The following is a 58,405-nucleotide window of genomic DNA, read 5'->3' on the forward strand; positions in this document are numbered from 1 at the left end:
TTGGAGTAGTGAAAGAAGTAAGGAGCTGTAGCAAGATTGATGGGCTTATCTTTCATCGGGAAACCAAATTGTCGCAACGCGAGCTCCGGGTTATAGTTGATTCCACCCCGGGTACCAAGAAGAGGGACATTAAGAAACTTACCACCACCAAAGATAATTTCCTTAACCCTAGAAGCGGGAGTGAGCCAAACCACTTCATTAGGAGTGAGAGCCATAATCCTCTGCGAAATAGACCAATTCTCCGGATTGTCGTGGAAAGACTCCGGAAGGTGCGAAATAAACCACCTATAGAGGAGAGGCACACAACAAAGAATGTAGCCACGACCCTTGCCGGAACGATCATGAATAGCATGGTATGTGTCAGCTAGCAAAGTAGGAACCGGATTCTTGGAGTGGAAGATCATAATGGCATTCATGTCCACGAAGTCATCAAGATTCGGAAAGAGAATAAGCCCATAGATAAGAAGTGCAAGAATAGCCTCGAGAGTGTCCTGACAAGTGGTATTGAGGTTGGCTTTCCCAAGAAGATACTCTGAAGTGAACCCTCGGATACGTGCCTTAGTGACAAGATTCTTGGAGACATCGGTGGTCTTGAGATAGAGATCCTTAGCAATAACCAATGGAGTAAGAGGAGGCTCAAGTCCTGAGAAAGGTACCCCCTTAGCAATAGATAGACCCATCAAGGAAGAATAAGCCTCTAGAGTAGGCACTAGCTGAAAGTCCGGAAAAGTGAAGCACCGATAGTCCCGATCATAGAATTGCACCAGAGTGTGCACAAGCTTCTCATCCACATTAGTCTGAAGAATAGTAAGTAAAGCCCCGTAACGACGTCGGAAACCAGTCGGATCCTCAATCTTGAGTGCCAAATCTCTCAAACTAGCCAAATCCACTTCCTTGAACTTGTAGGATTTAGTCATCTTCATCCCTACAATGTTTACAAATTCAACTTGTCTAAGTCCCTCGATAACAATGCATGGAAAAAAGTTTATGCATGTGTGCATGTATGCATGATTATGTTTCAAGTTCGGAGAAAACATGGTGGGTTGAAGTTCAAAGTCGAGGGGTCATGGGTGGACACGGTGTCCGGTGAAACTAGGGCTTTTAGGAAATAGTAACCGGGTTCTAAAAAGGTTCCCAAGTTGCAACCTCTCCGACGTATATCATGGTGTCACGAGACAACACTCGCTCCATGATTATCCGTGGAAAGTCTAACTTGAGTGTAGTATCGCGTGACGACTAAAACTCGAGACAACACTCGGTTTAGCCTCCGCACTACGTCCTAAAAATGGCCATGGATGGGTTTGGTTATCTACGGTTCATAGCGTCATAGAACAATTAGAGGTAAAGTGCCTAAACGCAACAACACGCGCCGACAACATCACCCCCAAAATGCCTCAGCTATGTGGGATTGATCGCATAATCCAAAACACGAGGTAACCCCCGGAATGAATTGTCGATTATATCCCCCCTAAATCCTAAGTTCACTCAGCCCGGGTGCAGGACTTTTGATATTCTCACCCCACACGTTTGCAAGAAATTAAACATTTATTCACATAGGAAAGCAAGTAAAGGAAGCAAGTAAAAATACAAACGCAAGCGTAAAAATAAAGACTAGGCGTAACTCTCGAATCCCCCCAGCGGAGTCGCCAGCTGTTTTATCTTGGTTTTTCGGGTGTCAAACATTGATTACGTTTGAACCTTTTAAACCGGTGATATCTCATTTTTTCTTGGGAAGGGAAAAAATAAGCAAAACCCTTGAGAATCGAGGTCCGGGAGTTGTTTTCGCTACGGGAAGGTGTTAGGCACCCATAACGACTATAGTATCCTATAGGAACCGTCTTTAATTTCTACGTGCGCGCTTTATTTTTAAATGCTATTTGAAAATATTTATTTAAACCTAAGAGTTTCTAAGTGAAGAATTGGAGGGAGAAGAATGTTTTTGGATTTTTATTTTAGTTGAATTGAAGGAATTTTGTTCCTTGCCTACGTACCCGTTTAAGGGATCAAATCCACCGTAGTTCTCTTCCAAAAATGTTTTTGTTTTTGTTGGTTGATTTTAAGTTTGAAAATGGAATTTGAAGAATAAGAGAGAGGCCTTAAAGGCATGAGATTAGGAAATTGTGAGGTTGAATTAGTGATTTGCAAAAGAAGTCAAATATGATTATTGTTCTTTGAAATTTGATTAAGAAAATAAAAGGAAAATTCAATGGGGTTTTGACCCCAAGGTTTATTATGAAAAATGTTTGAGTGAAGTTTGTTCAAGTTTTTTTTTGGGAAAATGATTTTTCTAAGTATAAAGCCTAAACATTCATCTAAACATACAATCCTAAACATACATCTAAACATGCATATTCTAACTATATAGTGATGTGTGTGCATGTGTCGGTGCTTGTGTCGGTGTACTTCATTAGAGTCCATTGTCCTTATTACATCATGCCCTAGATACATTCTATGGCCTCTTTGCCAAGAAGTTAAAAGCATGAAAGTAAAATATTACAAAAATTCCTAAATCTTTACATTCTAATTTTGGTACAAATTAAATTGCAAGAAAAAAAAAATAGAGATGAATATGGGATGGAATGGAGATGCTTATGAAATGATGAAACATGAAATGAAAGGAGTTAGTAGCACATGACAATATCAAAGGAAATAAAGCAAGAGAAATGTTAGAACATAAAGGGTAGAAAATGAGTGCAAACAAGGCTAAAATTTGTTCATAGAATGCAAGAACCATATGACCTATAATTCTCACACTCCAATACATTTTTAAAGGTTTAGAATCAAGTCTTGGAATGGGAATTAAGGCAACATGATTTACTTGGCATTTTAAAACAAACTTCAAGCATATTTGCATTATTTATTTACACAAGTAACTTGTAAACTAAGTAACCTATCAAGATTCATACTCATGCATTAATATCAACACAAACAGTAGCTAAAACTCTCTCAAATCAAGTGGCATAAGTCACAAGTGTTCATCAAGCAATTGGGATTGAAATCAAGCAAATTTTCATTCATTTTTAGCACAAAATACCTCAAAATAGTAGGAAAATTAGCCACATTATGTTCACCAATTTTTATTATGTAAAATTACCACTAAGAGGTCACAAAATTATCAAGAAACATTCATGAATTTTTTGGAATTTTTAAAGAATCTTTGATCACAAGAACATGTAAAATTTCACAAGATTCAACAAATGTAATAAGCAATTAAAAAAAGCTACTTATTTTTTTATCCAAATTCAACACATAACAGCATCACAAGGGAGTCAAGAAACTAGTCAAGAACACATGAAAAATTAATTGGAATTTTTAACAAAGTTTCGAAGTATGCAAGGGTGCAAAAAGTGGAAACAGCGCGTAGAATAGCAAAACAAATGGAAAATCACAGAATCTGCAAGGAAAGGCCCAAGTCCAAAGGTCTGGAATGGATTCGGATCATCCAAATACGCCAGAGGCGTTGGATTGATCCGTTCCCTTCAGAACCCTAGATCCAAAGGTCCAGAGCACGGGGAGCATGATACGAAGCCTGTACTAGCGCGCATAGGATTGCAAAGAAGTATATGAACATGAAAACGCGTGAAATACACACAAACTATACGCCTCTCTCTCTCTAAACTTGAAACTAGAGAGAGGAGGTCTGCACATCCCTCTCCTTCTCCGACGAAGAGGCAGGCGTTCCGATCATCTTCTCCGGTCAGCCAGCGCCTCCGTCGCGGCGGCCGGAGAAGTTTTACCTCTTTTCTCAAAATAAAACACAGATTCGGAACCCTTGCTTCTTCCTCTGTTCGAATTCGAGCTTGTTTTTGCGAAAAACTCAAAGCTGAGGCCTAGATCTACTTCCACACAGCAATAGGAACAAGTGTAAGTCGAAAGTTTACCTTCGTTCAAATCGGAGGTGGATTGACGAAGCAAATCCAGAAAACTTCCAGAGCACCAGTGCTCGTACGCTGTTTCGATCTGTATGTGCTTCTTCTTCTCTTTGAACTTGTTCTCTGATCTTGTTTTCGCTGATTCAAGTTCCGAAACAGTTGATGAGTGAATGAATGATGCTCTGGAATTTGGACCTTTTGATTTTGTGTAAAACGGTGCGAATTTATGAATCTGTGAGTGATTTGGTTATGGTTTCTTGATCACAGAATGGGAGGTGTTTGATGAATTTTTGCGGTTGTTGGAGTTTGTTGAGGTGGTTAGTGGTGGTTATCGAATTCTGTTGCGGTGGTTCTGGAAAGTTTGTTACAAATGTTCTTGGTGTTCTTGATGAATATTCATCAAGTTCATCAAGAACTTTGTGTTTTGATCCAAACTTGCAGAGAGAGAAAATGAGGAATTCTGTTTGTGTTGATTTTTTTGGAAAGTGTGAATTCTGATCTTGACTTTGACTGTGATGTGGCTTATATAGCTGATGTGGATGACTGCTGGACCAATAACAAACTGCCATGTGGACATAGACTGTAACTGACTGGACTAATAAAAATCTGACACGTGGCACTGGACTTAACAAACTTTTGGGCTAAATTGCAAATGACTAAAAAATAAAGGACTGAAATGCAAAAGATGACAAAAAGGACTTAAAAATAATTAATAATAAAATTGGTAAAAAACGTAATTTGGAAATAAACGTAAAGTGAAACGATTAAAATTGACAAAACGGACTAAAACGAACCAATGGCCTAAATGAGGTACTTTAAAGTAACCTCTCTCTGCCGAAATTTCGTGTGAAATGACCAAAATGCCCCTAAGGCTAAAACGACTGAAAATGACTCAGATACAAATTTTAAAATGGATTTTTTACAAGAATTTGAAGCAAAGACTCATACAAGCAGAATTAAAAGACTCAGAGACAATTTTCAGGATTTAAACAGGGTTTTGACACATGAAAAGACTAAAATGCCCCTGAGGGCAAAACTGACTCAAAATGACTTCAAATGCAATTTTAAAATGGATTTTGACATAGAATTGGAAGCAAGGACTTATTTAGACTATTTGAAAGGACTCAGACAAAATTTTAAAGATTGAGAGAAATTTGACATAGGAAATGACTAAAATGCCCTTGCATGTAAATTTTGCAAATAACATTGAAATAAAACGCAGAGAAAGATGCAATTGATCAGAGACAGTTCAAATGACTTGTAATACAAGAAAAGAAGAATTGAATTAGTATTTTTAGGTCCAAAATTAGGGTATAACACTTTTTAATTGTCATTTTTTGACATTTTACACAAACCAAGATAGTCAATAAACGATACAACTTTTGATACAATAATTTATCCTTTTCCAATAATAGCCTCAAGCGTGAAACTAAGAACAATAAATGTAAAGTTTTACGCAATCTACGCTTATTTTCAAAATACCCTTACTTTTTGGATTATATGATCGAAACACCGTTCAGATTATATAGTCTGAGATATGCTCATATATAAGCAACATTCATAACTCCTCACATTTGGGCAGTTACGAATTTTGCTTTCAAAAACAACAAAAAACAAAGCAAAAAAAAAAAGATAAAACATGTAAAAAAAAACACCAAAAAATTTAAAAAACAAATAACGTCAATGTAAATTTTTTCGGATTTTTTCAAGAATATGAAGAAAAAAAGGAAAATAGGTCTAAATGATGGAATTTTGGATTTTGGGGGCGGAGTCCCGCAAGAAGTCCCTTATGTGGGAGTCTTGTTCCTTGATTTTTTTTTTTCTTTCTAATTTTGTGGCCAAGTTTCGGAGCAATCCGATCAAACACTCTAAAAAACTGTATTTTTGAATGGGACATCGGGAAACACAGTGAAAACAATTAACAATGATCTAAAACACAACGAGAAAAGTTACGATGGTTAGTATTGTTCTTAAACTAGCTATCCCCGTCACAAAGTATTTGTGTTGATTCAAATTATATAACATGAACCCATTTTCCCATGAATTAGTGGCATAAGAGGAGGTTCAGATTTTATAATTCAAAATAACAAACTTTTTTGGATTTTATCATCCGAATTCCCCCTATACATGTGCTTAAAAGTATGATGTATGGCCCTTAAAAAAAAAGTATGATGTATGAGTAGGCATGGCAATGGGGCGGGTTTTACCTTCCCCATCCCCATATCCGATTCTCATATACTTACCCGTTACCCTACTCATACTCAACGGGGATGAGAAATTGAATCTCATCCCCGTCCCCGACGGGTTCGGATATACCTGCCACATCCCCGTCCCCGCATTGAATAATTTTTTTAAATAAAAAATAGAAGTTTTTTTGCATCCCAAGAGCAACCTTGTAATAAATTATCCAACAATACGCTCACTTTAACATTTGTTAGACGGAATGATTTAGTTGATCCTTTAAATATCAATGATGATTTTTATTAGCATGACAATTATCAAACAAAATAACATGACATGTCAACATAAAGTAATTTTTTTACATTTGGGACAGGTATGGGTATGGGTTCGGGGATGGTACATATATACCCGTTACCCGTCCCAAATCCCGTGTTTTGAAATCGGGGAAAACGCATACCCAAACCCAGTCAAAACGGAGAAAACCCGTCAAATTGGGTTTGGTTCGGGCGGGTAATCGCGGGTATGGGTTTTGTTGCCATGACTATGTATGAGGGTATTCATACTTTAAAATCCGAAGTACTTATTTTTCTTCTTCAGATTTTATAATCCTAATCAGTGAAAAACTCATTTTTCCGTCCAAAAATAGGGGAAAAATTCTTTTCAGAGTATATAATTCAAAAATCATAAGGACATTTTCAGAAATAATAGGGTGCATGAGAAGATCATGGAGTGGGAAAATTAATAATCTGTGTGCATTAGCAAATCACATTTATTTCACTAGATTGGTCTATGAGGCCCAAACTTAGTTTATCATTGGAAAATTGCTCATTAGACTTCCGAAACTGCTCTCATGCACCCCAAAATTACCTTTTAACCCCCAAAGGCATTGTAAAATTTATTTAATTGACGCACTTAGGTGCAATTCATAGTTTAATCCTATTGAAGAGCATAAATCCAGAGTGCAGTTATCCACTAAGTATTGAACTTCACATAGTTTAATCCTATTAAAACTATAATTGCATATAGCAGCCATATTAGACAAGATATCAAGTAGAAGAAATATGATAATTGATTGATCTTTTCCCAAATATAATCCAAATGAATTGATACTGGCTCAAAATTCATCAGACATTCAAGGTCCAAACTGCAAAGTAGCCTCAGATGTAGCAGTGAAAATGAAATCGTGCCCAACCTTAAAATGGAAAGGTTTTAATGATCACGAATAAACAAAAAACCTATTTGGTGTTGGCCTAGTGGTTGGCTTGGGATCTTGGAGTTTGCTCCTCCAGAGGTCTCAGGTTCAATTCCTTCTGATGCCAATTTCGGTGGGCTAAGTCCATACAGAGCTTGCTCTGGCTTTAAACGGGGCCCTCGCAAGTGGGCGGTGGGATTGGTCCTCTCGGATTAGTAGATTCTTGGATCGGATACCGAGTTTTAAAAAAAAAAAAAACAAATAAACAAAGCTCCAGAAGGCAAACACACTCAGTATGAGGTGTGTGTGGGAACATGCCAACTGGTTGTAGGCTTATTAGCTTGTAACATCCCTTTATATTCAGCTTTACCTGCACAAAACCTTCAGTAACTCAAATAGTTGAATCTCAGAGAACCAGAGATAATCAAGGTCCCGTGCACATTGGCTACTAATAGAGCAAATTCAAAGTATGAACGACATTTAAGTGTCGCTACAACATAATTGAGATTTAGTAACACTTGAAAATTGTCACTAAATTAAGAAAAATGTTAGTAAATAAATTTAGTAACATTTAAACAATTGTTAGATAAAATCCTTGTTAGAAATGAGCTTTAGTTACAATTTATAGTATTATCTCTAACATTTTAAAAGTGTTGCAAAATGTTACATTATTGTAACACTTTTTGTATCACCAATAACAATGAAAAAATGTTACATTATTAATTTGTGAGAAGTTGTAAAAAATGTCGCAAACTTGTCTAAACTAAAAAATTGTGAATCTACCAAAAAATGTTACTGATTGAAATAGATAAGAAAGAATGGATTAGGTATAGGAGTTTTTGTACTCAATCCACCACATTGAATCTAGAAATCACATAACAAGTGTTTTTACATAATCTAAGTAAATCACAATACTAAATTTGGATCAACAATTTTGGATAACATTACAATGAAATAAGATATCCTAACTAAACATATTAACACTTTTTCCATTTAATAGAAACATTACATTAATGTTGATAATTTTCATTTAATATCTAATTATTTTTTATATAAAACCACAATGAAAGAGACAAGAATACCCATGAAGCCTTCAGTGGCAAATAAAAAAAGAAGGGGTTTGCTAACTTAGAACAACAAAAAACATGAAGGTACAAGTTAGCAAAAGTGTAATTTTTCATTTGGACAAAAATATCAATTTCCACTCGTGTAAACCAATTTAAAGTAAGAAATAGTTTAGTAAATATCCCTCAAACTATTTGTTATAAAATAAAAGTGGGTCTAAGTTAGCAAATTGGTGTAAGTTAACAGATATGTTTTAATGAAAATTACTAAAGTAACCCTCAAGCTATTAGTTTTAAATAATAAAGATGAAAGATATTTTTGTCCAAATAAAAAGATACATTTTTGCTAACTTGAACCTTCATATTTTTTTTTGTTGGTTTAAGTTAACAAAAACAAAAAAGAAATACTTGTTTTCCTTAAAAAAAAAAATACTTGTTAATACTAAAGAGGTTGAGTAAAAAATATATGCTTATAAGGCCCGGAGAGGTAGAGAAAAGAATTTTGTGAAGCCTAGTGAGGAAGAGAAAAGAATACTCATATGGCCAAGAGAGGCAAGAACAATACTCAACTCACTCAAGAGGCATGTTTCTAAATCTTGACAAATCCAAAATTTTGGTTTCCCGTTGAGACATTATAACACAGGGAGTCTGACGCGAGGCTTTGGAAAACGATACAAAACATTTTTTTTTCTTTTTCTTTAGGGGAATACAAAACATTTGGAGGGGTGGTTAATATATTTGTTCAACTAATTAATTATAGTGGATTAAGTCCTTTCGAGTCATGAAGGCAAGATCTCTCTCTAAGTGGAGCACTATATTTATTTTTTGATGGTGTCTGTAATTCGAACTCCGGACCTTGCATATATTATGCATTGTCCTTATTAATTGAGTTAAGCTCACAAACACTATATGTTAGAACGGGTTGTGAACTAATATAAAAATATAGTTTCTTTCTTCTCTACTTTCCCCTTTAGTATTTTTGTATTCACTTTTAAAATAAGTTTTTAGACGGTTTTCTTCAAACAAAGAATTGAACATAGTTTTCAAGAAAAGTGTTTACATGTTCAACACAAATCAAACTCATATTTCTTGTGTTTTTTTTTGTAACGTTATAACTTGCATCTTTTATTAATTGTGTCGTTGTCTTTTATTCATGGGCGGAGAGTTGGAACACTATAAGTGTTAGTGTGTGAATTGAAAAATTCATATGTCTCATATCACATAGATTACACACAACACGACCTCCACCACATAAACACTAATGATGTATGTAATCTATCCGATGTGAGACATATTTTTGTAAACAAGTGATAATGCACTCACACTAGTGATGTGTGTAATCTATCTGATATGTGATATATTTTTGTAAGCAATTGATAACAAGAATGATAAACAGACACAAAACAACAAACACAAATACGACACCACATATCGTATTGCACTGTTCACTAATGTTTTTTTTTTTTCTTTCTTTTTTTTCTTCCTTTCTCACTCACCCTCTTCCTTTGTTACTCTATCATCTTCCTCTTTTCTGTCACTCGCCGGCGACCTCTCTCTCACCGTCGTCGTTCTCCGGCGACGTGAAGGAAATAACCCTTATGTGGTTATTGAACAAATCACTATGGGAGAAGGACCAGGATCCGAGTCCGACCCAAATAAAGGAGAACCAATAAACTTCGATTCTGATTGCACCGATGGTAAGGGTAGTGAGTATTTGGCCGAAAAGCGGTCGACATGGATGTGGATAGGTATAGTGAAAACGGGAAGAAGTTATGGGTAGTGGTCGGAGTCAACACAGGAAGAAGTTGGAGTGAACACGGAAGAAGAAGGAGGGTGAGGAAGAAGTTTCGGTGGTGGTGGTGGTGGAAGAAGAAGAGAGGGGCCGTAGAGAATAGGGAAGAAGAAGAGGATGGGAATGGAATGACAAAATTGTCCCTGTGTTTTAAATCTGAAATTACTTAATTGCCCATAGTGTCTAGTATTTGTCCAAAAAGTTGTGTTTATTTATCATTTCTGAATTGATAATTTACTCAACATGACCAACACACGTGCAATGCTGCTACCATTTGTCCGCCAGGGCCTATGCTCAGGGTGTGTGGTATATTAATTTTTAATGACTTCAACCTTAAATTAATTAATTATTTTTTTGATTTTTTTTTGTTTCGGTAGACGTCATCGACTTGTAAGCGTTTTGCACGCGCCAACATGCACTTGACACACGCCAACGCATGCTAAGGACAAGTCTGTGCGCATCCTCCCTAGTCAACTCTTCAACCACACACTCTAATGAAGCGAGATACATTTTTTTTTCAACTGTCAAACGATCTCAGCCATTGGATCTGCACATTTTCCTTGGCTTATCAACTATATCTGGAGCTCTTCCCCTCACTTCAACTCACACCAAAACACAACAACTAGCGTGTTTTCTCTCTTCTCGTCAACTATATCACAACTTTTAACTAAAAATATTATTTTTACCAACAAAAAATAATATTATTTGTTTAAAACATAATGCAAATACAACATGAAGATCTCAACAAAAAATATTAATTTTTCCACTAAAAAAAATTATTAATTTTAGCAGGGTTAATAATATTTAGGGCTAAAAAAAGATTTTGGCCCTATAAAAATTTTAAATTTTGCTTTTCGTCTCTATAATAAATTTCTTCAATTTTTAGTCCTTTAAATATTTTTCTTTACCATTTTTAAGTCAACTCATGTGTATTATTTGAAATTTGTAATTTTTTTGACGTCATGTTTAATGCATTATACGATTTTCTCGCAAAATTTTGGAAATTTTTTAACAAGAGAAGAATGAAATATACATTTTTATATTTTTGACACTTAAAAATTTATATTTAATTCATGATATTTTGTTAGAAAATTCTAAATTATTTTTAGAGAAATTATTATGCAACGCCAACCAATTGAAAATCAATGTCCAAATTTCTGAAGACATTATGCAACCTGCAAACAATGCCTGATAGTTTCGACATTGTTGGTGCACATCTCGAATAACTTCTTTATTCCCCAAGAGACACCAGCTCGTCCTTGTTCATTTCGTTCCGCAAAAACCGGTCCCAATATAATTCTACATAAAATCGGTGCTGCATATAACTTCTCTATTCCCCCAAGAGACACCAGTTTTGTGTTTCATACGATGCATAAAAAAATTCCTAAGTGAACTCTTACCCAATACATCATTCTTACACTCAACCAATTGAAATCAAACATCTCATTAAAATAATAAAAAGAATTAGTATCAGAATTTTTTCTCATTATTTTTAATATTTCTCTCTCTTTTTTCCACCTTTTTTATCCGACAAGAACCACCCACCACCATTTATGTTTCCATTTCCTTAATTAAAATCACATTTTTTTTTAAAGTTAATAACATGTGTAATATTTTAATTAGTTGGGTGTAAAAATAATGTGTTGGGTGAGAGTTCATGCAAGAATATCTCATGCATCAAACACATTCATATAGAACATATGAGTAGGTACCATACATGGTCCATGGTACTATTGCAAAACGTGGCTTCCCTTAGCTAGACAAATGTTCCAATCGTATACTGATTGAATGTTTTTGGCACAATATGCATATTAAATCTTTGTTGTACCTCTCATCATCCTATTGAACTTAGACAACATAGTGGACATGAAAAGGGACTGATTTTGATGTTAGTTTACCTCATAAGGGATGCATGAACTGAATTTTATTAAATAATATTCACTCCTCACATATTAACTGTCACTCTAGGTCCTTTCACATAAATAAAGAAATAAGTGTAGCAAATTTATAAAATTATTTTTATTAACTATTGGATGTTTTTTCGACAAACTATTAACTATTGGGTCTTAAAAATTATCACGAATACATATTGGACTATAGACCTGAAAATTAATAATGTATATACGTTCATTTGGGATAGAATTTTATAAAATATTTAATATGACATTAAAATTATAAAATAATACTTATTTTTTAAGATATTTTTCTTTGGCTAATATAATACTCCCTCTCGTCCTTATTTTAAGAAAATTTTCAAAAAAATTATTGGTCTTATTTACAAGAAAATGTGACAACTTTTAAGGTGTAATTATTACTTAAAAGATTTTTCTACCTCTTATTTAATGTTTCACAGTTTTTTATGAGAGTATATTGTAAAAATATAAAAAAAAAATACATTAATTAATGATTGCATTGGTTTTGATGTTTTTTGATTTTGTTTCTTGTAATAAGGACCGGAGGGGGTACTCCATCTGATCCTTGATGGTATAAGAAGAAAAACAAACAAAAAATATCAAAATCAATGCAATCATTAATTATTGCAACTTTTTGAACATTTTTACAAATACATCCTTATGAAAAATTGTGAAACATTAAATTCACTTACTAATATTAAACCGTCAAACATTAATTGAGGGGTGGAAAAATCTTTTAAACAATAAACACACCTTAACGTTGTGACATTTTCTTACGAGAGCTATAATTTAAATCAATAAGAGTGTGAGTATTAGAGAGAGTGTTCAGAAGAGAGAGTTGATAACATTACTCTTTCTTATAAATATGATTTTTTTTGAAAATTTTCTCATAATAAAGGCTAGCAACACTCTCTTTTGAACACCTTTAATACTCACTCTCTTATTGATTTAAGATTTCTGCTTTCCGCCAGCACAAAACACTCGCGCCCAACTAAAATTACTAATTTACCCATGCGCTACTTAAGTAACGCAGCGTGAGTTAACTCCTGCAAGTGTTAAGTCCAGTTCATTTCAGCGTGAGTTAACTAACACAAGTGTTAATTCCTGCTTTAGTTAAGTTGCGCAGCGCATGTTAAGATGCGCAGATTTTAACGCTTGCGTTACTTAACTAACGCAGGGGTATTTTCGGCATTTCAGTTGGACGCGGGCGTTTTGTGCTGGGTGAAGAGCAGAAATCTTGATTTAAATCATTGTGGGTCCATACTTTGAAAATTGAACTCACACAAAGTGGTGGGACATACATTGATTTCATCCAATAAAATAGTGAGCATTAAAGAATGTTGAAAAGTGAGTGTTGCTAGCATTGCTCTCAATACAAAATTATGTGTTTTAATTAGATGGAGGATGTTTCGTGTTCATACTAGGAGACGGAAGTGGTAGATTATTTCTCTAATCAATTTTTAGATTTTTTTTTTGTTGAGAGAGTCATCAATTTTTAGATATTCATTGGAATCTGCAAATTTTTTGTTTTTGTGGCAAATTGGAATCTCCCACTTAGATGGTCCCCTTTCCCTCGTCATCATCTCTGCAAAATTCAAGAATAACCGTTCGTTCCTTTTGTTCAAAATAATTTTTAATGAGCATATGTTTTTTTAATTAATTATTAATTTGTTAGTGAAGGGAACTGTGAGTTTTGTTAATAATGGTGGTTGAAACAGCCCCGATGTGCAATTTTGAGCCGTTACAATTGCCTTTTTTTTTGAGTGTATAGTGAGAGATATATTAGTAGTCGAAATAAAACTTTGTACTAAGATCAATAATATGGATTGTTTCAAATGGTAAAAGATTTTGATTCGGTAAGTTTGGATGTTAGATTTTCTTTACTCTTGCATATAAAAAAAGTTCCGTTGAAATGATAAAATTCATACTGTGCGTCCAACAAGTTCCGTTGAAATGAGAAAATTCACATTGTGTGTCCAATTCATAACCAAGGAGCAAGAACAAGTGTTACATAGACACAAATACAAATAAAAAGTATATGGACACACTCACTTAAATGAAGAAAAACAAATGAGAAAGAATTTAGTCACATCTTTCAATTATGTTCTATTTTAAATTTTTCCATTAATGTGTGTGTGCTTAAACCATTTTTATTTATGATTGTGACTAAGTAAGCATTTCTCAAGGAGCAATTACTCACACAAACACATATTGTGTAGTTTTTCACTCAAAATAATCTCCCTTTATTTCATAGATCCAATTACAATATTTAATTCGCCCTAATATTTCATCCTAGTAACTTTTTTAATGTGCTCAATCAACAAATACCAAAAACTTAGACGTTGCGGGTCACCCCAATTGGGAGGCCAAAATACATAAAAGAATACTATCGATTTTACAATTAAAAACCAAAAATACCTCGGTCAACCAAGAATCAGGCACATTCACGTTACACACTAAGAATAAAAAATAATATAGTAGCTTTTATAAATAAAATAAAATAAAAATACGAAAACATGTTTAATGGACAAATAACACTAATGAACTGAAGCCTAACATGTATGTCAATCACGATCTCATCACCTAAATATCAAAGATTTGTTAACATGTTAATTTGTATAATCTTACGGTAAGTATAACCTTTCAAATCACATTACACACTAAGAATAGTAAAACGATATATTAGCTTTCATCAACAAAACAAAAAAAAAACAATACGAAAACATGCTTAAATTAATGCAACACAAAACATCAAAAAAACAATACGAAAACATGCTTAAATTAATGCAACACAAAACATCAATGAACTCAAACACCAATGCTTAATGTCCGGCATGGGCTAACACTCCATTTACTAGAACTAGAAGTTTAATAAGTTCTCACTATATTGATATTTTGTAGGCATGAGCTAACCTACTGTGTTTGGAGAAATAACATAACTTATGGAGATAATATTGTTGGACCTTTATATATATATATATATATATATATATATATATATATATATATATATATATATATATATATATATATATTCCATTGGTTTTTTTTATCGGTGCTTGCAATCTTATTTGAGTCATGTATGTTAGACATTAAATATGAATATTTCTCTCATTTAATATTCAAATTGTAGTTGTCTCATTATCAAAATAAAAAAGAAAAATGTGGTTGCCTTGTTGTGGGACTCTATCCCATTTTGCTAGACCTTCATTCGAACCTTTATTAAATAAATTTGTATTTTTTGTTTGTGTTAACCATTTGATTTTCAGGGAAAAAGACCTGATAATTCGGAGTTCGATCAAGGGTAAGAAAAGTCTTGCAAAAAATTGTTTCACTCAAGAATCAAATTTAGATTTTCATGAACAATTTATCCTCTGATGGAGGTCATAACCACTTGAACTCAATTATTTTGTTAATCATTTTGTGTTTTCTTTGCTTACAAATTAAACTCATACATTAAATCAAGTCTTTTCTTTTCATTAAAAAAAAAGTCCAGTCATTTTTTATTTGTCAAATAATAAAAAAATAAAAGGTCTTGTCAAAAATAAAAAATACATAAATAAAAGGAGATAAATTCGCTATGTATTTTCAGTATGGAAAATGCTTTTTGCAGCGAAGGAATGTGTCCCGAAGCATCACGACCCTTGTATCTTTTTGGCGTGTGTGACTGTAACATGACATCATCATTTTATCCAAGCATCCATGTTTTGTGCTAAATATGATCTAATGGTGACATTGAATTCTAGATAAATTCGTGAACTAATATTTCGCTTGGAATAGCAGTACTCTTTCAGTATATCAACTAAAGGAACCTATAAAACCTGAGCTTTCATTCCTGTCACAGCTTGCAATCACGTTTTACAAAAGAATTAGTATTAAACATAAAAAAATTCCTTTCAAAAAAAAAAAATTTGACATTTGATGTGTGTACGTAAATAAGTCATGGAAAAAGTGTGTATGAAAATAAAGGTTGTTTTATAATCTACTACTACATTATACTCCGGTCATAACTCATTGAAATAATTTATTTCAAAAAAAAAAAAAAAAAACTCATAGAAATAATATTAATCTACTACATATACTACTATTATTCAGTTTTGGCTTATAAATAGGCCACAGCAAACACTGCAAAACATGCAAGAGGAGTTTGCTAGTATCGGCACCTATCATCTCTAAATATTTCTCACTGCCTAGGGTATCTATCAATTCTTCAACATTATCCTTTCAATCCATAATCCTTGCTTCAACATCATGCATTTTACCATACTAAATCGTTATTTCTTTAAGTAGTTTAAATTAATTACAACTTTTGACAATCTGCAGAAAGGATAACTATGGCAAATCAATCATCTGAGCTAGCCATTGAACAACTGAAGAAACTTCTCAGGTTAATTACTTTTCAAACAAGAAAACTAACATATATATGCACACATAATTCAATTTAATGATACATAAATTATAGTAACATATACTGCAACTTATTGGTTACAGAGAGAAGGAGGAACTTAATGAGGTGGCCACAACAAAAATTGAGGAGCTTATAGTTGAGTTGCAGGGATGTCATCCACAACCAATTGATCCTGCTGAACAGAGAATCATTGATGGTTTTACTTACTTCAAGCTCAACAATTTCAAGTAAACTTACAAATTAAATAAAATTTTAATATGATGCCTATAGTTAGTTCATTTTCGAATATCAAGTCCTTTATAATCCGGATTCATGATTTATGAGTTCTCGTAAGAGTTTGAACTTATAATTTAAAGGGAAAGAGTTCAAATTCCATTTGCATCACCCTAAAATATTCATTAGTGTTAATTTAATTAATAATAAGTTCTCCTTTCATCAATTTTAAAATTTGAAAATTGAATTCATGCATGCTTCCTTTTATATATGGCAGCAAGAACCCAGAACTGTATGATCGACTTGCTAAAGGCCAATCTCCCAAGGTGATTGATTATTAGATCTTTATTTATACAAAAATCTTTTTTGTTTCATTCAATATTAATCTAATTTTCATTTTATTTATGTCTTCTAGTTTATGGTATTTGCTTGTTCTGACTCTAGAGTGAGTCCCTCTATTATCCTGAACTTTCAACCTGGTGAAGCTTTCATGGTCCGAAACATTGCTAACATGGTCCCTCCATTTAATCAGGTCTACTTCACTATTTTTCTAAACAAATGAATTTCTATATGATATATACATTTTTATTGAAGAGTTTTGAATAATTAAATTTCTATTCCACAGTTAAGATACAGTGGAGTTGGTGCAACCCTTGAGTATGCTATTACAGCTCTAAAGGTAGTGATTAGCTTCTATTCAAAAGTATTATAAAATGTCTTTTATGACTGTGACATATTAAGGTTTCTAACTCTAATGTGACTGCGATCGAGACCGCATCAATATTCATAATTTTGCCATAACTTTCTAAAAGAAAAAAAAACATTATTATTTTTTTTTGGATAAAAATGAATTACTTTTTCCAGGTGGAGAACATCTTGGTTATTGGACATAGTCGCTGCGGCGGAATCTCAAGGCTTATGAGTCATCCAGAGGATGGTTCTGCTCCATAGTAAGGCTTGAATTCTACATAACAATAACCTAAAATAAAATTGTTAATATTTGCACTTAATTTTTATGGTTTAATTGAATAATTGTGCAGTGACTTCATTGATGATTGGGTGAAAATTGGTTTATCTTCCAAAGTCAAGGTTCTGAAAGAACATGAATGCAATGATTTCAAAGAACAATGCAAATTCTGTGAAATGGTTAGCAAATTAAGTTGCAATTATGTATATTTTAATTTTCATTCAGCAACCATACTTCAAAATTTTAAATATTAATTAGTCACCACTTTGTATATACAGGACTCAGTGAATAACTCATTAGTGAACCTGAAGACATATCCATATGTTGATAGAGAAATAAGGAATGAAAACTTAGCACTGCTGGGAGGTTACTATGACTTTGTGAATGGAGAATTCAAGCTGTGGAAGTATAAGACTCATGTCACTAAATCTGTTACCATCCCTCTAAATGGCTTTGACATGACTAAATAAATTCTCAAGGAATCAAGCTTTGGACCACTATCTCAACTCTCAAGTGACTAGTTCTTTTGTATTATGTACTTTTGTTCCTGTTTGTTCTTGTCTAATAGTTTGGTTGTGAGGATATTTTGTGTGGAATCCGGAATAACTATAGTTTCGTCTTTCCGTGTTTATTTGAGTATGTGTTGGTCTCTAGGCCAATAAAAAAACTATGTACTTTTAAATTCTAATTAAATAAATAATACCAGTCTTTGAGAGATTTCAAAAATAATATATTTAAGAATAATACTGAGGAATATTGAAAGTTATGAGAAGTTATTTCATTAACAAAAATCGTTATACTCAGGATTAATTGTTTCTCAATCTTGTAACAAACAAACATTAATTTGCCTGATTAAGAGATTAATCCTTTATTGTCACAATAAACTTCTAGCTCTAGCAATGGATAAACATGCACTCTACTTTCTTCACTAAGAAACTTCCGATTAAGAAATTACAGACATGCTTACATGCCATGATTCTCTCTGATTCTTTATCTTTGAAGGTATAATGGGATGTATCGGGGGGGTACACAAAATATTTTATTTATGTATCTAATATTTTGTTAGATATTTACTGGTACTCCCACCTAGATGGCCCCCATTTCCCTCGTTCTCATCTCTGCAAAATTTAAGATTAACTAACTAACAACCGTTTTTTCAATTCAAGCTAGCAAACCCAAAAATTAATTGCAAACGCTTTTCTTTAATTGTTAATTTGTTAGTCAGGGGGAAAGAGTGTTGCTAGTAGTAAAAATTGAACTATATAGATAGATCTTTTACATAGTTGATATTTCTATTTATTAAAAAAATATGATATTCTCTCCTCTCACGATACTTTGGAAAAGGGAAATGTTAACTTGTGACCTTAGGGTACAAGTCTAAAACTTTATATTTTCGATGCAAAAGTTGTCTTTTAATTCTATTTTTAGTTTCTTAACTTGTGCCCCAAGGGCACAAGTTAACATGACCCCTTGGAAAAATACAATGAAAATCAAAGGAACAACAAAGGAGGAGAAAAGACATGTCAATTAAAGTCTAAAATAATTAAAGTCTACAAGAATAGATTTGAAACTCATACTACAAATCAATTTGAGCCCGTGAACAAGTCCCCAATGTTCAGCCATAAGGTAGCTCGACCAAGTTCATGGCAGAACCTACGATATAAATACCCCTATGATCTCTCATAAGCCCTCCGCGCCGCAAGAAGCAAAATTTAGGAGGATGATGCCACTGAACACTAATCTCAGTCTTGCAAGTTTCAATATGGGAAGGATGCCGAAGATACTAATGATGATGGATGGAAGAAAATTGACTATATCAAAAGAATGCATGAATTGCTCAAAATTAAGGGATGTTCCTGAGAAAATAATATATTTGGTTCCTGTCAAGCCGTAACATATTAACCATGACACCAAAAACAAGTGATCATGCCCTCGGATCGAGCCAATATTAGACGTACTAAGGCACAAACTGATCCATTAATGGGATAAACCTGAGACTAGAAGATGAGCTCCACTTCTCAACATCCATTGATATAAAATCATTCCCACATATTCTTAACAATATCACTGTCTCTAAGCGCATGCATGATGGTTTCCGGGGCTTGAGAGCATCTTGGACAAACATAAGTATCTAACATTACATAGGAGCACCCACCCATTTTCACACTATGTTGAAATTAGGAGACTCTATAAGGTTGGGTTCCTCAGTAATCAAAGCATGGTAAGCAATTGATAGTAAAGAAACCATTATTATTAGAAAATTTCCATATTGAAAAATCATCATGCCTCGTGGAAAGAGGTTTGAGACTTGCTGTTTTGGTGCAAATGTGAGTAGGAAGAATTTGTTTAATTATAGACCAGTTCTGACCATCATCAATGACATTGGCACTAACATTAAAATCAATAGCATATGAAGAAATGGATAAAGTACATAGACATAAAATAATATCTCAATATTTAGAGATATCATACATATTATTGTTTCTTCAAATAGCTACATAATTGATACTTTCAACATGACGAATATCCTTTAAAAAAAAACATGACTAATACAAAATTGACTGATTTATTTAACCAGATTTCGCTATTTTGATGTTTGGGAAGCTATTTAAAGAATTAATAATATTAAGGTTAAATATGTTTTAGATCTATATAAATATCTCAACTTTTCGTTTTAGTTCTTCTAATAAAAAACCCAAAAGTCTTTCATCACCATTTTTGTTCTCTGCTTTTAAGCCAACCCGTGTGTATTATTCGAAATTTGAATTTTTTTTAATTTCACAATCATGTTTAGAATATTAGCACAATCTCTTCCAAAAAAAATCGAATTTTTTAACAAAATATAAATTTTTATGTTTTTGGCGCATCAAAATTCATATTTAATTCACGTTTTGTTAAAAAAATTCTAATTTTTTAGAGAGATTCTTATAATATTTTAAACATTCTTACAAAAGCTCATTAAAAAATTTGAAGTGTACACATGACATGACTTAAAAGCAAGGACCAAAATTGTGAACTGAAAACATCTGAGGCTAAAAATTGAAGGAAAATTTTAGAGGAAGTAAAATGAAACGTTGAGATATTTAAAGGGAAAAAAACCATATTTAATCCTTAATATTATAATATATCTAAATATAGTGTTATTATTTGATGTGTTTGTAAAATTATTTCATATTGCTAATGCATACAAAAGAAACTCATATAGTACACAAATTCTAGCTCACTTGGTGAAAATATTAAAATTGTTAGGTCGGACATCAGGACCAAGACTCGAACTTCGGATTCTTCACTTGTGTTTGCAATGAGTCAATGACTATTATAATTTTGTCTATGTGCTAAAAAAAAAAAAAACTCATACATTATTTATCATGTGCAATCACATTTTACAAAAGAATTATTACTTTTTGAATGGTCATTTAACAAAAGAATTATTAAATGGTATAAACATATCCTTCAAAAAGAAAAATGGTATAAACATAAAAATTTGACTTTTGATGTGTTTAAAATCTACTACATTTCTGCAGTAAACCAAATAATGATATAGCAAACACTGCAAATTCCTTCTTTTACATAAGCATAGGGGTATCCATCTATTCTGCACCACATATTCCTTCAATTCATAAGCCTTGCTTCCATATATTTTCCTTTGGTAAAGAAAAACAATACAATGCATTTTACTATATCCATTGTTAATTGACTCTTTAAGTAGTTTCATATTAATTAATTGCAATTTTTGACAACCTGCAGAAAGGAATAAATATGGCAAATCAATCATCTGAGCTAGCCATTGAACAACTGAAGAAACTTCTCAGGTTAATTACTTTTCAAACAAGAAAACAAATATCCACACATAATTGAATTTAATGATACATAAAATTATAACATATAGTATTACTTTAACTTATTGGTAACAGAGAGAAGGAGGAACTTAATGAGGTGGCCACAACAAAAATTGAGGAGCTTATAGTTGAGTTGCAGGGATGTCATCCACAACCAATTGATCCTGCTGAGCAGAGAATAATTGATGGTTTTACTTACTTCAAGCTCAACAATTTCGAGTAAACTTGCAAATTAAATAAAAATTTATTATGATGCCTATAGAAAGTTTAAATTCAATTATCAAGTACTTAATTTTTTTGGATTCATTCATGCTTCCTTTTATATATGACAGCAAGAACCGGAAATTGTATGATCGACTAGCTAAAGGCCAATCCCCCAAGGTGATTAATTATTTAGAGCTTGATTTATACAAAAGTATATGTTTCTATTTTTTGTGTCCTTTAATATTAATTAATCTAATTTTCAGTTTCGTTTATATGTTGTAGTTTATGGTCTTTGCTTGCTCCGACTCTAGAGTGAGTCCCTCTATTATTCTGAACTTTCAACCTGGTGAAGCTTTCATCGTCCGAAACATTGCTAACATGGTCCCTCCATTTAATCAGGTCTACTTCACTATTTTTCTAAACAAATGAATTGCTATATGGTATACAAGAGTTTTTAATCATTAAATTTCTATTCCACAGTTAAGATACAGTGGAGTTGGTGCAACCCTTGAGTATGCTATATATTACAGCCCTAAAGGTAATGTTAAGCTTTTGTTCATAAGTGTTTTAAAATTAGTGTGTGACCGCAATATAGGCCGTGACATATTGAGGTCTCTGATGTCTCTACAACCATAATGTGATTGGGATTGAGGTTGCATGAATATTCATAATTTTGCCATTATCTTTTCATAAGAAATTGAATACTTTTGTTTCGATAAAAATCAATTACCTTTTTCAGGTGGAGAACATCTTGGTTATTGGACATAGTCGTTGCGGTGGAATCTCAAGGCTTATGAGTCATCCAGAGGATGGTTCTGCTCCATAGTAAGGCTTGAATTCTACATCACATTAACACATAAAATAAAATGCTCGAAAATTGTGAACCTTAACCTTTGTTATGGTTTAATTGAATTATGCAGTGATTTCATAGATGATTGGGTGAAAATTGGTTTACCTTCCAAAGTCAAGGTCCTGAAAGAACACAAATTTTGTTATTTCGAGCAACAATGTGAATTCTGTTAAATGGTTAGCTAATTAAGTTGCAAGTATATTTTAATTTCCATTATGCAACAATACTTCAAAATTTCAACTATTAATTAGGTACCACTTTATATATGCAGGAATCGGCGAATAACTCATTAATGAACCTTCAAACATATCCATATGTTGATAGAGAAATAAGGAACGAGAACTTGGCCCTATTGGGGGGTTACTACGACTTTGTGAGTGGAGAATTCAAGCTTTGGAAGTATAAGACTCATATTACCAAACCCATTACAATCTAAATCCTCAATCAAGGAATCAAGCTTTGAACCACTATCTCAAGTGACTAGTTTGGTTGTAATGTACTTATAAATCCTAAATAAATAAACGGAAAAGATTGGTAGACACCTCTTCCACCCAATCTACACCTCTTCTCTCTCTTGATTTCTTCTCTCTCTCCTTGGTGTGTCTTCGAGTGCATGAATCTGAGGTGTAAATACGATGGATAGGATGTACAAATATCACAACCCTTAAATAAATAATATCAAATTATTAATCCAGATTTCAAAAGTAATGTATTTAAAAATTCATATACTTTTGAAATTTTGCTCAAAAAAAAAATAATTCAGGACATCCCGGTGGGTCCTTTTTATTTTATTTTATCAAATAGCTTAGTTGTTAGAAAATAAGTGGGGAGTATGGGGTTGGAACTCTGACCTTTACATATATTATGCAATATTTCTACTTTAATAGTATAATGTTTATATTAAAATCAATAATGCTAAGCCATTTGTACTTGAGAGAGAAAATTAAAAGATGATGTATATTACTAAATTTCCAGATGTTAAGTAGGCAAGGACCACAAGTAAAAAAATTATGTTCTTGTAGATATTTCCAAGATACCGAGGGATCGTATATGGAGAAGATCAAACAAATTTGGTTCAGGATTCAATCTCCCTATAGAAAAAACATATGTTGGAAGATGTCAATAACTTGATGATCTCAATTACTTCAAAAGATTAGTCTGTATAGTTGCGCGTGAAGGATGTCTTGATTTACCAAATAAAAAAAGACAGCAGTTGGTATGCTTCAGGATATGTTTGGACCGGTATTGTGCAATGAAATAAAGTGGAATGATATGGTATACTACTATCTTTTTATTCATTTCAATCATTACCAACATATATGTAATTGTCAAACACTATACCATATCAAAGAGTTTCAGACAGTCTTTTTTCATATATGAAACGAAACAAAGGGGGGAATACACAAAAATAAAGGGCTAATCTGTATATCACAATGACTTACACGTATTATACAAATAAAAACAATACAGCTCAAATAAAATTTTAGCAGAAATTATTCCACTTTTCAATGATTCCATTTTACCCCATTAAGTATAACACTCGTCAATCATATTGTCTATTAACACTGTCGGGATATGCCCATCCCTTCATTTTTTTTCACAATGTGTTCCTGTAAAGCATCAAAGAATCAAGTTTCTTTAAAGGAAATCCTTATCAGGCCTTGATGACAAGGTTGTTTAAAGTGCGAGCGTCGCCGTCAAAAAGGTTCTCTAGTGACCTGACTTTTCTGCTTCGAATTCTACCGGCTTCCTTTAACAAATCACTCAACCTTCTCTTTTCATCATCCACGTCGGGATTCGCTGTCCCGAGCTTTTCCTCCCTCATACTAACAACGTGCTCCAAAGTTAGAATTGCATCATCCAGCCTGAAATAGAAGATCAAACCCTGTAAGGAGAAAAGAACTTCGACACCAAACCATATCTTGGATAATCATAATCTAAAGGTCGATGTCATAATCTATAAAGAAGCAAAAGATTTCATAGTTCCACAAGGCCTCAAAAGGTGAATCAAACTCCCCACCCTTCTTTCTTGGGGTCTAGTATAAGTGGTTGGTGCACAATGTGTGTAAAGTGTTGCAAACTCCAAAATAATGAATTTAACTTTTACTAATAAAAAGAAGGCTAATAAATAGAGTATCTAATCTAATCAACTAAATCTTCACCATGAATGCCGAATCAGTTATCATTTCACATGAGTGGCATGACTCGATCAGGCATTCTATGAATCTATAACATATTATTATTATATTATTAGCCTGCTTCACACAATACCTTGGTAAATTAAAGGTGCTGAAATACTCTAATAATAAAAAAAAGATTTGCTAGGAGAAGCGGAAACACAGAAGGGAACACAAAAGATGCGTACCTTCCAATTGCGTCGTACGTGCCTGCAAGATTACTATATACTCCAAGCGTTTCAGGGTGATAAGGCCCCAACTCATGTTCCAAAACACTCTTTGCTTCCTCAAATAATTCTATAGCTTCCCTTAAGGCATAACGCTGCACACAGGCAAGCCCCAGTTGATTAAGAGCAATACCAAAGAAGGATGATTTCTTCTCTCCAATAGCACGAAGTTTTGTGATTGCTTTCTTCAAAGTGTTATAAGATTCAGTATAGTTTCCCAACATGTAATACATAACCCCCACCTGAGCTTCGATTCCTGCTATTGTTCCTTGCTGACCAGGGGCATCATTATATATCTCCAATGCTTTCTGCAGTAACTTGAGTGCCTGATCAACCTCATTCATTGACTCATAGATACTTGACAGATTCGTAAGACCGCTAGCAATCTCCTCTGGAGTAACTCCAGGCATTGGATTCTCATATATTTTAAGTGCTTTATCGCAATACGACTTTGATTCCTTTATCTTCCCTGTCCTGTTATACAAGTCAGCCAAACGTACAAAGACCGACCCTACTGCTGGATGATTCTCTCCTTTGCTGGTCTTGAAAACTGCTAATGCTTTTTCATATGCAAAGACAGCCTCGTCATATCGAGACAGGGATAAGTATGTGTCTCCAATGCTGCAGTCAACAGATGCCACTTCCGCTTCTTGGCCATTTGCAACCATTGCCATGCTGGCTAAAACAAGGTGTTCAAGAGCTGCTTCATGATTCCCTTTTGTTTCACATATAAGACCCATGAGCCTCCTATCAGCAGCTTCTTCAATAGATGGGGCCGAACTATTTTCTCTATGAATGTCAAGAGCCATTTGACAGAGCTCCTCTGCTTCATTAAATTGCAAAGCTTGAACATTAGCTTCAGCCAAATACCGACAAGTTTCACCAACTCTTGGGTCTGTTTCTCCCAAAATATGCCTCTGGACTTCAAAACCAGCAGTGTAGAACATTATTGAATTCTCAAGCTGGCCCAACATAGCATAGGTGTCTCCAAGTTGCATGTGACCGGCAAATTTAGCAAGAGCATGCTGTTGACTTTCCCCGATATCAGGAATCTCAATCGAACGCTCAAGAATGGGAATTGCCTCACTATATCGACCCAGGCTGCAATATATTGCTGCGGTAACATGTAAACACATAACCAATTCCAAACTCGGCTTCCCATTACCAAACTTCTCAAACAGTTTCATTGCTTGAAGAGCCAACTCAAGAGCTTTGTGCGGATTATCTCCAGTTGACATAAGATCTCTTGCTTGCTTTAGTAATATCGGTGCTCGCTCTGGTTTATCTAATGCTGATTCAGCCGAATTCTCAACGCGACTCATTGACACTGACTTTCCCAAAGGAGAATTCTTTGAATTCTTCACGCCATTAACTCCTCTAGTTTGTTTTCTCAAAGGCTGATCATTCTTTCTCTCCAGAGGAGCTTTAGCAGGAGGACTTTTTCCTTTGGGTTTTGATCTTGGTGAAGTGTCAGAGCCCAACCTTGAATTCAGTGGTTTGACAATTTTTTCTGAGGAAACCGAACTTTTACTACTAGATCGTGTCTTAACCACCGGACTTTTACTACCAGATTGAATCTCAATCACCGGACTTTTACTACCAGATTGAATCTCAGCCACCATATCCAACTTCTTATCATCAGATAAATTACCCATTCCAGAAGATGTTTCCCCACTAGAACTCTCTCCTGGCCTTCTTCCCCCCTCCACCTCCACCTCCTCTTCCATTATCTCCAGCTCCCTCATCCGTCCCCCAACCAAATGGTGCAATTCCGAATCAATTCTAGACTCATCACCGTCAGATCCAAAACTTTGTCTCGAGGGCGACTGATCAGAACTCTGCATATCACACACATTTTCATAAAGCTGCTCGATCGAAGGCTCAACAACCCCATCATCCTGGAAATTAGGACCAACGCTTTGACGTCTCTGTGGACTCATTGAACTCCTTGGAGACTTGATTGGAGTTAAACTTTCCTTAGTGGGAGAATTGTTCACATTCATCTCATTAACTTCCCCATCGCCATGAACCCCGTTTGTAACAATTCCCGGCATCTTTAATTCTCTCAGAGGATCCAGAATACCTGTGACAACAAATATCAAACACATGATCTACAAAATAAACAAAACCCACCACAGATCCAACAAAGAGAAGGCGAAAAAAAATTTGTATTTTTGGATAAACTATAATTCATTTTATGCTTTATATAACATAACAATTAGCAAGACATAGATGAATGAAATGAAACAGACAACATTTGATCAAATGGTAACAAAAAACAGTAATTTTATGTGTTTTGCTATTGAAATAACGAAGATACAATAATGTTAACAAAACTAATTTCATTTCATAGATTATAGATTATACAAATCAAATCATAAACCATAATTTGCAATAGTCAAAGTTTTTCTTCACCTTTGGCTTCTTCTACTTTTATTTTGTTCTCATCATCACAAAGAATGTTCATTGGATCTCCCAAACCGTTGGACACAGACAATTAAAGTAGAAAAGAACAAAAACAGAACCAGTAATAATGTAACCAAAACAAAAAAGGTTTTTTTTCAGCTTGAAAAAAAAAAGTCAAAACCCAAAAAAACAAAAACAAAAAACATGAATATACACAACAAAAGGGAGGGGTATTATTGTTTTTCTATGTTTCGTCTTTTTCTCTTGTTTAGATTCGGGGGTATGAAAATGAATCGATTATATTTAATTAGATTAAAACAATAACAAAAAGAATAAGGAGAAGAAGATAAAGAGACAGAAACAAACCTTAAAAATGGAAAGAAACAGAGGGATTGTCGGTCGGTTGCAGAGAGACAGAGAAATGAATGAATGAAGAAAAACTCAAGAGAATGAATGAAACAGAAGATACATCAATGGCTGTGACAGGGGCAAAATGGGGAATCCAGGGTCAGTTGAAGAATAAAAATAATAATAATTAAATGAATGAAGAAAATAAAAAGGATTGAATTGAATTTAAGGAATTAAAAGGAATTTTGCAGAAATGTGATGTCAGAAAAAGGAGGGAAGAAGGAGAAGAAGAAAATGAACGCGTTATTATCCTCTCTGTTTTTCTCTCTTTGTCAACTTTCTCTAATCGTGCCACGTGGCATTCCTTTGCTCTGTTTTTATCCCTTGTGTTGAGACCAATATACCCTTTGAAAATTTATCTTTTTTTATTTAAGAAAAATAATTATATAACTAAGATTCTTTTTCCTTAGAAGAATAATTAAATGTTGAATGAGTTAAAATAACGGTATGTGTTTAGCTAATGTGATTCTTTCTGATGTTCTTCTTCCATCATTTGTATTACCTGCCCAAGTTATCTTCGTGAAGTGATTGCAGGGGTTGGAAAATAGATCAGTCAAAAATAGATTGCCGGTCACATTCAGGAAATTACTTGTCTTCTTTATAACCTCATATATAAGTTCCTTCAATTTTATTATGAGTGGACCGATCTACTAGATAGAAGATTGATATTTTGATATGCGGATGTTATAGTGTATGGATTGGTAGAAGAAAAACATGCATGTGTAGACTTGATTGGGGTTTCATCACTTGTTGGACTAGGGGTTGGGAACTTTTACAGTAGGACATGCAGCCCTAAAAGTTGCGTCAAATAAAGTGGTCAAACATGAGAAAGCGTGTTCTGACAATCAAGATGCTTTTATATCATTTGCTTTTGACACTTTCGGTTTCCTAGCACCAGAGGTTGTTAACCTTCTGCATAGAGTTCAAAGGGTCATGCATAGCAATGTCATGTCTCCTAGGTCCATGAATGTTATGTTTACGAAGATTGGTTTTGTCATCCAAAAAAGTTTAACGACGCAGTTTGTTGCATGCTTACCTTCTATTCTTACGTAATTTCTCTAAAAAAATTATGAGTTCAGGTTCGTTCAAACCTCTGAGCCAACTTAACTTGCATTTTATCTTAATTCTTTTAAATGTTAGTCTAATTTGAATCAACTTGATCAAACTCAAAGTGATTTGATGTGGATAACAAGTTTATAATTTCATATTTGTGAACAAGTGAGTCTAATCCGTTGAAACTACCGTTGAATTTATTATTTTTTATAATATAGTTTAAATTTTTTATGTGTTAACTTTAAAGTATTTTAAATGAGTTCAATTGTCATCAACTAAGGTAATCTTTTTTTGGTTACATAACATAAGTCACCACAATAAATAAACCACAATAAATAAAAAATGAAGATATAAATTTTTGTTACTATAAAAAAAAAAAGACAAATGCTACCATGTGTCCTCATGGACACGAACATGTGCCCTCAGAAACACATATTAATACATAAAAAATAAATTATATATTAAAAATTGTGAAAATTTATATTTTTATAGATTAAAATATAATTTTTTAATAAATTTTTATTATTTTCCTTCAAAAAAAATTATTATTATTTATGAGATCTTTAACATGTGTCATTTACCATCCGTCTAGAAATAAAAAATTTAAGAGATTGGATGCTGAAATATTTGTGCTAATAATAAGGACACAATGCTTATAGCGGTGAAGCGATCCATGAACTACTAACATTACTAGGGCAGTGTAGTGTGCTGGAATTCGTGGGAGAGAATGGCAACGCATTCACTCAGCACTCCCATTGCATGTGAAACTAATAACTAGCCGTCCCCGCCTACACAATTGTGGAACAATAATGTATTTTATATTTTTAATATAAATCAAAATTAATGTATTTGTGGAGAATTTTTTAGATTCCATAAGGTTTGAGAGACTAGCATTTGCTTATGCTTCGAGTTATCTGATTTAGGAGCGACAATAAGTAGGGTCTAATAGGGTATCATATTTTCGTTCTCATTTCCAAAGATTAATGTACATGTGCCCATGCTAGGGTATTGGTACTTATACCCTTGACTGATACCCATATTTCTACTATGAAAAGGTTTCCAAAGATTTTAATGATGAATTATGAAAATTGTAAACTAGTATTTTTAACTTATCCTAATTTATAAACAAAGAAAACATTTTAAATGAATAAATATTACTTCCACCCATTATATTTTATTTTATTTTTGTCAAATAGTCTGGTCGCTAGAGATCACACATTTTAAATGTGGAGAAGTGGGGTGTTCGGGGTTCGAACTCTAGCCATGCATATAATATGCAATATATCTACCAACTGAGCTAAGCTCACAGGAATACTTCCACCCATTGTATTTATAAGTAACTTTTTCTTATAACTAACTTTTTATTTTTCATATTTATTCAATAACTAATGTATCTGAATTATATACTTTCTGAATAAATCAGTTATTGGATAGATCTGAAAAAAGTAAAAGTTACTTATAAACGTAACCGAAAAAATATAACATAAATTCAAATAAGAAATCTATAAAATTGCAAGTCTAGTATCCTGTAGAACTTATATAAAAATTATACATCATATTTACTATTTTATCTCATCATCATAATTGTAGACTTAAAAAGAAGCGTAAATTACACTCACCTCCCTTAAGGTTTATTCAAATGTCACTCACACCCCCTCTACTTTTAAAATAAACATTAACCTCCCTTAAATTTTTCTAAAATGGACAAATACCTCCCTTCATCCCCTAACACCGTTTGTGCACTGTTAAGCCCTAATTTTCTTAGGAAAACTAACAAATTTCTTTGGTTATCTTGCTGATCACACTTTCATTTCATTTGCCACCTTGTAGGTCTAATCTCAAATCGTTTTCTTGTTAAATAAAAATCCTTAATTTATTTGCCTAAAACAATCCCTAAATTTTCAAAACCAATTTTGCTGATTTGGACCTTTTATTCATTTTGCATCGGCCATGAAATCAATTTCACATGGTAGGCGGAATTCGACTAGGACCCATGCCAACCTTTTTTTTTTTTAATTCCTTTCATATCAGCCATAAAATTTGGTCAGAGTTTCAAGAAGACTGTATAAATTTCGATTCTCCTTTACTTTAGAAGATTTGTTCGTGAACAAACCCAATTCAAAAAAAAAACGAGGGAGACGAACAGTAACTTCAATTTCCTTTTCTTTTGCTAAAAAAAAATTATTTTTCTAACGTGTGTTTAACAGTGTCAAAATGCAGGGAGGTAAGTGTTTTTTCAAAACTAGAAGGGTGTGAGTGACATTTGAATAAACTTTAGGGGAGGTGAATGTAATTTACCCTAAAAAGAATGCAATTGTGCAAACATTTACTACTACTATTTTATCTCATTATTCATAAATTAACATTAATTGCAAAATTAATTGTTAACTTAGTTATGAAATATTTATATCAAGCCCCAAAATTTCATTTTTACATAACCTTGATTTTTGTTACTTAGATCTGTAACCTAAATATCATTTGTTATCCTAAAGTTGATATTTTTGTTGACATGTTTTTTTTTTAGGAAATTTTTGTTGACATGTTGGTATTGTGTTTGCTTAATGTTATAAATAAATATTTTTATTAACAATGTGTCGTAGTTTAATAATGTTGTTGTTTTGGACCGAGTAAATGTCTAAGGCCTGTTAACATAGACCCAATCAAAACAAGCCCAATTTTATACTTGAGTCAATCACTCACTACACGTCCCCTCTTTACAGGGGGCGGGTGCTCGTAGCATTTCGTGAGACCAATTCAAACAGAGTTGTAATGTTTCCCTCTACGCGCCTAAAATCTCGCTCGACGGTTACAATTCCTGCAAAACCGTAACCGTCGAGCCAACGATGTGCGACTAACAATGGTTAATGCACGTCACCTCTATATAAGGGGACTTTACACATTCCCCAAAGTCATTCAAGCCTTTAGCCTCTCGTTCTTCTGCTCTTACTGACTTGATCGTCAGAGTATATACAAGTATACACTCCCGCCGTTCACTGGGCACCATCATTCTGATCAAGTACGATTGGTTGAATTTTTTTAAGTTGATATACATATATTTGATCATATTAATATAAACTAAAATATATGTTCTAAAAAAATTCCTGCTTCAATCTGACCTAGCTGGCAAGCGATGCCAAATATATATTATTCGGGGATGGGGCATGATGGATAGTTAGGTGTGTACATCCGCACCCACGTCTGTTCATTCTTGTGGATAATTACTCATGTTGGTGCTTGTATCCATAATGTGGGTTTCTACTCTATCTATTGTGGATTTTTTTTTATCGGTATTGATATGATTCAATCTCTAATCTAATCTCATCTCATCTCATCTCATCTACTGTATTTCGAAACTGATGTAATAACTAATACAATGACAACTATAATTTATAGAGAAAATAAAATAGTACAAAAATCAAAACAATAGAGAAAAAAAGTAAAACATACGAGTATAAAAAAGAAAATTGTAAAAAAAAAAGAGAAATGATATTTTGACAACCACTTTTTAACAACTTTTGAACAACTTTCTCTCTCATACTCACATGATGTTGTTATCCTCTCTCTTCCTTTTTCTCTCTCCATTGTTTTTGACCAATAAAAAGTGAGAAAAACAAGGTTTTCAACAAAGTTGTCATCAAATGGATGTCAAAATATCATTATTCAAAAAAAAATTGTCAAGTTGTTCAAATATCATTTCTTTTAAGAAAAACTCGATTTCGGATCAACAAGCCCCTTACACAAAAATAATTCCATTAAACAAAATTAATACTACGATTCAAAACATATTTACAAATTACACAACCCTCTTATCTGTTACTCCTCAATCTCTGCCTCCATTTTCGGTGCCGCCCGCCGCTTCTCTCTCCCTCTTCCGGCGATTACCTCTGTGTTCCCTCTCTCAGATCGTTGTTAGGTTAAGGTTAGCGACCTTTCTCCAATACCACTTTTTTTGTCGCTGCTCATTCTCCAAATTCAATGCAACATGCATTCGTCACTGTACATTTGCTCCCTTTTCTCCTTTAATTCATTTTCTTTTCGTTACATGCTTTGTATTAGCAAATGTACCCGTTCTTGAATTTGGAAACTGAGTACCTCTTTATTTATTTGTTTGTATGTATTTACTCATGGAGAGTGATGTGATCACAAGTTGGAAATTTATTAGGTTATTGTTGCTATTGTTTTGTATGGGCAATAATACCCTTCATTAATTTGCAGAATTCCTATTCAGTTTCATCTCCTTCTTCCCTTTCTCTTTCATCTGAGAACGCGATCTCTATTCTTCTCCCGACCAAAGCAAGCGACCGAACCTTACATCCACCACCACACCACCGCCGGCGAGCCGCGACCACTCTCTCCTTCTCCATCCGTCACCGCCGCATCCTACTCCATCTTCTGTTTCGATTCTTCAGTTTAGAGAGCTATCAACATCTCTCTCACAACAAACCCTATTTGTTGTAACTTGTAAGGTAATGTGAAATTGAATGTAATTGCCTTCAATTATGATTCTGATTTGATGATTACATTCTTTAGTTGATTGCCATGAGTTTTCCTTCCATCTGTTGTTTTTAGGGTAATTTGTAGCGGGATTGTGTTGTTTTTAGGGTTATTAAAAACTACTCATTCTTTTCTATCAAATTGATGCCATAAGCTTGTAATATCCAGCGCTGCAAAGAATGTGACAGTAGAACCTGTGATAATATTTTGTTAATTTCGTTTGCAACAGAAAAGTTACGATGAAGTATCAAAGAATCGATTCTATTTTCTCCGAACCTTAACAAGTTCATGAGAATCCAAGAATTGAAGAAAATGATCCCCGTCCTTCAAAGGTTAATAGAGTTCTATGATTTATATATTTTAGTGTATTTTGATGGTGGGATGCCGGCCACCCCAAACTTTTTTGTCTGGCTCCGCCACTGTTTATTTGCATAAGCTATTTGTCATAAGCTCAAAACTAAGCTAATCCAAATGGGCCTGTTTGGATTGACTTATTTGAGCTTATATCTCTACTGGTATAAGCACCTGTGACACTGGGAGAACTTATGAAAATAGTTTATGACATGTTTATAAGCTCTCCAAGATAGTGTATAGCATATGCGAAAAAAATTTAACTTAAGTATATCTTTTGTTATATAAATAGCCTATACATAAGCGCTTATGCTATAAGCAGCATAAGCTGCAAATGAAGTTGTTTATCCAACTTTGTTTTGATCTTTACATGTTATATTATTAAATTCTTAAATCTTTTAGTCTTGTTTTGCGCTGCTACGAAAGCATTCTGTGTAATTTCTACTGCTGCTTATTGTGTTGGCTTTACTTTTTCACCTCCTTTTTATGTAATTTTACTTTTCACAGTTCGGAGATGCATTTGATCTAAATTTAGACGATTGGAAGACAATGGAGTGTGCAATGAAAATATCATGTCGCCTACCTCCTACCTTTAATTGCATATACCCAAAGATTTGATGCTTTAAAGGACAATTGGGTTTAAACATATTGTGTATCTGATTCTGCCGTTGCATCTGGAATTAAATAAGTTATTGTAATGGATGTCAAAATGGCTGCTAGTAATTCTTCTCCGCCTCGAGCCAAATGGAGAAAAGTAGCCTATGGTGGTATGCAACCTGGATATGATGACAATCATACCGATGAAACCTTTCTTGAAGGAATGGTCATGAATGCTAGTGTTGTAAAAAGGAACATGCTAAAGGTGATGCTGGACGCAGTTTCCATTTCTGAATATCTATGCATTGTTGCTCTTGTTGTCTTGGTCTGGACTTATACACTTTCATCGTCTCTTGATGAAAATTCTCTCTTGTTAATTGATGTAAGTCTTCTCGTTTCAGGCTTTCTGATTCTCCTTTTTACTCAAGAAATGCTTTCACTTAGTCTTCTCCTTCATTATGCCCTCAATATCTCATTTTTCATAACTGGTTTATATGTTTTGGCTCCTATCTACCAAACTCTTACGAGGTCCATTAGTTCTGATTCCATTTGGGCAGTAACTGTATCTCTTCTCATAATTCACCTTTTCCTGCATGATTATTCAGAATCCACTGTCAAAGCCCCAGGGGCTTTGAAGAACCCTGCATTAACCAGTTGTATATCTGTAAATGCTTCTGTAGTCGCCTCGGTTTTTATTGCTTCTCGTCTTCCATCAAGACTACATGTGTTTGCCATCATGTTATTCTCGTTGCAGGTTTTCCTTTTTGCTCCACTGGTTACATACTGTATTAAAAAATATTCCTTCTGCTTACACATATGCTTTTCTATTAGTTTGATGGTCTTGACCTTAAGTTTTGTGTACACACTGCATCGCTTGCTATTTGTGCTGCTACTTAGTTTGTTGGTCTTTGTCAACTTGGTTTGCCCTTATTGGCTTATAAGGATTCAGGAATATAAGTTTGAGATCAATGGACCCTGGGACGAGGCTAAGCTTTGTTTTGATATTACAGACTGAAATCAGAACATGGTTATTTGTTGAGAAATTGGAGTGCCCTATGGTTTTGGTGGAAGTATAATTTACTCACTACCTGGTCTAGTTTTAGGATTAAGTTGATGGGAAGGTTCTTGCTGTTCAAAGTTAGAGGAGGGTAAGAAAATGATTTTTGTACTCATGCTTTAGAATTTTATGTAATGAAGGTTTCACAATTTTAGGTACCATGGGTGTATATTTACCTAATTGATTTGAAGAAAGAAAAAAAAACCTCATGTTTTCAATCTTAATTATGTTGTTAACTTAGTTTTTAACCTGTAAAAACAGTATAACATTTTGTTATTGAAAATAAAAAACAGGAAATATTTTTTAAAAATCAAATAGGTGCCTCGAGTTTACAGTTTGTGTAGCCAAATATTTAAAATTTTGAGTTCTATTTAATGTTGTCACATTCAAATCAACTAGTTTTGATTTTATTGAAGCCTTCAACAGTTAAACTATGTGGACAATGAGAGAATAAAAATTATTGTCAAATTTTTCAAGCCTGAAATGTTGGCATATATGTGGATTATTGTGATGAACTCAGTACAGGTGAGGCAAAGAAGGGCAATTCTTCAGAAGAAAGCTTTCCCTCTGAAAAAACTAAGATTGATAAAAATATTTTTTGAAATGATTTTTTTTTTGTCCAAAAAAATCATTCAAAAAAATATGTTTAAATTTTATGTAGGCAAATATAACCAGTACGTAGGGATGGCAATGGGTACCCATTGGGGAGGGTACCATAGTGCCCATCCCCATACCCGCGCTTTAAGAAAATCCCCATACCCGAGCCCATACCCTCTTGGGCAATAAGTTTGTGCCCGTCCCCATACCCTATGGGTATCTAAGTGCCCGTACCCGCACCCATTACCCGCACTTTCACAAGAAAAAGACAATAAATAACAAAAAATATCACAACATAATTAAAATATGATATGAAATATGCTAAATCAACATATAAAATATTACGCATCATATTATTTAGCCAAATAAAAAGCATCTAAAATATAAAAAACAAGTGCATGTTACAATAAATATCAAAGACTTAGGATTAATTAACTAAATTTAATATAAATAAAATTATTGGTATAGTCTATATAATGTGCGGGCATGGGGCGGGGTGGGCACTAGAGTGCCCGTACCCGCACCCATACCCGTTCAAATTTGCGGGCAATTACCCGTGCCCAAGCCCATACCCAACAATGCGGGTATTTACCCGCCCGTCATGGGTATTTTTTGCGGGTGCCCATTGGGCTTGGGTCCAATTGCCATCTCTACCAGTACGCTAAAAATACTGACCAGTTAATAAAATCCTGGTTTTTAAAATTTATAATGAATTCTTTCAAAAAAAATATTTATAATGAATTAAATAGAAAGATTTTTAATAAAAAAAAGTATATTTGTATATTAATTCATTAATCTATGTGATACTTTTTTTTTTTTTACAATAAGAATTCACTGCATTTTATTCATAATATATTGTGAACCTTGATCAAATTCTGTGACCGATATTCAATTAGAATATTGCGGCCCCTTTCAAAAAAAATAAAAATAGAATATTGTTGTGTTTGTTAGACTATACTATAAACTATCCTGTTTGCTTATAGTCAGTAAAATGTTTGAATAATCAAAGTGAAGAGCCGCGCAATTACCTTATCTTTTTTCTCAAAGGGTCTTACCACATAACTCACACACACTAGTCACTAGTTATAACTTATATCAGCTCCATAAACCAAAAAAATAAAAAATAAAATACTAATTGCAGCACTAGATTCTGACTTTTATGAATGTCCATCAAATCAAAACAACTAAAAGGCATACATGTTTATATTTTTCTTAATTAAATTATAAAAAGTTGATTGAACAAGAAGAGAATTGCATTTATTAACTGAACAAATTTTTCGTTCATAGGATTCAATATAACACAATTCTTCAAATAGTAAGTAACTTGAAAAACCTCTAATGCTTGAGTAGTAGCATCTATTGCTTTGCTTTGCAAGTATCTGATTTTTGGCGAGCCTTGCATTTAGGTAAACATCCAAGAATTGTATTAATAGGTCTTGGTTTGTAGGTTGTGAAAAAATCTGGATCAAGTTCAAGTGATTCAGTAAAGCGCTCCAAAATTGAGACAATCTCAACAAAATGTGGCCTTTTATTTGGATTGCTTGACCAACATCTATTGATCAGATTACTAAATGCCCAAGGACATTCAGATGGCAGTGGTGGTCTTGCATTCTACAAAAAAAAAAAAAATCAAAACTCATCAAATTCAGTATCATATGTCAATAAAATAAAATATAGTATATACAAATCCCCAACTTATATATTTGTTACACCCATAATGTTGGCATTTCCAAAACATACATCTATTCACATGGTTGAGTTTCACTTGTGGAGGTACTTAACATTTTCTCATTAGTATATAAGAATTCACCTAATTTTTATTGAAAGTAATTTTGATACATTGCGAGTGTAAAAAACATTTACACTATGTATATAAATAAATTAAATCCATTTTTATATTATGCAACTATAGTATCGAAAATATATCTATTGGATATTACAGCATGTGGAATTGACAAATATGAGCAAGAGAAGTTAAGGTGGAATATAAATTCGGCCTTGCATCTCTGACTGATTAGTATGCAAAATGAAAAAAATCAAATAAAATAAAGATATTTTTCAATGAGTGGTTCCATTATATATGGCACCTTGTTTTGATGTTGTGTGCACTGCATGTGGAGGGTGGCAGCAATGATTGATATTCATAAAAATGCATATTGCATAGCATATTAGTATAGTACCATATCTTTGAATATGTTGGAAAAGTATAACAATCATTTAGATGTCAGCAAAAATAGAGAAACCACCAATAATTTTATCATACATTACAAGTACTTCAATATTAATGTTAATGAGGTGTCTAGCTTAGATAAGCAAGTCTATCTTTCACAGACAAACATGACCACATGCTTTGTAAAGATCACATACAATAACTATTGTTGCCCACCCCTTCCACACGTTCCAAAAAGATACGGAACATACTCAAATGCATGAATGCAGACATACGGTAGATAGTAAAATTGAACATACATGCACAAAACAATGAATGTTATGACATTTGATTTTGACACTGTAAGACTCCATCCGTCCCTTTTTATAAACACCATTTTGGACTCGCAGGAGTGGTCGTAAAAAGGACGGATGGAGTAATATATTGAACAAAGGAGAATATTTTATTTCATATTAAAATTCAATATGATTTTATCATGAAAATTAAACATCAGTCTTTCTTTCATAGATATTACTGAATTATTATCATATAGTATCTTATGACTTATGTAATACCCCTAAGGAAAAGAAAGTAAAAACTAATTTTATTTTTTTACATGACAAAATCAAGCAAAATCATACCATGAGAAATTTTATTTGGATCATCTCATCCCTTCCCACCTCTCTGCAGTAGAAAAATCGAGTGGGAGGGATGAAGAATAAAGAGGGAAATGGACGACCTGCAACTTCTGCACTGTGCAGCGGCTGTAGGGGATCCAAATCCAACAAAGAGAAGATGGTCAGATGATGCACTTGATCCTCTCTGTCACTCCAAAGGAGTGAAACGGAGAAGAAAATATGAAAAGAGATAGGGAATTGTGAGATAAATGATGGAATATTTGGCATAGGATATACAACAATCCTCGCTTTAGAAGTTTCATTCAACACATACCAACCTAATTGTAATATTAGAATGAATTAGAAGCGGAATTTTTTAGTAAATTTTTTTGTCTCTCTTATGCTAACTAGAATTGTAATTTTTTGTGTAACAATATGTTACCTAGCTAGAGTTAATAGTTAAATGATTTAATAAACCAACAATTACACTGCTAACAATTGAAATATTTGAGACCTGTTAATTTTGTGCAGATAAGCATATTCATACCACAAATAACTTAAATTCTTGAGGTATTTAAGTAGATTAACGCTTCAAAACTTTTTACAAATCACAATAAGAATGTGTCATATAATGAAGTAAATTAAGGTGCAAACCTTGTGGGAAACTGCAAATGCAGCCTGCTCTGGTGTCATGTTGTCAAATGGAATCAATGCGGTTAAAAGCTCCCAAAGAACGATACCGAAACTATACACATCCACTTTTTTAGTGTGATGTTTTTCTCTGATCATTTCAGGAGCCATCCAGCGGTATGTTCCAGTAAACCCTTTCGCACTTCCACATTGAGATTCCAAGCATGATATACCAAAATCTGCTACTTTTACACACATATCTTCGTCTAAAAGGAGATTCTCTGATTTGAGATCCCTATGAAGTATCCCTTGAGAATGAAGATATTTCATTCCCCTTGCAATGTCTAGTGCTAATTTCAGAACAAGTTCATGTGGAACTGAATGAGGTTCTTGTTGATGTAGGTATTTCCTCAATGAACCACCAGCCAAATACTCAGTAATTATACAGAACACTGGTGGTTTCTTGCAAGCAGCAATGAACTGCATGATCAATAAAAGTCAACAGCAAACAACTTTACTCACAGAATATTCTATTTTCTATATTGCAATCAACTCTCAGCATAAACAACTTTTTTGTGTATTAGGCAGCAATACCAGGATCAATGAATGATTTGATTTGATTTTATTTTATTAAATTGAATCTGACTAAAGTGAGTCAAATGTAAAGTGATTTAGGTTTTAGATATACCCATGTAAAAGTGAGTTGAACATGGAATTTGAGGCTAAAAGTCAATTATAGAGGTAAAATTTCCAAATTGTAGCTTCAAGCAAGAATCTTTCTGGAGACAATCAATTCTAATTGATAACATCCAAACATGTCAAAATTTATTTTACATCTGTAAAATCAATTTTACCTCTCCAAAAGTAGAACCGTACATGAACTAATATCATTAAAGTCCTAATTGGAATGAGAGTGAGATATTGACATGCTAAAGAGATATACAAGTAGTAAGTATCTATAGATTAAAGTCCAACATCTGCTTTTTTGTTCAGTTTTACACCAATAGAATGAAACAATACACATTAGGATTAGCACCCTAAGGCACAAGCTTTTTCCAACTAATCTATTTGTAGTAAATTCTCACTTAATCCACAACTTCTCTTTAAATGCAACTGTTCCCCAATTTTGATTCTTCATAGTTTTTCAGAAATTTCATTAATTAACACCTAATTATTATGACAAGGTGATCACAGCAACAAATGTACACTTATGATAGTTATGATTAGAGTGTTAAAGTTAGCATACATCTTCTTTTAGCAGCAATAAAAAAGACCCAAAAATAAAGATGAACGAAAATGCAGGAACAGTAGAATGAAACAAGAAACTAAAAGAGGTGATTGAAGAAACCACAAGGACTTACAGTAAGAATATTTGGATGACGCAACCTGAGAAGCAAAGCAACCTCAGAAGTAAATTGCTTCTCAAGAAAAGAAGCCAAATCTTCATCTTCTTCAGGCTGACTCACAAGCTTAATTGCAACATCTTTTTGCTTGTAAACACCTCTATAGATTCTACTGTGCCTACCAGAAGCAAATTTAGATCCAATGAACAACTGAGACATATCTGCACTCCATTCTTCTTCACCTTCTCCTTTGATTGCAGCACCAGGAGATACCAAATACTTTGACCAAGACACTGCTCTTTTGTACTCCCCAAGTGAAAGTCTCCTCCCAGACTTTCCACTGTTAGAAATTTGTTTATACCAGTTCAAATTCTTCATGTGGGTCACGGTTATTTCCTCCAAAAATCATTAAAAATTCAACCTTTGTAAGAATTTCTCAAACCCCAAAAGCAGATCCAAATATACCCAGATGGGAAAAACTTGATTTTCATAGCTCAAACAAAATAACTTGTGAGGTAACTAACTACATTGCAATTTTTTTCTATCACTTGTTCACACACTCTTTCTATTTAAGAAACAAAGAAACTGAAAATGAATACAAAAACCAGAACCAAAGAACAATGAAGTCACATTACAAGTAACAAACCCTTATGTGTTTTAATCAAAAGAACAAACTTTTAACAAAAGGGTACCGCAAAAGAAGGAAGAGAAAGAGAAAGAGTTTTGTTGATTTTCAACGTCCAATCATGTAGTTACACCAAGAGAGAGAAAGGGGGGTGTATAAGTAAGGTAGTACAGTACAGTATATAGTTATAGTACTAGTTGTTGTTGTTGTTGGAGATTAGAGTTTTTGTTTGTTTTTTTGGGTGGTTAGGAGTGAAAGCATATGCAAGTGAAACAGAGAGAGTTGGTTACATAGATTAGATTAGTTGAGTTGAGTGTGTTAACGTTGGTACTTGTAACGTGCGAAGATCCACTTCTGAGGAGACAAACCGGGTCTGCTTCATATAATGACCGCTACTATATTGCTTTTACCATTTTCTCCTTCCCTTTCTCCTACATTATCCATTCTGCCTGTCCCATTCACTTTTTTACTATGATAATACCCCTCTCTTTTCTCTTCATCATCTTTTGACCTTTTGCCAAATCAATCCCCAGGCACATGTGTGTGGTTGTTTGGTTTCTATTCGTGTAACAAAAAATAGACTCATCCAAATATTCACGTGGATACAGTGCAAGAGTATGAGTAAATAATTACTTTGCCTCTTGAAATTGTACGAATAAGATATTTTACTTCATGAAAATTGCAAACAGGGATTGATCTCTTGTCGTTAGAATGATAGTTTGTGTCGAATCGTTGAGATGTAGGCTTGGGGTAGTGCAAATACTTTGACATTCAAGTCAGTAAGAGAGTAAGAGTGAAGAGACATGATATTTGAACATCCATTTTTCAACAACTTTTGTGACAATTCTCTCTCTCATACTTTCTTCAAAAAAAAAAAACTCTCTCTCTCATACTCTCATTGTACTTTTATTCTCTCTCTTCCTTTTTCTCTCTCTCTCTCTCTCTATTGTTATTGTCCAATGGAAAGAGAGGAAAAAAGTTGTCACCAAAAGTTGTTGGAAATTGGTTGTCAAAATATCATTCCTCAAGAGTGAAACGTATTGAAAGGATCAAAATTGTGTATCTTGAGTTATGGTCCAAGGACCTTTCTATACACCCGAGGAAAGAGTTGGACTAGTCGTTAAGAGTTGGTTGTGATCGAAGGGTAATAGTGTAGAAACTGTTGGTCATGGAGGTTAATTAATCTATGATTAGAGGCGTTACAATTCCATAAGGATCCTAAGCTTATGATCGTTGGGGTGTCATACCAATGTCGTGTGAGTCCTGCTCTTTACCCAAATGATTTCGCTCATTCCCAAAGTAAAATATCAAACTACCCCTACGCATGTTAACATGCGTTACGCAAGTTAACTTGCGTAGCGTGAGTTAAGTCACGCTAAGTACCGTTTTTAGTTCAAAACCCAGCATGCAAGCCCAAAACACATTTTTTCTTTCCCTCCACCTCCAAAAACCCAAAAAGTGCGAATTTTTGGGTCATAATCTCAACTCCAAATCATTGCAAATCGTCAGGAAGCAAGTTTCTACGCTCATCAAGCATCAAAGAACAGTTAATGTATCACCAAAACTCATCCTATTTTCCTGGTTTTTCTGCCTGTCACGTCATTTTTTGTCAGTAGGTACTAGGTCTGAGTGTGAGTTAACTTGCGTAGGAAGATAACACTAGCGCAAGTTAACTCACGCTAGTGTGTGTTGCCCAGTCTGTGCCCAAAATTTGAAATTTTGCGCCACTTTTTTTTGCTTGCTTTGCTTGCCGCACAAGTCATTTATTTATGTTTTCTTTGTATTTTTTTATTGAGTAGACATTGAGTGGCATGGTGGAACATGTGGCGGAGGATGGTGTTGAGCCCAAACCGGGCAAAAACAAAGCTTCCGGTGAATCTTCCGGTGTAGGCAAACCACCCAATGATGTGAAGTTTAAAGTGAAAATTCCTTTTCAAGTCGAAGCTCACATACTTCACAATCAAGCAAACCCTACCGGTAATTTTGAAGAGAAGCCTAAACCGGTACCTACCGGTGTTCGTGTTATTGAAGAAAACACCGGTTCATTTTTTACAACAAACGAGAGATGGAAAGATCGAGAAGAATTGCTTGGTTGGGTTCGTCGACAAGCGGCTAGGGCGGGATTTACTATTTCTATAGATAAATCTAGTACAATAGCGCAATACAAGCCAACAAATGAGCACAATCCTATTACTTTGGACACCCCGGAAAAGCCAAAGCAAGAGAACGAAGTCATGGATGAAGATGAAGATGGAGATTATGACCTATCACTAGTGTAGTTAGATAGGGTATGACACTTTTGGGTCGGTGGGTGTTCGTCCAATTTTTTGGTGGTATTACACCCCGACATATTTTTTGGTGGCCTATTGTGTAATTTTGATATTTATGGCCAATATGTAACTAATATTATATAAATATATGAAAAGAATTATTTTGGATCGTTTATGTGTCATTAAGTGTGTTTAAATTATTACGGGTCATTACCGGCGTATTTGTGAAATTTGGACCGTTTGGATCGTTTATGTGTGATTATGTGATTGTGAGAAAAACGATGTTTTTAATTAATTTTGATCAATTATGTCGTATTATCCGATAAACTTCTTAAACTGACATAATTTGGTTAAGTTATGAATGTGGCGTGATTACAGGTCTTTTTAGACTTATCAAAAGTCTGTTCTGTTACTGCCTGCATGCATGCAGTTTCTGTTTCTGCTATGAACGTGAGTTAACTCACGCCAGTGCAAATGGCAACGTGAGTTAACTCACGCAATCCATTACACTAACGCATGTTAACATGCGTTTTTTTTTTTTACAAATAACACCAACGCATGTTAACATGCGCAATGCTTTTCAACAAATAACACTTACGCATGTTAACCTACGTAACGCATGTTAACATGCGTAAATATTTGTACTAGCGTAACTTAACATGCGCAGGGGTAGTTTGGTATTTTACTTTGGGAATGAGCGAAATCATTTGGGTAAAGAGCAGGACTCATGTCGTGTGGCTGAAGGTGTGGTATTTGATGTGTTTGGGCCTTCTATGCTATTGGGCCTTAGCTTGGTCCATTATTGTGCAACTACAAGATACAATGATAATAGATGACAAAACTCTCCCTCAAAAGATTTAACGTTGTTGTATTTTTAAAAGTTGAATTCAAATCAAAACGTTTGTTTAACGTAGAAGAGACTTTTATCATCTCATTCAAATACTCTTGGATGACGAGACTCATTATTTATTTTATTTTTATGTTAGACTCACGTTGAGTTTGGTAAAATCATAATAAACCCTAGTTTTATCAAATTCACCATTGTTTAAAACGGGTTAATTGTCCTCGTTGACTCAGTTTAGTTGGTTTTATTCACCTTAAACAAGGTGAATTTTTCTTACTAAACTACTTAAAAAAAACGGGTTAACTTCATTTTTCACCACTTTTTATTCATGAAACATATCCTCAAAAAGATTTTTGAACCCGTAATTACTATTAGGGCTAGGGCATGTGAGAGATTGTGCTGGCTGGAGTTGAATCTCTATCAACTATCAAGGCCAGAATTGAATAGCAGCAAATTGGTTGGGCCAATTTAAGGGAAGATTGGTCAGTTTAAGGAACATGAAAGGGAAGTGTTTGGTTGAGAAAACTGATTTACAAACAAAAGAGCTATAACTAGAAATACACAACAGAAACAGTATTTTATGAGATGGGAGGACCATGTGGGTCCAGTTTGTGTGGGGACCACAAGTTGGTGGTATCAGTGGATGTGTCGGACAAGCCGTATGGTCCTCTTCCGTATACGGTCTCTGACCTTACTCTCTTTTCACGCATTTCGATCACCACTTGGTTATGTATTTTAAAACGTAAAAATCTTGCATGCATCTACTACCTCCGTCCCGGTATAATTGACCTACTTTGGTTTTTCACACAGATTAAGAAAAGTGTATAAATAAAGAGGAAAGTGGAATATATTGTATTGGGAATGATAAAAGTAGTATTATTTAGTGTTATATTGTATTGGAAATGATGAAAGTTGTATTGAAAATTGAAATGAGTCAGTTATTTTGGGACACTTTTTTTTAGAAAATGGGTCAGTTATTCGGGACGGAGGGAGTATCTTTTTCTCATCCATTTCATCCTTGATCCTTCTTTTATTTTTGGTGTAATCCTTGATCCTTCTAAAATGTCTTCATTTATTAAAAAAAAAAAACAGTTCCTATGTAAAATATAGTACTCCCTCCGTCCCATTTTATCTGAGCCAGTTTGGTTTTTCACACAGATTAAGAAAAATGTATAAATAAAGGGGAAAGTGGAATATATTGTATTGGGAATGATGAAAGTAGTATTAATTAGAGTTATATTGTATTGGGAATGATGAAAGTTGTATTGAAAATTGAAATGACTCAGTTATTTTGGGACACTTTTTTTTTAAAAAATGAGTCAGATATTCCGGGACGGAAGGAGTACGTACTTTGTACAAAACGATGACTTAATAAACATATTTTTATAAGTTTTCATTGAATTATTTTTTTTTTATTACATACTACTACCTCCGTCCCGGAATAACTGACCCATTTTCTAAAAAAAAGTGTTCCAAAATAACTGACTCATTTCAATTTTCAATACAACTTTCATCATTCCCAATACAATATAACACTAAATAATACTACTTTTATCATTCTCAATACAATATATTTCACTTTCCCCTTTATTTATACATTTTTCTTAATATGTGTGGAAAAAAAAATTGTGTCAATTAAATTGGGACGGAGTAGTATTAATTACCGTCACCAGTATTGGGTCATTAAAATCAATATCAGTTGTATCCAAGAGCATTACAAATGGTAAATTAGAGGATATCAAAGTTGAACAAAAATAACACAACGAGAAGCACGAGCAATGGCAAGAAGCACTTGTTATGGATGTTAGATTAGATATATACGTAGAGATTTATTTAAATATAATTAGAGCTTAATAAAGGTATATAGTTACAAGTGATTTAATTAGAGTTGGAATGCATTAAGTTGATTAGTTTTTTTTTTTTTTTTTTGACAAAAAGTTGATTAGTATTTGTTGCTCGTTAGTTACAGCTCGTTAATTTGATCAGTATTATTATAAAAAGTGCATCTTGTGTTCACTGCAATCATCTAATTTTCTCATTAATTCTATCAATTTCAAAATAATTAATCTTTTTTTCAATTTATTTTTTCTTTGTTAGATTATATGATATCAAACTGCTCAATAATATATAATTAACTTGTGTAAAAAAATAGATAATTCTTTTTACTCAAAAAAAAAATAGATAATTTTTTTGGAGGGAAAAATAATAGATTATTACATACTAATCATAATCAATTTCTTCACATAAAAATTTCTAAAACTAAATAATTTATCTGCTAATTATAATTTTTTTGGGTACAAATAATTATTTTTATTTTAATCTTGAACAAACATATCTTTATAATAGATGTTGTCATGGCTTCAAATTTAGAGCAACCGTCAAGTTTTTTAGCTTTCGCAATTAAGATCATTAATTTTGAAAATAGTCATTTCAACAAAAAGCTCGATCATCATTTCAACAAAAGCTTGACAACTGTAATGATGATACACTGTCGAAGTATAATCAAAATTTGATTTGGTCAAATATAGGTGGCATATCTTTCTCATGTTTAATTTCTTCTGATTAATCATATGTGACGACAACTTATAATTGATTCATGGTAGCACAAGCACATATGGTACAACATGTAGGACAAAATTGCAACGTGTATCGATAAGATTGGCTAGAAAATTTATTATTGAGGATGGTTTGGTGGTGAAGACTAAAATAAACCATGCTCGTACTTAATAATGTTGGCTCGTTGTTAATTGTTAAACATGGTTGAGATGTGCAAAACTCAATTATTGAGTAATGAGACGACGTTGCTGACGAGAAAGATTCATATTTGATTAACTTTGGATGAAATATTGATTAGCAATGGATGGATGAGATTTGATATGTACGGTTAAAGGTGGTTGAATGGTACCTTATACAGTTGTACTACAGTTGAGAGGATAGAAAAAGAAGCAAACTAAAAAGAAGAAAAAGGAGTTGACGGTAGTTTAGTTAAGAAAATAGATGGGTGTAACAAGGAATTTTTGTCACTTAGTTCAAATTTGTGTATCACACGAACGTGGCTTCACATACCACCGGTCCACCACGTGAATCCCCGTCCTATCAACTTCACAAGTTACGAGGGAAAATATTACTCCCTCCGTCCCAGAATATCTGAGCCAATTTGGTTTTTCACACAGATTAAGAAAAATGTATAAATAAAGGGGAAAGTTGAGAACGATGAAAGTAGTATTAATTAGAGTTATATTGTATTGGGAATGATGAAAGTTGTATTGAAAATTGAAACGGATCAGTTATTTTGGGACACTTTTTTTTAGTAAGTGAGTCAGATATTCCAGGACGGAGGGAGTACCATAAAAAGTGACATGTCAAAGAGAATTTATATAGGTTGGTGATATATTTAGACATATCATCTGCTCGTTTTAACGAAAATATGATACTTAATTATGTGATTTTGATGATTTTAATGTATTTTGATGAAAGATAATGATAAATAGACGATTTCTTTTAAAAAATGATAAATAAATGATTAAACTATATTATTTTAATGGTAGTAAATGACTAGTTACGAGAAAAATAGAGATAAAATCATAAATGTTAGTATCAAAATTGAGAGAGAAAATTGAGAGAGTCTATCATTCTTTTTTCTATTTATTTATCAATGATGATTATTAAGCTTAGCCAAATAATCAAAATAGGATCATCGTCATTTTTCAAAATCAGTGTAGGCCACCATTTGTAACGAAAAATATTTCATATAGCAGGTTCAAAAGGGGATTAAGGTGATTGTCTATCATTCCCATTTAATTTTACTAAGTTGTTGATTCCTCCATGGTATGTGAAATTGTGATTATGTTTTTTAATAATGATTTTGACATTAGTAAAAAATAAATAAATAAACAATGATTTCAATTTCTAATAGATAAAGAGATGATGAGATTGAGATGAAGAAATCAACAAAAGCACGAGGATGAAGAAATCTATAAAAAAAATTGAAAAAAATTTGACTAAGATATAATGTTTAGTTAATTTTTGTTAAGTTTATTAATTTTTATTTGACCAGGTTATCTAATTATTCACAAAGAATTATCATCTTCTAAAATTTGTTAAGTTTTTCTGGGTTTTGTTACAAAGGATAATACCGAAGGTGGTTGAGGTGTATTTTGTGATGTTGTGAGAAAAGGGGGAGGTGCATTAATAATGATACAAACAACATTAAAAAACTAAACTCAGATTTTTTTATTTTTGTAAACAACCTGTTGCAATTGACAGTTGCCATGAAAAAGGAAACTTTCTCATGGTGGGAAAGAAGTTTCATTTCCCAGGCTAAATGCCACCTTCATTGAAGTACTTAATCTGGGTGGCATTTAGGGTGGGTAGGAGAAAGATTTTCCCACCATAGGAAAGTCCAACTTTTACCTACAGCTGGCAGCTATAACCTGCTGCAATTTAAAATAAAAAATCAATCAAAACTTATTATATTATCAAATATTGGGAAGGTCATGTTTTCTAAATCACCTTCCATTCTTAAAATAAAAATCCACACCTTCAATTTCAGAAAATTGAAAAAATTATAAATGTCACCCATAAACCTTCATAATAGTCAAATACTCATTTATGTGATTTTAATCTCAATTATTGCTATAAAGATTGTTATTTCAACATATCCTAGTGAAACTAATTCTAATCAGATCTTGAACATGTTCATCCAATTATTTTGCTTTGTGCAATTATTCTCATCTATTTTTGCTAATAACGAAGAAAGATTTTTTTTTTTTTTTTCAATTTTCCATATTTGCCAATGTTTTTGTTTTGTGCAGTTTCTTCTGCATCCACTACTGCTTAAAGGATATCGTGTGAGTGGGCTGGAACTGCTAAGATTTTGAGTCTGCAATGAAGACTGTCCATTCCCACCATACATCTTGGCCATTTTCCTAACTCGAATCAACTTCAACCCATTCTTCTAAAGAAAACCCATTTTCTTAAATCTCATCATCTTCAACCTATTAAAATACAAAGCTTCAACCTTTTCTTGGGGTGGGATTTAGAATGGGAAAGCAAAGTTGTTTCCCATGATGGGAAAGTTGAAGCAGGGCCATTGATATATTAATTTTATATTCCGACGGCCCAGATCTCTCACCTGTTACCTGCTTTAACTTTTTGATAGCCTATATTAAACAAAAACAGTGACCCCACCCCATGATTAAATAACATTATCTAAATTGTTTGAAGTGTTGAGCTTTTTTGAAAAGTTTTTGGGCTTTTTGCATTTACACATGAGCTGCATTATTAATCCTTTGTATATTTTAGTTAATAATTAGATAAAATATGAAAATAAATTAACATAAGAAAATAAAAGTTGACGTTGAATAATAGAGTGAATTGTGAAAGAACATGAAATAAATTAACATACTGCATTATAGACACTTACCGATAATTAATGTTTTATTTTTGAAAGAAATTGTTTACTCATATTTAATGTTATTATAGTTTAAAAAATAATAAAGGAGGTCTACGTAAATAGTTTTTAGGAGGAATTGGGAACTGAGTGTATTTTCTCTAATAAATACTCCCTACGCCCCAATTTATAAGAAAAATACACCAGTTATTAAGATTACTAAAATATAGTAATTTGAGGTGTAATTTTTTTGTCTTTTTATTTATTTGAATAAGTATCATGAAAAAATGAAAATAAATTCGTATTGATTAACGATTATGAAGGAAAAGAAAGTAGAATAAAATAAATGTAATTTGTATTTAATTTTATTTTAGAAAAAAGAGGAATATGTGGGAAAAAAATAATAGCATAAAAGTTATAAAAGTTGACATTTTTTGCTTATATTATAGGATAAGGGAGTATTTTATTATTAGAAGTTTTTATGCAAAGAATAATAATAATAATAATTGGAGTACTTTTTGTTCCGAAAAGAATAATGGGTGAGTTTAAATAACGATATTGATTACTAATTTTTGTAATATATTTGATTAATTGATTAACATTGAAATTATTTAATTAGTTTGAATTAAAGAAGAATAATGTCAGTAATTCACATTTACCATGAACAGTTTTTTTTTTCTTGGTCGAGTACCATGAACAGCTTGAACTGAGATCTGAAATGTTTGTTCAATGTATTACAAATGATTGTATGCTAAAGTAATTTCTATAATAAACGGGAGGTGAGTTAGGAAGGGAACAAAAACTATTAAAATATGAGAGCCAATTTTTTAATTTTTTGGACACAACCGGTTTGCACTGTCACCTGTCCATTATAATTCAATTTTCCCATCGTGGGAAATAACTTTAGTTACCCAGGCTAAATGCCACCTTTTCGTGGCTATCATTTTGAGTTTCTGAAAAATGATATATTATGCCTCTGGGTTATTAAATTGATCTCCATGGCTATTAAATTGTTGCCACAAAATCATGAATTAAACAAAGGGAAAAAAATGCGATTCTTTCCTCGTTTTAGTGAAAACTACAGATTTGCATTTTCTCAATTTTCTAGGTTGGGTTTGGAAGGAAACCCAGAAATTTAATGGACACCAAGAACCCTATTTATATTTAATTATAATTGAGTTTTCTATTTTTTAATTAAAATCCTTTGTTAATTTGTTATTTATGACTTTGTTTAACTTTTTAATCTTTTCGTAATAGACAAACAAAAACAGAATAAGAGCCTATTTTCAACTAATTATTGATTTAATTCTTTTTAACGTGGGGTCAGCTTTATTTTAATAGATTTTATGCCAAAAAGTTGCATATAGGTTGCCAGTGATAAATCCAAACCATTGATTTAAAACAATAATATATCAATGGCTAAAAAGACTACTTTCCCATAGTGGGAAAATCTTTCCCCCTACCTATCCTAAATGCCACCACCCTGAATCTGTGTATAGGTAGTTTTCTTCTAAATTGAATCCAAATTCGATTGGAAGTCAAACACGGTGGAGTTTAGCATGGGAAAGGAGACTTGTTTCCTACCATGAGAAAGTTTTTTTTAACTATTTGATCAAAGAGAAACATTGATCATATTATAGTCTGCCCATATCATATATTTTCACTTCAACTTCACTCACTCAGCCACCCTTCTCTCTCCTCCGTGTCCATGCCCCCCACCCACCACCCACCACCACCAACCCACAACCACTTTCACCACCTGTAACTTCCATTGTCATCCAAACCAAGCTTCAGATCAGAAACACTCAGCTGAGCCCAATCTCTCTTTTCCTCTTTCTCTCTTAATCATTCAATCCACCCTAAGTTATTCACTTTCTTTCCCGATTCGTCAACAATTTCATCATGTAATAATCCAAATGAGCAATAATAGTGCTAGTTAATTTTAGTTCATATATTAGCCGTGTTACAAACAGAACCCAGGTGAACAATTTTTGTTGTTGGAGTTTAACAACTAACAACCGAAGGTATTAACACCATGGGAAAGAGTTGTTCGACAAAAAAACACCATGGGAAAGAGAGGCACAAGTGTTTGGTTTCTTCTTATTCTTCTCCTTTTGGAGATTACAATGACAATGGGAGGAGGAATGTTAACATTAACAGTCAACTTCGTCTAATCAAATTCCATTCAGATTCACATTGATTTGTTGTTCCCAAATGCTCCTTCGACTTTTCCGAAATCAAATTCCAAAATCACGTTTTGAATAATTGCACCGAAGGTTCTAACGGTTTGAAACATGCAGTGTAAAGTTGGTAGTATTAAGTATTATTTATTGAAATCTAAGCCAACAAAAATAACGGTGGTTTTACACCACAACAAGAACAAGCCAGATAAGTATGAATTGAATTCACAAAACCTATCTCAAACCCATCACTACAAGTTTCTCAATTAGGGAGAAAAAGTTAGAGAGAGAAGGGGTTGTCCCTAGTACACAGAATTCAGAAGAATGAGAAGAGTATGGAGGAGAGTTGGGACGGTGAGCTTGATGTTGTGGTGGGTGAGAGATGAGAGAGAATGGTTAGGGAAGATAGTATAAAAAATCCAGTGAAGAGAGTGCATGATAATAGCATGTTCTTCTTTTAATCTAGTGGTAAAAATTCAACTTTCCCATGGTGGGAAAAAACTTTGCTTACCCAGGCTAAATGCCACCGTCAAACTATATATGCTTTTATGGTCTATTGTCCTTTTGTCTTTCATTTGTCTGTGTTTTAGAGAAGGATGTAAGCAACCAAGATTCCTTAAGATATGTCTATGGGATATGGCATGTGGACTGGCATTGCTTTGAGAATGCAAAACCCCACAAGGTTCCATCATGATACAGGCAGAAAAAAGCCAACGTGCTGTCTTTGGATTGAGACATGAACACTCAACATCAATGTTCGCCAAACATGTTCATTCTCAATGTCTGAGTTCAATAGTTGATTACATATGCCACCGCTTTTCTTTTCCTAATTAAGTTATTTTTGTCAAGTTTACTTGTACTAAAAAAAGTAATATCACCACTTTAATACATTCATTTTGCATAAGAATGTTACTCTTTTTTTTTTTTTTTATAGAAGAAATGTGAAAGTCATAGATAATTTACACAAGACAAATAAAGGAGTTAGGGTTTAAATTCCGATTCAATGTCCGACCTAACAATTTTGACATGTTGTCAGTTGAATTAAGATTTGTGGTCAAAATTTATCTCTAAATGTAAGATTTTCTTACTAAACAAAAATTAAAAAGTTGATAGTAATTTCTTAAAAAAATTGATAGTAATATTAAATTTATTCAAAATTATTGTGTTTACAAGTTTATTCTTTAAGAGGGAGAATACGTTTATATTATTATTAAAGTATTTTTTTTAATAAATTATAGTATTTATTGTTGTTTACAGATAAATAGTTGAAAATTCAAAAGAGTTTCATAAAAAGGGAGAATGAAGTTTCTCAAGTAATTTAACAAGTAATTTTTATAGACGAAAACAACTAATTTTATCAAACACATTGTTTTTATACTATTGTCTTCAATTGTATAATAAAAGTTTTCAATTATAAAAAGTGTTAAATGAACTTAAATTTCATTTAAAAAGCTAACGCAGAAGACAATGGTGTTCGAATATAATTATATATCCAACAGCTCAAAAATATGAACATTGTGAGACTTTAACACAACTTTAAGACACATCAAGATCCTAGGTCCAACTGTTACATATTAAATAGATTTGAATCTCATCCTAAAGGTTAGCTCTAAAGATGGGGTGAGCAAACACATTTATGCATTCAACACCCGAACAAATTGAGACTCCAATACAAATTCAATAAAAAATGTCATTTGAAATAACTATAAGCAAAAATTATATTTGGAAAGTTGACGTGTGTGGTCTAAATTTTTGGTATCACATATATCAACTTTTCAAATGCCATTTTTGTTATAAAAATTATTTATTTGATACTTTTACCAAACATAACATTTATTTCCGGATTATATAATTCGAAATGAGATTTTTCACTATATTTTTTGTGGAAATATGTTTTTTTTTTCACCAATTTGGATTCTAAAATTGAAAAAAATAGATACTTCATGTTACAAAATTTGAACACCCTTATACATCATCATTTGCCAAAAAATAATTAAAAAAACAAGTTCGGATTATATAATCGGATTTGTATCAGCACAAAGACTATACTCCCTCCGTCCCGCAATAGATGATCCATTTGAAAATGTGAAATTTTGACCTAACTTACTTTGACCATATTTTTCTACTAATATACAAAGATAAATAATATCACATAAGATGTCGTTAGATTCGTTCAAAATATCAAATTTTCATAATTTTTTCTAATATATTATTCAAGATATTTAAGCTCAAAATTATGCATTGGAATGCATAATAGGGTCAACTGTGTCATGTATTATGGGACGGAGGGAGTACCTATTTTGTGATAGGGTTAGTCAGTTTAATAATCATACTAACCATTATAACCCACTTCTCTAGTTTGTCTTGTGTTTCATGTCATTGTTAGTTGTTCTAGTTATATTCAAGTCGAAAATCCGATTTTCAGGCTACTTGACCGGATTACTCCGAAATTTGGCCAAAAAATGATAAAAATAATAATAATAATCAAGGAACATGACTCCTTTAGAAAGGAGTTCTTGTGGAACTATACTTCTCAAAATAAAAAATTCCATCGTTTATACCTATTTTTCATTTTTTTTGAAAAATCCAAAAATTTTGTTATTAGCATTATTTGATTTTTACAATTTTTTAGTGGTCTTTTTCATTTTTTTTTATTTGATATGTTTTGTCATTTTTCACTTTGTTTTTATGTGGTTTTTGATGGCAAAATTCACAACTGCTGAAATGGGAGAAGATTCCGATTATTGCTTATATATAAGCCTATTTCAAATTATATAATCCTATCAGTGTTTTTTTGGTTTAGATTAAATAATCCAAACGGGGTAAAATGATAATTTTGGAGGGCGCATGAGAAATGAGGAGGGTGGGAAAAGAATTTACCTTTGATTTCTAAAAGCATAAAGTGCATTTTGAGGTATGGTGAATTTATACTAGGCCCAATTACTTTTGTTGTATACTTTAAAGAAAATGATTTTAGATATATTCGACTTCAAACCAATCTCAAGCACCCCATAGGTGTTGCGGTACAAGTTGATTCGATTTTGAGGCTAAATGTTATTCAAACCGCGAGATAAAGAAGCAATTGATTTAGTTTTGTCAGGTTGACTTTTTATAGAAATCCAAAATCAAACCAAACCAATATGGTTGGGTTGGTTCAGTTTTTTGCGATAAAATACATTTTTTTTGTTACCAATAATATTTTAATTTTAAATTTCATTTTCATCCAACAATATTTGAGCAACATGAACAAAATTAAAAACTAATTAAAAAGTTAAAAACAACCTATTTTCAACAATGTTTACAATTTAATCCAACATTGTTTACATCAACAGGGATCACATTAAAAACAAGTTATCCTATGTTGCGGTTTGGTTTTGCTGCTAAAATAAAAACCGTAAACCAACCGAAAACAGTGATTGAGTCAAAAAATAGTCCAAATACATTCACAGACCAAACATGGTTTTTTTACTGTTTTCGGTTTGAATTGATTCGGTTTGGAGTTTTCTATTGAGTTGGTTCAGTGTTGAGCACTCTTGCCCCTACGCATTTGGACAACGAGCTAACTCACTTGGTCATCTTTTGTTCATTATAAACTAACTTTTTTAGGTGACTGCAACCTCCTTAAAATGCATAATCATTATCTGAAAATACACTTCCGGAAGTTTTAAGCATATAAGAGGAAAAAAAACGTTTTTAGGATGTGCAGTCAAATTGCAACTTGTTTACCCTGTATTGGAATGGATCTTTCTCTAGCCCAACTTTTTATTAGGAAAAAAAAAAGATTTTGTCTCGTTAAAAATAAATTCTTACCCAGAGTATTGAAAAGAGTTTAAGAGTATGAATACATTCTTGTAGACCAAAAAATGTGACTGGTAACAAAGGCTTTTATGGAAGATAGTTAGCAATAAAAAGTGCATTGCAAATTTTGAATGGAAACAAGACAAGGAAACTCTGCTTCTTCACCCTCCCCCTTATAAGATGAACAATATACTGAAACTATTTATATACACACAAGTCTATTGGTAGAGTGAAAAAATGACCAGCATCAACAACATCTTGAATGCAATTTGGTCACAAATGCAGAAAAGAAACTAAAGAAACATGAAAATTCAGATGGAGTTGCGGCGGGTACAAAGGATGTAACCAGAGATGAGTGAGCTCATAGCAAAAGCAGCAAAAGATAGGAATGACATTGCAACAGAAACAGTGGCCATCTCTGTGAACTCATCTTTCCCCCAATTTGATTGCCAATCATCCACCCTTGTAGCTGCAGAGGATGATGCTGATATCAGAAGATATGCCACAACCTACTCATCAATTTGCACGCAAAATATGTTGGTACAATTTTGAGAAAAATATAACGATAGTTTGGTTTTTGCAAAGAGAGTGTGACTTGCCTGATCCATAAAGAACTGAAAGTGATAGCGAAGGTGGTGACTGATCATATGTTTCTCAGTGACTAGTTGAAAGGCCAGATCACATGCTTGTAACGCTGCGTATGCAAATCCGATAACATTCACAGATAAACAATACCTGCCATATCACTAACCTTTACCATCAACATTTCTAAGGTAATGTAATTTGCCATATGATGATTTTTAAAAGGGTCTTGTTAACCAGTGCCCCGGGCACTGGTTAAGGAACTAAAAGTAGAAAGAAAAGTCAAGTTTTACATTAAAAAGAACACTTTTTTAACTTTCAAAAAGTAGAATACACAATTTTCAAGACAGAATTTCCTTTTATAATTCCTTAACTAGTGCCACGGGGCACTAGTTAACATTTCCCTTTTTAAAAATAGTACAAGTATCTCAATAAAAATTAGAAAATTAAGTTGAAACCAAGATTATTCAAGCAAATAAAGTCTCAAGCCTTGCAAATGAACAAAATGTGATTGTTAGGGGGAACTCCGCTAAAGGTACATTCAGCTAGGTTCTCTAGAGAAGATTAGTTGTCATCGACAAATATACTTTGAAGCAATAAAATAGATAACATTTAAAAGTTAAATATATCGCAAATGATATCCTAAACCCACAAACAATCACCCAAATCCCAATAGTGCTTATATGAGATGGTTCAAGTCTATTCCAACTAAACTAGAGAGGTCTTGGGTTGAAACTCATCCTAAAAAATGTAAGGTTGAAACTCTTATGGAGTGTTTTGTCACTTATTATGGTCATACCCGACTCGAGTATTAGTCTCTACACTTGCGCGCGAACAATTCACAATTTACACACTCAAAAACCCACAATTGTTTTTTGAAAAAACTTACAATATTTATTTTAAACAGTTTTTTTATAGTAGATAGCTTATTCAGTTAATTTTAAATAGTTATTCATTTTGAAAAATATAAATTATTAATGAAGTTATTATTTCAGTTAATTTGAGTACATATTCAGCTGAATCTAATTCTGATGAATACCCGTACAAATATATGATCACAAAAAGAATACTTGAATAGATTCAATGACACTTTCCCCATGTAGAAAATCACCAAAAAACAAAATAAAAAAACAACAAAATTAACCATAGAAATCAATTCATACCTGTATTCCTTATAACGATCATAAGAGTCTCCACTCCAACCTTGCGTCTTATTCGCAGCCATAACTGAAAACGAAATCAAACACACCACCACCTCACACAGCCGGAACCCTAACGCCGCCTTTCTCGTCACCTCCTCCGCCGTCTTCCCAACAGAATCCGACCTCACTCTCCTCTCGCGCTCACCACCTTCCTCTGTGGTCCCCACCTTCGTCACCTGCCGTTGCGTCTCTGATCGGTTGACCACTGCCAAAGCATTCTCCGGTGGCTTCTGTTGCTCCGTTAATTTTCCAGGAGTTAACTGCCTTACCTTATCATTGACTGCGACTACTGCCATTGGATTTGAATTTTCCATCATTTTTCCCGGCGAGTTTTCCGGTGATCGATACTCCGGTGAGTCTGCTGGGTCCCATCGTAAGGGAGAGCAGAAGCGTGCTGGTGATTCGAACTGAGTTGAGTCGGAGCCTCTTGACCATGATTTTTTCATGGCTGGAGAATCGGAGCCTCTCGATTTCTTCATGGCTGGGTTATTTGTTGCCATTCTTAGTTTTCTGTTCAAGGATTCAAGTTCCTTTGCATGCTTTGGTTTTAGTTGATTTTGAAAAGGAAGTGAAATGAAAGAAGTAACATTGAGAAAAAGAAAAAGAAATGAATTAAAAAAAGAAAAGAAAAGCTTGGGTGGGAAAAGGAAAGAAAGTGAAAAAGAAAATAAAGTTGTGTGTGTATGGACTTTAGTTTGGTTTGTGTTTTTAGTTCAATAAAAAGCATGACACGGGTGCGTCAATCCATAATATCGATATTGTTAAACCGATTACATTCGCTCGAACGATATTGTGAATCGAGACATCTTCATTTAGGTTTAAACCTGAAACTTCAAAGTCGTGTATGTGCGTATCAATTCAAATTCATCACTCGATTTTTGTTGTTAATAAGCACGCCAAAGTATCTTCAT

The 58,405-nt window shown here is 33.2% G+C and overlaps 7 protein-coding genes across 12 annotated transcripts; 4 read left to right on the forward strand and 3 right to left on the reverse strand.

The window, feature by feature from the left end:
* The first annotated feature begins 16,069 nt into the window (after positions 1 to 16,069).
* Positions 16,070 to 18,331, forward strand: LOC146940371 (carbonic anhydrase 2-like). Its single transcript, XM_085754091.1, has 9 exons — positions 16,070 to 16,209; positions 16,338 to 16,401; positions 16,506 to 16,649; positions 16,913 to 16,961; positions 17,051 to 17,167; positions 17,261 to 17,314; positions 17,500 to 17,585; positions 17,676 to 17,781; positions 17,881 to 18,331. The coding sequence occupies exons 2-9, from the start codon at positions 16,349 to 16,351 to the stop codon at positions 18,070 to 18,072; spliced, it is 801 nt and encodes a 266-aa protein (XP_085610217.1). The 5' UTR covers positions 16,070 to 16,209; positions 16,338 to 16,348; the 3' UTR covers positions 18,073 to 18,331.
* LOC146940372 (carbonic anhydrase, chloroplastic-like) lies at positions 16,116 to 22,281 on the forward strand. Its single transcript, XM_085749872.1, has 6 exons — positions 16,116 to 16,209; positions 21,350 to 21,414; positions 21,517 to 21,660; positions 21,774 to 21,822; positions 21,928 to 22,044; positions 22,126 to 22,281. Exons 2-6 carry the CDS (start codon positions 21,362 to 21,364, stop codon positions 22,279 to 22,281), a joined length of 519 nt encoding a protein of 172 aa, XP_085605998.1. The 5' UTR covers positions 16,116 to 16,209; positions 21,350 to 21,361.
* Positions 22,282 to 23,838: 1,557 nt separating this feature from the next.
* Positions 23,839 to 27,958, reverse strand: LOC146940373 (protein KINESIN LIGHT CHAIN-RELATED 3-like). 2 transcript variants are annotated; one of them, XM_085754090.1, is made up of 3 exons: positions 27,672 to 27,958; positions 24,861 to 26,982; positions 23,839 to 24,360 (listed from the first exon to the last, which is right to left on the reverse strand). In XM_085754090.1, exons 2-3 carry the CDS (start codon positions 26,951 to 26,953, stop codon positions 24,150 to 24,152), a joined length of 2,304 nt encoding a protein of 767 aa, XP_085610216.1. In that variant the 5' UTR covers positions 26,954 to 26,982; positions 27,672 to 27,958; the 3' UTR covers positions 23,839 to 24,149. The 2 variants fall into 2 exon arrangements, with proteins under 2 accessions (XP_085610216.1, XP_085610215.1); XM_085754089.1 differs by having other exon boundaries at positions 24,861 to 27,748.
* A 4,514-nt stretch (positions 27,959 to 32,472) lies between these two features.
* SETH1 (phosphatidylinositolglycan synthase family protein) lies at positions 32,473 to 35,489 on the forward strand. Of its 4 annotated transcripts, none has more exons than XM_085754076.1 (4): positions 32,480 to 32,685; positions 32,982 to 33,232; positions 33,490 to 33,592; positions 34,119 to 35,489. In XM_085754076.1, exon 4 carries the CDS (start codon positions 34,309 to 34,311, stop codon positions 35,221 to 35,223), a length of 915 nt encoding a protein of 304 aa, XP_085610202.1. In that variant the 5' UTR covers positions 32,480 to 32,685; positions 32,982 to 33,232; positions 33,490 to 33,592; positions 34,119 to 34,308; the 3' UTR covers positions 35,224 to 35,489. The 4 variants fall into 4 exon arrangements, with proteins under 4 accessions (XP_085610201.1, XP_085610204.1, XP_085610202.1 ...); XM_085754077.1 differs by having other exon boundaries at positions 32,982 to 33,227; XM_085754075.1 differs by lacking the exon at positions 33,490 to 33,592 and having other exon boundaries at positions 32,473 to 32,685.
* A 1,608-nt stretch (positions 35,490 to 37,097) lies between these two features.
* Positions 37,098 to 41,532, reverse strand: LOC146940375 (serine/threonine/tyrosine-protein kinase HT1-like). 2 transcript variants are annotated; one of them, XM_085754079.1, is made up of 4 exons: positions 40,620 to 41,532; positions 39,283 to 39,738; positions 38,653 to 38,775; positions 37,098 to 37,473 (listed from the first exon to the last, which is right to left on the reverse strand). In XM_085754079.1, exons 1-4 carry the CDS (start codon positions 40,977 to 40,979, stop codon positions 37,219 to 37,221), a joined length of 1,194 nt encoding a protein of 397 aa, XP_085610205.1. In that variant the 5' UTR covers positions 40,980 to 41,532; the 3' UTR covers positions 37,098 to 37,218. The 2 variants fall into 2 exon arrangements, with proteins under 2 accessions (XP_085610205.1, XP_085610206.1); XM_085754080.1 differs by lacking the exon at positions 38,653 to 38,775.
* Positions 41,533 to 43,037: 1,505 nt separating this feature from the next.
* On the forward strand, positions 43,038 to 43,505 carry LOC146940376 (uncharacterized). The gene has a single exon (XM_085749873.1). The coding sequence runs from the start codon at positions 43,038 to 43,040 to the stop codon at positions 43,503 to 43,505; it is 468 nt and encodes a 155-aa protein (XP_085605999.1).
* A 12,305-nt stretch (positions 43,506 to 55,810) lies between these two features.
* On the reverse strand, positions 55,811 to 58,047 carry LOC146940377 (CASP-like protein 4A3). The gene is made up of 3 exons (XM_085754082.1): positions 57,456 to 58,047; positions 56,310 to 56,445; positions 55,811 to 56,219 (listed from the first exon to the last, which is right to left on the reverse strand). Exons 1-3 carry the CDS (start codon positions 57,992 to 57,994, stop codon positions 56,022 to 56,024), a joined length of 873 nt encoding a protein of 290 aa, XP_085610208.1. The 5' UTR covers positions 57,995 to 58,047; the 3' UTR covers positions 55,811 to 56,021.
* Between the last annotated feature and the right edge of the window lie 358 nt (positions 58,048 to 58,405).

Source organism: Medicago sativa, chromosome 3 (assembly GCF_051527215.1).
Source record: "Medicago sativa cultivar Bolivia chromosome 3, Bolivia_mono, whole genome shotgun sequence".
Lineage (NCBI taxonomy): Eukaryota > Viridiplantae > Streptophyta > Magnoliopsida > Fabales > Fabaceae > Medicago > Medicago sativa.

What these genes read in the sequence shown, in the direction of transcription:
- LOC146940371 (XM_085754091.1), top strand. Translation starts at nt 16,349, where the DNA reads ATGGCAAATCAATCATCTGAGCTAGCCATTGAACAACTGAAGAAACTT. An exon ending in TGGTCCCTCCATTTAATCAG is followed by an intron (nt 17,168 to 17,260) that starts GTCTACTTCACT and finishes TCTATTCCACAG; the next exon opens with TTAAGATACAGTGGAGTTGG. An exon ending in AATGCAAATTCTGTGAAATG is followed by an intron (nt 17,782 to 17,880) that starts GTTAGCAAATTA and finishes TTGTATATACAG; the next exon opens with GACTCAGTGAATAACTCATT.
- LOC146940372 (XM_085749872.1), top strand. Translation starts at nt 21,362, where the DNA reads ATGGCAAATCAATCATCTGAGCTAGCCATTGAACAACTGAAGAAACTT. An exon ending in TTCAAGCTCAACAATTTCGA is followed by an intron (nt 21,661 to 21,773) that starts GTAAACTTGCAA and finishes TATATATGACAG; the next exon opens with CAAGAACCGGAAATTGTATG. An exon ending in TGGTCCCTCCATTTAATCAG is followed by an intron (nt 22,045 to 22,125) that starts GTCTACTTCACT and finishes TCTATTCCACAG; the next exon opens with TTAAGATACAGTGGAGTTGG.
- LOC146940373 (XM_085754089.1), bottom strand. Translation starts at nt 27,007, where the DNA reads ATGTGTTTGATATTTGTTGTCACAGGTATTCTGGATCCTCTGAGAGAA. An exon ending in ACGTACGACGCAATTGGAAG is followed by an intron (nt 24,361 to 24,860) that starts GTACGCATCTTT and finishes CTTCTATTTCAG; the next exon opens with GCTGGATGATGCAATTCTAA.
- SETH1 (XM_085754075.1), top strand. Translation starts at nt 34,309, where the DNA reads ATGGATGTCAAAATGGCTGCTAGTAATTCTTCTCCGCCTCGAGCCAAA.
- LOC146940375 (XM_085754079.1), bottom strand. Translation starts at nt 40,979, where the DNA reads ATGAAGAATTTGAACTGGTATAAACAAATTTCTAACAGTGGAAAGTCT. An exon ending in GTCATCCAAATATTCTTACT is followed by an intron (nt 39,739 to 40,619) that starts GTAAGTCCTTGT and finishes TTGATCATGCAG; the next exon opens with TTCATTGCTGCTTGCAAGAA. An exon ending in CATTTGCAGTTTCCCACAAG is followed by an intron (nt 38,776 to 39,282) that starts GTTTGCACCTTA and finishes GATCCCCTACAG; the next exon opens with CCGCTGCACAGTGCAGAAGT.
- LOC146940376 (XM_085749873.1), top strand. Translation starts at nt 43,038, where the DNA reads ATGGTGGAACATGTGGCGGAGGATGGTGTTGAGCCCAAACCGGGCAAA.
- LOC146940377 (XM_085754082.1), bottom strand. Translation starts at nt 57,994, where the DNA reads ATGGCAACAAATAACCCAGCCATGAAGAAATCGAGAGGCTCCGATTCT. An exon ending in GATCGTTATAAGGAATACAG is followed by an intron (nt 56,446 to 57,455) that starts GTATGAATTGAT and finishes GTGATATGGCAG; the next exon opens with GTATTGTTTATCTGTGAATG. An exon ending in TTCAGTTCTTTATGGATCAG is followed by an intron (nt 56,220 to 56,309) that starts GCAAGTCACACT and finishes ATTGATGAGTAG; the next exon opens with GTTGTGGCATATCTTCTGAT.